Genomic DNA, 59,253 nt, shown 5'->3' with positions numbered 1-59,253 from the left:
CAAAACTGAACACAGTATTCCAGCTGTGGCCTGCCAAGCGCTGAGTGAAGTAGGACAATAGCATCTCTATCTTTGCTGGTGATGCCTTGGCTGATGTGACTCAGCATTCTGCTGGCTTTCTTTGCCACAGCTCCACACTCTTCACTTCTATTGAGCCTGTGTCCACCAGGACCCCCAGGCCACCTTCCCCCCTTTTTCTTTTTTTTTTTTTTTTTGTTTTCTGACAGTGCAAACCCACTTCATGCAGAGGTTGAGCACATTTTGTCACGTAACTGACCTGGGCGTGAGGGCCGGTTTTGGGATGACAGCTCACATGAAACAAAGGCTTTGCAGTGAAACAACATCGGCGTTTACGCCGGTTTCCTCCCCCTTAATAGCCAGCTCCAGCTCCGGCAGCGCAGCTCCTCCTGTTCCCCGTTATTAACTGCCCTCGGGCCGGTCAGTTGTGCCCGGGCGCTGGGGAGGAGCTCTCACCCTCGCCACAAGCCGCCGCGCGCCGTTGCCGTGGTGACGGAGGAAGCCGCGGTAAGAAAATGGCCGCTCGGCCGCTTTCCCCTGTCCCCGCTTCCCTTTGGCTGTCCCGGGCCTTGGGGCTCCGCACTACCGTGCCCCAGGGAGGGTCGTCGTTCCCTCCTCTCTCTTTTCCCTGCCGTGGCCTGCGCGCCGCGGCTGCTTCCCAGTCTGCTCTGAGAAGACGGTGCGGGAGTGGGGAGGCCACTGGGGACTGGCCTGAGCCCCGTGTAGCGTGGGTGTGTGGGGCAGAGGAGACGTGCGGCCTCGGTGTTGAGGGCAGGCTCTAACTGTGTGACCTCCGGCAGCTTCCCTGACACCACTGCCGAGTTTTGGGAGGATATGGAGCGGCACGTCCCCATTTACATGCTGCCTGAGGAAATTCGCAAGGTATGAAACAGTGGCAGTATGAAAAACAAAACGGTGTTTGGAGACAACATAAGCCAGTGATTCAGGACTATTTTGCCGGCCTTTGAATTCCAGTACCATATCTCATACATCTTGCTCCTTGTTTTAGATTGGGTGTGTTCTAGGTTTTGTTATATATGACAAATGTTCATGTGTTTTGGTTGGAAGGGACCTTAAAGATCGCCTAGTTCTTGCTACAGGCAGGGACACCTTCTGCTAGAGCAGGTCGCTCCAAGCCCCGTCCAGCCTGGCCTTGAACATTGCCAGGGATGTGACAGTCACAGCTTCTCTGGGCAATCTCTGCCAGTGTCCTGCCACCCTCAGAGTGAAGAAGTTCTTCCTAATACCTAATCTCAGTCTCATCTCTGTCAGTTTAAAGTAATTCCCCCTTGTCCTGTCCCTACTGGTCCTTGTAAAAAGTCCTTCTCCGTTTTTCTTGTCGGTCCCTTCAAGTACTGGGAGGCTGCTGCAAGTTCTCCCTGGAGCCTTCTCTTTTCCAGGCTGTACTACATTAATATGAACATAAATGAATTTATATGAATATATATTTTACACACTAATGGCAACCCCATGGCAAGGGGGTTGGAACTAGATAATCCTAAGGTCCTTTCCAACCTTAACCGTTCTATGACTCTATGAACACTGTAGAGGAACGTGCTCATTCTGTAATGGCATTGTCACTGGTATGTGAGTTTCAAATTTTACCCCATGTGACATGTTTTGTTGCCCTAAATTTGGAATGACTGGAAAGCATAACGTGTAATTGTTCCAAAGCAGTGTCAATACAGATAGGAAGGGGACATTCCCCTTCTTATTTTCTTGTATCTTCTCTTTGTGTGTGAGGGTGTTGCTTTGTTTGGGAGATGGATTATTATCAATGTTAATAATGCTGCTATTTATGTGGGGTAGCTTATGAGGAGGCTCTTTAAATGCCACATGATGCACACAAGTGGAACATGAGTCACTTTTTGTAACACTATGTTTTTACACCCAGTTGTCCTCAATTTTTGGTAGGCATCTAATAATTAGCAAGTAATTTAAAAGCTTTACGTATTCAGGCTAGCACAGCCTGGATAAATTCTCCCTGGAATAGTCCAGGAAACTTGAGAAAGTTTTTTAGCCATCAGTGATGGTTTCTGAGAATTCAGGGATGGGTAAGATAGCCAAAGGAAAGGAAAAGGAATGCTTGCCCTTAAAAAAGGGGAGGAGAAGAGCCTGGGAAACTTACAGACTCACTAGCAGCTGTTTCGGTAGCAGGAAAGACACCAGATATGTTTGCTTATTTAGAAATGAGTTTGCAGGCATCAACAGGATAAGGTGGTTAGCAAAAATCAGTGCAAGCTTCTAAATAAAGGAAAACAAAAAACCAAAACATTGTGCCAAGTCGTTGGATGAAGTGCATGTGAAGTACATCAGGGAATTATTCTGGATCTAGTACTGCTCAGTATTTCCATGAGTGACTTAAGGCTGTAGTTTGGTGGCACCTCACCTGTTTGTCTTTCAGTTGTATTAGTTCCTGATAAGAGTTCCTGATCTGTGTGCTATATGTGTGCTAGCACAGGGAGGAAGCAGATGTGAGTGCAGGCACAAAGTGGGAACAGAAAAGGGATGACATTATTTCTCTCAGTAGGATTGTCAGTCTCTGCTGTTTTTCATTGAGCTAGCATGTTAGATTACCATAAGGAATACACTGATGCCAGTCTGGTAGGGGTTGTGGGCAATCTGGGAACAGCATTAAACTTCATATTCTTAGTAAGAATAAGGCATATTTGGAAAGAGTAAGTCCAATGTATCAATACAAAATACATACTGATTCAGCTTCCTTGTCCACTTGTCAAGCCTTACACTGAGGTCTATAATCAGGTCATAAGCAGAATAACTTTAACAAAGAGATGTTACAAAAAGAAAGCAGCCATTAAGTTTATTAGTATGGGAGTTGCATGTGAAACATGGGCCTTACTTATTCTTCAGAGCTGTTGAGGTATTGGTTCTGAGCTGCAGGCTTTAAGAAAAATAACATGACTGACCAAAGTTTAGAAAATAGCAAGAACAGTAGAGGTTAAAAATCCTGTCCTTCTAGGAAAGAATAGTAGAACTGAGTGTACTTATTCTGGAAAATACTTAAGGGCACAATAACAATATTCATATGTGTAGGAAAATGGTGGTTGTCCTTCATCTCCATCTGCAAATTAATCTCATCCTCACCTTTCTGGGCTTGCTTTGCTTTAATATTATGAAACTGTAGAGCAAATCACCCAGGGGAAATGTGGAATTCTTCCAGTGGTGATGTGGGGGATGAGTAAGGCAGACTTTTTGCTTTGGAGTCGGAGACTGGGGCAGGCAATCTCTTCGGATCTCTTCCAGTTCTACAGTACATGTTTAACAAAAAAATCTGAATGCAGAAGACACAGTATTTCTAGATATGTACATGAATAAGCTGTTCCTGACCCATTCTGCCCTTACCTCCATGTGAGATATGCGAGCTGGAAGGCAATGACAATTGCTGGATTTTGGGATCAGTTAAGTGTTGGGGTTTTACATATCCTTTACTGCTCCTTGTCTCTTCACTCAGCTGACTTGCGTTGTAGTTGTAGTATAGTTACAAGATACAGAGCTTGATACAAGTCATTCTCACAATTTCCTGTCCTTGTATTTTCTACCTTTTATGTACACATGTTCTTACTCCCTCCACATTCTCTGCTTCTTGGATTTTATAACATCTCTCTTGGAATCTTAGCTTTAAATTGCTACGAACATAAGTAGAACTTGTGCCAGCTGTACATTGCTTTGCCAAACCAAGCACATGCTCCCAACATGCAGCTTGCAGGCCAAAGGAACATGTGTGTCTGGAGAGAGTATGTTAAGCATTGCGATTGCAGCTGCAGAGTATTCACTTGCTGTTTTGGGTTGGTTTGCAGGAGGTTGGGGTGTAGTGCTGACAACAGATCAAGCAGCTCTCTCGAAAGAGAGGATGCAGACCAGAGCTCTCTTCGTTCTTCTCCTTTACGCTCCTAGTGGATGGAGCTTCCCAAGCTGCTTATCAATATTTGCAACAGTGACATAGCAACCTCCAAAACTGCTCTTGTAGAGGGTAGTATGGGGAAGAGAACATCTTGTGCCAACCTGGAACAGAGTATTCTGCAGACTGTTCTACTGCTAGAGTCTGTGAGACAACCTGTTGGAGCGAAGCCGTAATATCATGGCAAAAGTTGATACAAACTGACCATTTGGTGACTGGGTCCAGTAGGTGATGCCACTATGCTTATTAAATTTTAAAGAAAATTTTAATGTAGAAGGGAATATATTTCTTGATATTTTGTTAATAATATGATAGATGTGTTGGGACCTTGGTTCTTAATGTTCTGATCAATTTTCCCTTAAAGAGTCATGTAAGAATTTTACATGGCCCTGATTTTCTCTCTCTCATTCCTTCTACCACTCTCATACCTCTTTCACACAATACGCATTGCAAGATGACTGCTAATGAAAAAAACAAAAACCAAAACCAAATGGATAAACATCCATATGTCCATTAAAATAGTAAAGCTTATAGTGTTATTTTGTACTTATAGTTGCATACTTCTTAGAAACTATGAGTAAAGATCTCAATCATGATTTGTTTCTTAAAAAAAAAAACGTAACCCTCCTGAGTTGTGGCTTTGCATGTTAGCAGTGTGGTTACCTCACTGAGCAATGTCTGTCAGTGTTCAAAGTCAGCAGGAGTAATTTTTCCCGGAGGAAGCTATGCCTCATGGTGTGGTGGTGATGGCAAATATGGGGAACAGCCACTGCTGTTCTGGCAGCAGACATGGGAAAATCAGTAACTTCATAGGAAAGAGAGAACCCAGTCAGTTAGAAAACTGTCTAAATGAAGTCCAAGCCATAGCTTCTCTTCTGTGACGGTTTTTGGGGAGGGTATTCTCTACCTCTTAGCCTTATTTTAGGGACACTTGTATCTGAGAGGTGATGCTTGCAGATTTGGTGTGCCAAGTAGCAAGCATTTCAACTAAGTTGGTTGGTTTGTCTCAGTAGAACCCTGCATTTTCTCTTAACTATATTGTCACAGGACTGTAGAAAACACTTTGCAGCCATTACACTTGTAATGGCTACTTTTTCATGTATTTGAATGTCTTAAAATTTATGCCATCAAACTTCTTTCTGAGAAGTATCACAGAGCACGGGAATGTAAAAAAGAAGTTAGTGTTTCCTTTACTTCAGTGGCTGCATGTGTATTTTGTTGTGCGGCATTTTTATGTGTGTATTTTTGGTTTGTTGTTGGTTTATTATTCTTAAAAAGGAAAGAAGACTATCACATTCTTAGTTGTTTGTTGGTTTTAATTTTTTTTACATTTGGGTTTTATTGGGATGTCAGGCTCCAAGGATGTGAACGTTCTGAGTGACTGTAATGTGCTTTGAAAATGTTAGAAAGTATCTGCTTATTTTTGGTATAAGCCCACATGTTACAGCCTAAAGAGCTGCTCTCAGCTGTGAACTTTATACCCATGACCCCATAGTTGATTTGCGAAAACCAGCTCTCAGATACTAAAGGTAGCCTGCTTTGTTACCACTGTGTATTGAGGTATTAGGTGATTTGTGAAAGCACGTCTTCTGAACTTGGATAACAATCTTCTGTTCTTAGTGTAGGAACTCTGGAGTCCCTCATGGTCACGTAGGGCAGCAAAGCATTTTTATCTGTTGGTATACTTATAAGGCTAGGGCTGTATTCGCTACATTTAAGCTTTTCTACCCTCTTTGCAGTCAGCGTCCAAGTAAGTTGCTAGGAATTGGAGGGATTGCAGTAACTCTTGCATCACATGCAATTGGGTTGTAGCTAGGAGGGGCTCCACAACTGCTGCAACTACAGATGCAAAAAGTCAGTATTTGTCAGGCAAAGAATGATTAACAGTGGGCTAAATTATCTTTTGTCTGCACAAGTATCACATTTTGTCGCAATGCCATGCATTGCGTAGATTGCTGGAGTGTGCTGTAACACATCCTGAATGCGCTTAGGAGCACCTGTAAGGTCCGTGCTGTTGGACACATGCTGGATATTTGCAGGGCTTGTGTGAATGTGTGCAGTTATGAACAGTGCAGTATAGTGCATTTATGATTCATTAGTCTGCTTTACTCACAGGCAGGAAAAAATTAAAGCTACCTGAAATCCAATTATTACTTCCTTTAATTACAAACTGATTATTTCAGGGCATGTTCTGAATGAGACTTCTGAGAGCAGGATATTCAGTTTTTACTACAAGCCTATTTCTACGCTATACATATGTATGCAAAGCAAGTACTGTGACTTTTATTTTGCAACTAATATTTTATGGAAGTGGAACAAATAAGTATGTTTGAAGCATGGCTTAGCATCCAATTTGTATTACCTTCTGAGTAGATGCTGACTGAAAATTCAGCTCACAATAAACTTTTAAAGAAGTGAAGTTTCTATTGAGATTCTCAGAAATCATTGAACAGAAAAAGATCAATCTCAATCAAATGCCTCTTTGGTTTTGCATATGCAGCAGAAGACTCCACTTTCTTCCTAGAAAATCAGTTGTGTGGTTTGAGTAATGACTTCTCTGTGTGTGTGTGTGTGTGTGTGTGTGTGTAATAGGGATTGGCTGGTTTGTCAGGAGAAGGACAAACAGCATGAGAGAAATTAAAGTAGTACGGGAGAGGAGGAGTAAAACAGAAAACTAGATTCAGAAAAATAAAAAGTAAAGTAGATTCCAATAATAAGGTAGAATCAAGTAGAGATAGAATAAAACAATATTCAGAAATAATTTTAAGAGCACCCAGCTGCAGCATAATGATTTTTTTCCCCCCTGAATTTTATGTATTGTTCTTCTACAAGTGTGGTTTGTTTTTTTGTTATTTGGCCAGTCCTTGCTAAAGCAGTCTCAGTCCTGACAGACTGACTGGGGAAAGAGAAGAGCTGTTACTACTGGTTTATGTGTCTGAGGAGTGCTTGGTCATGCAAGTGGAATGGTGAGTGCTGCAGCTCCCCTAGACTCTCCCTTCCCTGCGCCGTAAAATTAATGTACAAGGAGTACATCTGTGCTCATGGCTCTGTGTTTTTATTTTAGTGGTGCACAGAAACGTATTTAAAGCTTTTTTAAAGAATCTCATTAATTGAGGACTGGCTTTTAAGAGTCACGGCTATTTATTAGCTGCTTGTAATGGGCTGTTTCTAGCATAAGTGATCCATATGTGGGATGTTGTATTTCCAAGGCACTGCTAAGTGAGAAAGTGGATAATTTTCCTTTTAACAAGAATTTAGCTCTTTATCATGGTAATTTTCATGGGTGGAATCTGGGATATCAGAGTAGAAGAGTAGCCATTCACAGACTGATGTATCCTGTAGTTATGTGGTCAAGTTGAACGGATAAAAATTCCTGTCTTGACAGTCAAAAGTCTAAAACTGGTCCAGACCATCAAAGTAACTTTTATTTTTTATTTTATTCCTTATGGCTTTTGCTCTACAGATACTTACAGTATTGAGTCAGACAGATGTAATTTGAGTGACTTCCATCTTGGCTCAATTCTGCAATTGCCCTTGGTAGCTAAAGAAATCTATGTAACCATGGAATAATAGTAGTTCTTCCAAAATCGGACGCAGCTCTTGAGTTGAAATTACTCCCAGAGATGTTCTAGTGGAACAACTAGAAATGCTACCTTGTGATACAGCTTGTTTTGGCCGTAGCTCTTGTCCTTTCTTTATAGCATCTGGTGTAATGTGTATCAGAACTGTAGCTCAAAACCTTATGGATCAAATATCTTCCTAGTCCAAACACTTTATCCTTATGAGTTTGTTTTTGGTTTCATGTTGTTACTGTGCATGCAGTACTATCTTGCTAACTCAAATAGCAGGGGTTTTTAGTATCCCTCTGTTCCCTTTTCAAGTCCTGTTTGTTCTGAATTTCGCTGTCCAGCCTGACCAAAAGCACAATACTAAAATTAACTTATGTTTGTTTTTCGAATTCCTAATTGATTTTGTTTTCCTTTCTATTCACTGCTTGTTCTCACTGCTAAGGACATACAGATTCCATTTTATAATTAGAGCTCTCACAGTTTCTGTTTCTATTCTTGCCAAACTGTGCTTTGCCCCTGATTATTTTTTTTTTTCCCTACTTCATAGAATCATAGAATCATAGAATCATTAGGGTTGGAAAGGACCTTCAGATCATCTAGTTCCAAACCCCCTGCCGTGGGCAGGGACACCTAACGCTAAATCATATCACCCAAGGCCTAGTCCAACCTGGCCTTGAACACTGCCAGGGATGGAGCATTCACAACCTTCCTGGACAACCTATTCCAGTGCCTCACCACCCTAACAGGAAAGAATTTCCTTCTTATATCCAACCTAAACTTCCCCTGTTTAAGTTTTAACCCATTACCCCTTGTCCTGTCACTACAGTCCCTAATGAAGAGTCCCTCTCCAGCATCCCTATAGGCCCCCTTCAGATACTGGAAGGCTGCTATGAGGTCTCCATGCAGCCTTCTCTTCTCCAGGCTCAACAGCCCCAACTTCCTCAGCCTGTCTTCCTACGGGAGGTGCTCCAGTCCCCTGATCATTCTCGTGGCCCTTCTCTGGACTTGTTCCAACAGTTCCATGTCCTTTTTATGTTGAGGACACCAGAACTGCACACAATACTCCAGGTGAGGTCTCACAAGAGCAGAGTAGAGGGGCAGGATCACCTCCTTCGACCTGCTGGTCACTCTCCTTTTGATGCAGCCCAGGATACTGTTGGCTTTCTGGGCTGCAAGCACACACTGCCGGCTCATGTTCATTTTCTCATCAACCAGCACCCCCAATTCCTTCTCTGCAGGGCTGCTCTGAATCTCTTCTCTGCCCAACCTGTAGCTGTGCCTGGGATTGCTCAGACCCAGGTGTAGGACCTCGCGCTTGGCATGGTTAAACTTCATGAGGTAGGCATCAGTCCACCTCACAAGTGTGTCAAGGTCCCTTTGGATGGCATTCCTTCCCTCCAGTGTATCAACCGAACCACACAGCTTGGTGTCATCAGCAAACCTGCTGAGGGCGCACTCAATCCCACTGTCTATGTCAACTTCGAGTTTGAGAAGGTGAAAGCAGTCTTCTGATCAAATGTAAATAGTAAAATATAGAATCTGAGAATGTAAGTCATTGTGTATGTAACGCACATTCTTCATGTTTACTCAAAAGTAATATTCCAGAAAAGGTAGCCTTGTAAGCAAAAGAACTAATGCAGGTTTGTTTCCTACAGATTTTTATGTAATAGTTGTGTATTGGTTAATCATTCCATTAGACCTTGTAAGATACAAGGTCTAATGGACTCTTTTCTCTATAAATCTCTCTTCCTGTATGGATTATCTGATATCTGAAAAGGGCTACCCTCACACTCCAGAGTTTTCTTCAGTGGGGAACTTAGACAACCAGGTAGGTTGTCTTCTGAAAACTTTCAGACACTTAAATATTTCTGCCCTCACAGTCAGAATTGGTTCTAAATGATCAGACATTCTGGTTCACAAAAAAAAAGGTGACAATAGAGAAATACACATATAGATAAAGTAATGTTATTTCTCTTGGAAACTGTGCAAAACCCCAAAATGTTTTGTTTTTAAGTAGTCTTCAAAGCTATAGGATACTTTCTGGCTCTGATCTTAAAATTGGTGTAGCCCTAAGATAGCTTTGTCAGCATTTTGGCTGAATGGAATTGGCATCTACAGCTTGACAGCATTTCTCTGTACCTGTCTGTGTGAAACTGCAGTAGCTTCTGAAAAAAATATCCAACCAGCTTAGGAATTTCAGGAGGTATTTTGAGCATCAGCAAGAACTCAGGTTGTGATTTTGACAATGCTAAAAAGAGGAGAAATAGAAATAGATAAAGGAGAAAGTCCTGCTTGTGGTTTGACCACTGTGGGCATGAGAGAGGAATCTTGGATTTAGGATAAGAATTCATATTAGTATACACCTCTTGCTCTCACCAGTTCAGGCTTTGCTCTTCTGGAGCTATTCACTTTCAACTGCATCCTATTATTTTTCTAGGCATTTTGGGCATACATGGATTTAAATTAGTTGGCTTGCTTATTGGTGTTAATGTTCTGTAGCATGGAATTTAGTTTGGGCTAGCTTGCCTGTTAAGTATCACACAACCCATGCCAAGTTTGTATACCGGTATTAGGAAACTGCTAATTTACACTACAGATAAATCTTTTAAAACTAGATCAATCTATATACAGTATATTGCAGTGGTTGCAGGGTAATTGTGTGTGTACAGAAGCAAGGTTCTGATTAAAAGACAGAACTTGTTTCTTTATTGCTATAATATAAGGCCTCTGGCTTTCCTGTGTTTTTTTAGCAATGTAGCAAATACTTTAAAAATCCAACCTGATCTGAAATCCTTTCAAGTTTTTATTTCACCCGAGGAATGAAAGTGAAGAAGAGCGAGACCCACTTCTTACTATGTCCAGAGAGATAGTGTTTATTGTTGTATGACTTCATTTATTTTTAAGTTCAATAACAAAATTGAACTTGGAAACTAAAAACTGTTACTACTTGCATAGAACATTTTCAGTGTAGGACCCCAATTGTTTTATTTTGATTTTAATCCTTGTACCCAGTGAAATTTCTGTAACTGTTTATTTCAAAGACAGCAGTGGTCGGTCGTGCTGCATGAGAGCACAATGTTCTTTTTGGGATAAGAGCCCCCCTCCTGTGCTCCTTGTAGCAGCTCATTTTGTCCTTTTTCAATATAGTAATTTTAAGGCTTTGGAACTTTATGGTAGTTATCCTGAATAACAGTTTCATATTTCCAAGCACAGTTTGCCGCTGCCAGGAAAAATAAACTTGCATTTTCAGCTCATTCACAGCAACTGTAACTAGGGGTATTTTAAACTGGGGCAAACCTAAGAAATGAGAATTGAGATTAAATAAAGCTTGGCCTGGTAATTCCAGGGCATCCTGAAATACCATTTTTATCAAGCTGTATTTAAAGTGCTACAGATTATTGAATCATGAGATCATGAGTCTGTAGTTTATAATTTTTGAAAGCTGTTTTCTGTCATCTGATTCCGTTCAGTTTATCCCAATGTCTCAAAATGTCTTTTTTTTTCTTTTCCTGTAAGACAAGGAATTGTTACATTCTTTGACTTAAACTGCTTGCAGTTTTCCAGCTTTCTGATTTTCATAAGTCATTATGCAAAATTCTGTAAACAATTGGTAATTGCAAGAAAGGTTAAAGGTTGGTTAATCTCTCAATACACAAACACACAGCTGCTCTTTCAGCTGCCACTCATTTTCCGTCTTTCACATCTCCAAGCTTACCAATACCTTTTTATATTTCTTGCTTTGAGGTTGTTTCTTTAGCTATATTATGAGTCTCCTCTGATCTAGTCTTAATTCTATCCATCTGGAATGCATTTACGCTGTGACACAAGAACAGGGTAGGACCTGTTACGCTCAGGAAACAGTGATTTGTGCTGGTACGCAGGTGCTTCCATGCCCCCTACTGAAGTGTCAGACCTTCTTGGCTTGGCGTGGCTGATTTATTTACTCTATACCCATTTCTTCTGCAGGTTCAGTTCTGCATCACTTGTAAATTGAGCATTTTTTTCTGGAAGTGAAAATGATTAAAATGATTAGGAATAACTGATACATTGAATAATGTGTGTGTCAAAGTCAGATCATGTGTATCTGTTTGTATTTATGAAGCCTTACTGCAAAGCTTAATAATTTGATCACTTACAAAAGTATGTTTCTCAATTTAAGTAAAGGTCTTTCTATTAGATGTATATTATGTACTCTGTGGGTTTTTTTTAGTGTTTGATTACTTCATACCTAGTAAATGGGTTACATTTTCCACAACACTCAAGGACATGGGCCCTACTTCATAATAATTAGTCCCTTACTCATTTGAATTATTTTTGTAAAGATTGCTGGATTATATAATTTACTTTCCACTTTTCATCTTGCCTACTTAAGTTGGATATGACTTGTCAAAAAGCCACAGTAAATAACATTTTCTGGCTCAGGCAATCACAAATTCATTAAGGAGATAATTTTGTAAAACATAGCATTTTATTTTAATACATCAGACATAATTCAGAGGTACTTCAGTTCAGAATTCAGTTTAAAATTTGTATTTTTTTTTTTTTATGTTAAAGCAGTAGCATCATCTGAACATAAATGCTCCAGAGCAGTAAATGGTTTAAATTATTCAGATTTATTATTATTATTTAGTGTCATTCAGGTTGGCTTTTTAGTTCAACTTTTCTTACTAACAGTCTTATAATTGTATCTCTTTCTAGATGTCCCGGGATGAGACAGTATGTAAATACTGTGGAGTCAGCTATTTGATACTTCATGAATTTAGGGTGATGGAAGAAAAAGTAAAAGCAATGGAAAAGGAGATTAAATTTTATGAAGGAAGTATAGAACGGGAAAAAGGACTTCAAGCAGAATTGCAGTCTCTTTACCAAGACGTTGAGCACTATCGAGCTGACGATGAATCAAAAACAGAAAGGTGAGAACATATTACCTAGTCTGATGTTATTCTTGTTTATGTGTATTAGGTAATTTTATTCTGAAGAAGTTTAAAATAAGATTTGTCTTTCTTTTACCAGATGTAGCATGTATACTGTAATACTAATTTAAATTATCTTTCATAGTAGTCTCTGAAAGCAAGTTTTGAATTCCTTCATGTTTAGAAACAGTCAATATGTTTGAAATGAAGGAAAGGCCAAAAGACATTTTGGAGGCATTTCACCTGAACACACTCCCAAAAGGAAATCATCAAATATTTAATCTTCTTATTTCATAATAAAATTGTAGTATTTTAAATTAAATTCCACAACATTGGGAGTTTCCCAGTTCTGAAATTTTTACTTATTGTGTCATACTAACATGGTAAAGAATCACCGGCAGTCTTAGTATGAGAAGCTTACAGTTCACTCTGTGAAGGGATGATAAAGAACATTAAAGCAATCATGTAAATCTTGGGTACTGCTTGTGGTGTTGTTCCCCAGGAACAGGAGTTTGCAAATGCTTACTGGCAGGTATGTGAAGATCCCAATTAAAGGGGAGTTTTGTGCTCTTAAGGACTGCAGTAGTTAACAATAGACCTCGGAGCCATGTTTATAAATTTAGGGTGCAATGATTAAAACCTTTAAGTGTGTTCTCCTTCAGCTTATACTTAGTGCTTTTCTTGTGTTCTACACAAGTGTAGTAATCAAGTAGTGCAGAAGTGTAGAGATTCACATCATGATAACTTTAAGCTTAGAACAGGAAGTCATACTTGATTGTTTACAGTGTGACTATAAAAATTGATATTTATAGTTGGCTAGTAAAAGATACTTTATAAAAATATAGTTGCTAATATTGACTGCTGATAGCATAATGCAGTGCAAACAAGGGCATTGGAAGCTTCCTGGTAATTTCTTGCTTATCTGAATCAAGCTGTTGTCAGAAGTTTTTTAAGAATAAAATCATAACTTTAATTACCAGTTCAGTCATTTTGATTCTGAAGCCTCCAAGTAGAGTTGTTTCTTTCATGACTAGTAGCAAGTGATCTAGAACTGGTAACATGGGACGTTTGGAGTGTTAAGGTCCTCTCAAGAGATTGGTCTAGAATACTTTGGAAGCACTGCAAAGGAAATAACTACAGCTTGTCTATTTTTTTTTTTTAATTTTTATTTCTTTTTAATTTTTTTTTGCATATCACTCAAATACTATTAAGAATTTGATGTTACAGTTAATGGATTTAGTTAATCTTGTGTTTGGTAACATTACTAATAAAAGATTCATTTTAAAAGATAAGTTCACACAAAGTTAAACAAAACACATGTATCTTGCAGATTACTCTGCTCATGGGTTTTTTTTTTGTGTTTTGTTTGTTTTTTGTTTATTTGAACTAAATATCCTCCATCTCCCCCAGTATTTAGTGTTTTATTTGGTTTAACATTGTATTTCTGAAGAGTGCATTTGCTCCTTGTTCCTTTAAGAGCTCTGGGTGGCAGTTATGGTGGCAGTATTCAGCATGTTAGCAGAAGCAGTGACAGCACATTCTTCTTGCTGAGGCTCTTTTGCCATAGGTAAACTTAATATTAATTCAGCCACTTTTTGTAAAGCTGTAACAGTTAATAAAAGGTTTATCTCTGCATTTTTTCCCTAAAGGCTCAACTTGATTTAAATCCTGTTGAAATCAAGAAGAATACTTTCGATAGTCTTTCATTCAGGCCATAAATCAACTCTTGTCCCTTGTTAAGTAGCTTTTCTAAATATTTCTTATCTCCACTGTACTGAGTCTCTCTGGTTACCTTGTGCTGTTGGCATAAACTGACTGTTCTACATACTATCTTGTGGTTCTTGTAAGGTTGACATATCATTCTTCCCAAACGTTAATCAGAAGCCAAATATGCCCCTCCTTTTTTTTTAATTTCTTTTATTTTTTATTTTTTTATTTATTTTGTTTTCCTTTTTTATCTCTGGTAGACCGAGGGATTTAATCCTTCGTGTCAGCTGCAGACTTCTTCTTTTTTATATTCTTTCTAGGTTAAAGTATTGCTATTTGTAACTGTGGTTAACCTTGAAAGCCACCCAGGAACCTGAAATTTGCAGAAATTAGTTACATACCCTTTGGGATTTCACTGGGAGAAGGGGAACAAACCATTGTGCTGTTGACTACACTGATTCAATTTGGCTATTCAGATCTTACTCCATGTTAAAATGGCTTTAATTCCAGAATACTTGCATGAGAGCTATTCCTGAAGGGCTGTGGCTAGCTTGAGATAGCAACACTATCAATACACATGCCAACTCAAGATAGTCTGTGCAGCTGATAACCATGTTGTGCTCTGTACTGCTGGCTGCTGGAGCAATGGTTCATGGTTGGTTAAGCTGAAATGCTGGTGTGTCATTTGGCTAACCATTTTTGGCCTGTCACCTATTTAAACTTATTAGTAATGGGTGCTTTCACTGGGGGCTTACTTTTCTAGTTCATTGGAGATACAAGTATGATTGGATTTAGCTGTGTTTCTGGGGGATCCTCCAAGTTCTTGGAGTCCCTAGAGCTGAATTTATTAACAGGTTTTCTCTGGCAGTGTCTTTTGACATTTGTCATACTACATGAGAGGCAGATTGTATTTGTGGTGTGAATTTTAATAATTCTTGCAACATCCAATATAAGAAATCTAAACCAGATTTAAATACTAAAGATGCTTTTGAAAGGTATAGTAGTGCTGAATACCTCGAGTGTGACAAGGAGCAAAAAGTTTTTATGATGTTTAGACATGTGAAAAAGTATATAGATATCAATTAGCAAGTCCTGTATCAAGGATCCCTTGTAAATAGATTTCTAAAAACTTTTTTACAAATCTAAGAAGAAGAGTTACTTGTTGCTTACTACTGTGAGATTAAGGTTCTGTGTCATGCATGTAGATGATGAAAATTTTATCCATAAAGAATAAAATCTTAAAGATCATCTAAACCCAATATTTTAACATGCAGAAGCAATATTTTTTCCATACTTGTGCTTTTTTTGCATGTGTTTTCTGAAGTTCATTAGTTCCTATCACAGTGGCAAAACTTAATATAGTGGAAAATGCTTTGTTGTTGAATTTGCCCAAAATAAATATTCCTATTTGCAGCATGATCACATAGGAAAGCATCAGCAACTGCCTCGCATGGTAAAGTCTGAACTTGTAATAAAGCACTGAAGTGACTGGGCAGAGTTAACAACACACTGGTCTACGCAGAAGTGTGGTGGAAATGATGTGTGGTTTCTTGTCCTAGGAGACTGAAAATACTGGAAATGGGGAGTGGAACATGCTTTAAGAACTGCATCACCATTTTAAAAATAGGTTTTGAAGGGAGAGAACACAAGGCAAAAAGGTCACTTTTAATAGTTTGTGTTTTTTTTAATATGTCTGTTTCTATTGAACATATAGTGATAAAGTGGAGTTTATTTGGTGTAAAAAGTCTCTGTGAGCCAAATCTGGATGAAATAAAGAGGTAAAGGAGCGACCTTTTTCTAAATGTGGGTTAGAGCATACAATGTTATTTGTATTATATACCATCATATGTGGGTATCTTGGGAGATTGTGCATATTTTGACTTTTAAAAAAGCATAGAATCATAGAATGGTTAGGTTTGGAAAGGACCTTAAGATCATCTAGTTCCGACCTCCTTGCTATGGGCAGGGAAGCCTCACCCTAAACCATGTCACCCAAGGCTCTCTCCATCCTGGCCTTGAACACTGTCAGGGATGGAGCATTTACCACTTCTTTGGGCAACCTGTTCCAGTGCCTCAGCACCCTCACAGTGAAGAACTTCTTCCTTATGTCTAACCTGAACTTCTCCTGTTTTAAGCTTAAATCCATTACCCCTTGTCCTATCGCCTACAATCCCTGATGAAGAATCCCTCTGTGGTACCCTTGCAGGCCCCCTTCAGATACTGGAAGGCTGCTATAAGGTCTCCTGTGCAGTCATCCAGCCAATTCTTTATCTGCCAGGTGGTCCATCCATCAAATTTATGCCTCTCTAGTTTAGAGACAGTGTTGAACAAGTCCAGGAAGATGATAACTGCTCTGCCGTTGTCCGTCAGTTTTGTAGCCCCATTGTAGAAGGCCACCAGATTGGTCAGGCAGGATTTGCCCTTGGTGAAGCCATGTTGGCTGTCGCCAGCCACCTTGTTGTTTTTCATGTGCCCTCGCATGGTTTCCAGGAGAATCTGCTCTGTGACCCTGCCAGCCACAGACACTTACTGTCCCGGGTCTTCCATTTTCCCCTTCTTGAAAATGGGGGTTATATTTCCCTTTTTTCCAGTCATCGGGAGCTTCACCTGACTGTCATGATTTTTCCAATATGATGGGTAGTGGCTTAGCAACTTCAGTTGCTGGTTCTCTCAAGATGCACAGATGTATTTCATCAGGTCCCATGGATTTGTGCACATTCAGGTTCCTTAAATGACTAATGAACAAAACATTATAACTACTGCAGCCCTGTAATGTATTTTCAGAATTATACTGGTGCATCATCTAACACATAAGAAATCAGTTCATAAAGTAGTAAATGAGTGTTCTTCATCATGCTACAGATGATATGTGCAAGTCTTGGACATGTGCTCCTTCAATGACTGCTTGGGAGAGACCAGTAAATACAACAAGAGTTATCAGCATGGGATTCAGTGAGTTCCTGAGTTTCACACTCATCATTTCCTAGCAAAGAGAAATAATTCAGTGGTTCCTCACTGTGGGGAGACTATAGAGCATGAAGGTGCTGGAATTTTTCTAGCTCTGTATGCACTGAATTCTACCTTTAGGTAGCTCAAGTTACAATGTTTGGAAGCACACAAGAGGTTTGTACTTGAAAGTGCCACTTGTGTGTCTGAAGAGAGGATATGAAGTTTACGAAGAAATAGCGCCTTCAGCTTCCTTATTGAATATTTTGTAAATAACAGTACATCTCTATTTTGCTACATGATAAATTTTAGGGTATATTTATTAACCAGGAAGAAGGAGAATTTGTATAATGCCAGAGTGTTTTAATGTGTTCTTTTTAATAATTGCAAACTCATAAGTGCATTTTGCCCTGCTGGTGTCATCATGATGAATTGTGTACGGCTCAGGCTTGTGCTTAGAGCCTGCAAAAGTCCTAACAGGGCCTGTGGGACCTAGGTCCTGCACTCACCGTCTATACAGCAGTGCACTTCTGTACCTAAAAAAAAAATATCACTGACAGATCTTGTCACAGCCTCAGAAAGCAAATCAGCATGCTGCCTTTGAGAAATAATCTCTTGCTGTTAGATTCTTATGCAAAGTATGTTGCAGCCAGGGCCTTCCCAATAGGATGCATGCTTTCTGCTACTGACGAGCGATAGCTCAAGCCCCATCTTGATGTATTAAAATTGTGGTGGTTCTAGTTTTGACAAGTTTTTTTCTATTAACATGATTGAATGCTAAGATTAATTATTAATAAGCAGGAGAAATTTGTTCACAGAGACAGTTCAGAAGAGTGAATTATGAGGTGCAAAACTCTGAGGTTAATGCTCAACCTTCTTCCAAACTCCTGATAAAATGAACTTTCTTCCGGTGAAACGAAATCCTTGTCTGGAAGCGGATGAAACAGCAGTCAGTGAAAAATGCAAAAGGCAACATGAAATCTGCAATTTTGCTTCCATGATAATTTTCATGTATATTTAATTTAAAATATTTTAATATTTAATAGGTAAAATTAAAATTTGAAGTTATGGTTTAAAAAGTTACCATGGTTTTTGGCACCTGAGAACAGTACCATATAATTCAGTAATGGACTTGAGAGGTGTTTGCTGACATGACAGCTCCAGTTTAAGTCTATGCATGCCTCTGTGAATGGCTAACTTTTCTCAGGAAAGTAAAAGTAGTTCATCTCCCTCAGTGCAGGCTTCTGTATTAGGCATGTATTTTCAGTTCTTTCTCTGCTTACTGTATGAACAGTTTATATGTTACGGTTCTTGAGGTTTTCCAGTTTCAGTGCTCAAAACCATCTGCAATTACAGGGAGTAGTTCCTCTGTTACACCCTTGTGTGGTTCCAACATGGAATCCCTGCACAACATCACGTACAAAGGCCATATTTACTTCTTTGCTAGGGAAAGAGATCAATGGGTTGTTGTATAGCTGAACTCCTTGTGGACAGCACAGTTGCATATAAGATATTAAAGTAATGCTTAGATACTATTTTATTGTAACCTGGTTATGGTATTAATAAACTGTCAGAGAACTGCATTTGTGTTTAGTACCCTCTATTGCATGGTAGAGATAAGAAAAATGGTGTGATGAACATTTCTTTGTTTTTTGTTTTTTTGGTTGTTTTTTTTCCTTTAATGGGTGGTCATTTATTTGTTCACACTATATGCTCAAGTTAAAACTTTCAACTGCTTGGGTATAGAAAGTTACTATCCATTTTGTGACCACTGGTTAAAAGCAAGAATAAAATATTTTTTCATGCCTCTGCTTACCTCCACTTTATAATTTAATGTGAGATTTGTAAGCTTGATCTGTAAAATTATTCTGGGCATAACTACAAATACTTAATCTCTTTCAGTCCAGACTCGGCCAAAATTTCTTACTGAAATCCACAGGGGTTCTGCTTTATTATCTTGAATTTTGAAAGCTTTGTGGTTACTTATTGAAGAAGGTTAATATATTTTGTGCACATGCATACAGGACAAGGTTTTATGTTCTGGAGCGTTGTGTGGCCACATAGCAGTGAAACTCGGATGGGGCCAGAGGGTGAACTCAAGCTAATCCTTTCATACCAAGAAACCAATTTTCTCTTCTGTTTTTGACTGCCTTTTGCACTTGACTCTGCTTGTAAGACTGCAAAACGGGAAGGTGGCTATCCAGAATAAAATCTGGGATATGCTTTTTTGGCCATGACTGTATTTTGAAGGATTCTCTAGTAAGTGAACGAGGTGAGTATAGGAGGGATAAAGGTCACTTGCTGCTCTAGGTCACTGGGCTCTGTGGATTTGGAGGTCTGGGAGTCCCTCATCAGAAGAATGATATGAAAAAAGAGATTTCATGTTTGGCAAGGAAGAATAAATGAAAAGGTGGGCTTAATCAGATTGTGACTGGTTTAGAATTAAGAGGAAAAATTAGGTTTACATTTGCATTCAGAGATGTAGTAACAGTTGGCTTCATCTGCAAGACACTTGTCTAGTTCAAAAAAAATGCAAACACAGAAAATGAAATTTATTTTTATTATGTTAGGGAAACACAATGTATTGTCCTCATACAATTGTTTGGTCTCTGCCTGGTCTTTACTGTACCTGCAAAGTATAGAAAACAAGAAAATTTCTGCTCAGGAAGTATACCCAAACCTTGGATAACTTCGATTTGATTTGCAGGTGCAAGTTTGTAGTACTGTTGTAAAAACTTACCTATAAATTTGCCTTGGCACCATTTATTTTTTAAGGAATTATCAAATTACTCATAACTGTATTTTATTTTTTTTTTAACTGAATCAGTGCAAGTTCACTGACTTCTAAGAAGTTATTCCTGAGTTTTGCTGCTCTGACAGTACTGAGTATTACTGCTATGACAGATTACATAAACTGCAGTTACTGTAAATGAACTGGTAGCTGGACTAGTGGCTCTGGGAAATGAAATCTTGGTTTCTCTCAAAGATAAATTCTGAAGTGCTTGAGACAAGGTAGTCATCTTTCTGTCATTGTTTTCCAGACCTGATCCAGAGATTTACCTTTGCTGGAGCAAAATTTATCTGGGTTATCTTCATAATACATCTTTTATTTCTGCCAAGATAATAAAGATAGATAACAATTAATGCAAGATTTGAAAAGACTGTCAACTTACATGAGACTGATAGAGACCTTCACAAAGAACCTCTTGGTTGATTGTCAGTGATAACTTTAATTTGCTGTCAGATTGGGCCACATGCTAACCTGCAATCAAAGAAGTGAATGATTCTATCATGGCATATGAAGACTATTAAATAGTCTTGTCTTAACTTGAGCTGTCTATGCTGAATGAGAATACAAAAAAGACAATTATTAAGAAGTTTGTGGATGATATTACGTGCAATGAGTTTCAGACTATGCATTTTATACATATTCCATGACAAATGTATAAATGCTCAGCTTCTTTGTAGGAATGCACACTGACTTGCCTATTGGACAGAATGCAACATGCTGAAATGAAAATGAGCAACTCCTTGATATGAGCCAGTTCTAGAGTTTCATGGAGCTGAAAATATGGTAGTGAAACCTTTATCATTGATGGTATTTTCCAGCCTTCACTGTACCTACTGACCCTGCCAGCTCCAGGCAACTCAGGATGCACTCCCTCATCGAGGTTTAAAGTGGGCCCTGCTGGGGCTCAAAGGGCTGTGTACCATGTAGTCTGCAAAGATTCTTTCTTCTGATCTAAACTCTTGTGAAATGCAGTGTCTTCCATGAGTCTATGAGTCTTAAATTCAAACAAACATGGTGATTGCTCGTTATTACTTTTAGTACAATTAGTATGTTTGTTTGCTGGCGACTACTTTTTTATTTTCTCATGCTATTCTTTTTGTTGTCAGCAGTAGTAGTTAACATGTTATAATTCAAGTCCCACTCTGGGCAGGCTTCTTCCTGTATTCACTGGGAAAGTACGCTGGCTGCAAAGATAGGATGTTAATCTTCACAGTTCATGTGAATTGTAGGACAGTGGATGAGATTAGTTATGTTCTGATGTTTCTCTCAATGCCAGCATTTAATGACCCATTGAACTTTTTTCTTTGTGCTAAATATCACCAAAATAACATGTTTGTTTTTTCTGCCTTCTTACGGTGATGACAGTAGACTGAGTGCAACTGTCTTGCCTTCTCCACCTTCTCCTGTTCCTTTGTGTGCAAGTCACCAGAACATTCTGATAAGGTCCGCTTGCTCTCTGAGCCTGTACTTCCAAGCTAACCTCATTTTATCAGTTCTCTGGAATGGAAAGAGGAAGAAAATCTGGCTGTGCTTATTTGCAAGTGTCTTTTAAACCAAAAGATCTTCAAATACTGCCCATTCTGGAATGAGTAAGAATAGAAAATGAGCATCCAGTTTTTCATGGATCCCAGAGTTTTGATTTGTTATTGTTCAATGATAAATTACTGCTTTTTTCCTCAAGGTATAGTTAGCAGAATATATCATCTGCAAAAATATATTTTAATTTGTATGTTAAGGGAATGAACATTTTCTTGGTAGCCAGTGACACCAATCTGATTCTCCTCCTAAATGCAATCAGACAGGTTTTATTCTCTCCCCTCCTGCCTCCCACCTGCAAGAAATTTACAGGTAGTCAGGGGTAAAGTTTCCAAAAAAGGTAATGGCAGAAATTTCTTCATTTTTTTTTCCCCCCATAATGTCAGTTGAGCCCCAACAACTTGTTTTTTAACTATCAGATATTCAGTTTTGGTTTTGGCAGAGCTGGACAGATCCATGTTTCTTTATCAGGACTATTAACTTTTTAAATTTGCATTTTGGTGTAGGTATGTTATAGATGATCTATCTGAGAACTGCAACTAATGCACATTAACATTATGGCCTGCCTTTTTTTTTTTTCTATAAATCATTCTTATTTTCTTTTGCTTTTTAAAATTGAAGCAAAGGCTGATGTAATGCTTCTGCCATCCTTTGGTTTTGTAAAATATTTGCTGATTCAAATATTTATTTACTTGTGACAGTGAGTCACCAGTAGACAAATAGATCATTTACTCTGCTTGCTGTGAGTTAGCAGTTAGTGTTGAAAGCTTATAAAGGGACTCATTTTTAACAGTTACATATCATTGTAGTACTTTTGGGGACAGAAGACTGTATTAGAGTGGTTATCTACAGCTAATAGAAGAAAGTTGTGCTGTAAAGTGGTAGTAATGTGCTATGTGGTATTCTTTTTGCGCAAGTAACAAAAGAAGGGAATTTGATTCAGTTGTCTGTTACTCCTATATGGTTCCATTCATTTCATTACAACTGTGGGAATAAGTCCCAAGTTGTTGAAAAACACTGTTTAAAATGTATTTATTAAATCTATGATAACTGTGCTTGAAAAAAAAAACCAAACAGGTCTGAACCACTGCTGTAATGAAAACGTTCAAAAGGTAAATTTTAGAGGCAAAGAAAAACTTGCAGGTCAGCCTTCTACTCCTTTGACATGGGCAGCTGTGGTTGCTGTGGCTTAGAGTCCAGCACGAAGGTGGGTCATATCCTGAGCAGGCAGGAGGCCAACGAGTGCACAGCTGTGCAGGGATGGAAAGCTCCCCATGCTTCCTAGGGCAGCTATCCTCCTCCTCCTCTCCTGTGGATAGGTGATGGTGGTAAGAGATACGGGTTGGTTCTCCTGTGCCTTATTATGGGGCTATTTTTGTCAAAATACATATACGAAACTTGAAGCAATTAAAATGAGGAGATTATTCAGATGTTAAGAAATGTGCCAAACATTTACCTTGAGCTGGCTGCATCTCTGCGTGCTTCCAGGTGACTGCAGGAATCATGCCCAAATGACTGCAGCTTCCGCTACAGGTGGTGTGGGAGTGGGCCAAGCTGGCTGGGGAGCAGGCAGTCTGGCTGCCAACTGCAAGGGTGAGGCTGTGAGAGTGGGAAATCCCATAAATGGAACGGGGAAAACCCCACCAGGTCAGCCTCATCAGATGAGGCTTCTGGTTTCATCCCCCCTTTCTCTGGGTGGGAAGTGCTGTGGAGACAGAGCGAAACCCCTGCAAGAGGCAGTGTTCCTTTTCCTTGGCTGTGAGATGCTAGTGTATGGCTGGGACAGGGGCTGTCTGTTGACTGTGAAACAAGCTGTGATGAAAGAATGATTTTTCTCCACTTTGTACTTATTGTCTATCTTTAGTTGACTACTCTTGTACATAACCATGAGCATATATCTGATCTGATCACTTTTCCCCCATTACAGATACTCTACTTCTGAAATGTCATAATCTCATTGAAATAAGTGTAATTGAAGCGACAAACTTTAATTTGCACTTTTAATAGGAGGAGGGTGCACAATGTGTTTGTGAGTCCTGATAACAGTGAACTTTTCTTTCCTGGTCCCAAATTTAGGATCTTTTTTGGTGTCAGATTTGAAGTAGAATGCTAAAATTTGTCACCTGCACTATAACTGAAAAACCCATTATGTGCTGTTTCAGCACACTGAAAGACCAAGGAGGAGGAAGCATGAAAAACCTTTTCAATCTGTTTGAGGCAAATACTTATATAGGGTGTTGTGACATTGTCTCCTTCCATCCTATTCTGTAAGACAATTGCTTGCAGGTATCCTGAGGGGCATTAGGAGTGAGAGGGGAACAGAGGAGAGCTGGTGCTCTGGCATGACCCAGACACCCAACCAGGATTTATCATGTCCTTCCCATCCCATCTTGTGATCAACAGTGTCCTAGTCCTGAAATCTGTTTGTTTATTTTTGTTTGGCATTTTGTTTTGTTTTGTTTGTTTTGTGTTTTGCTTTGTTTTGTTTCTGTTTGTTTGTTTGTTTTTCTGAAAGGAAGGGGGGAAGTACAGAAAATAAATGTTTTCTCTGGCATGTTGTGGGAACATGGAAACCTGGCTCTAGCCCAGAGCTTCCTGCACTCTCCCTAAATCTTCCTTAAGAAAAATGTAGGAAAATAATCATACTGATTTGGCATTTTTTATCTTTTTGATGCTAATGTCATTGCCTGAGTACATAGAAGTAACATTTGGTGGAAACATTTTGTGTGAAAAGTTTCTCTTTAGCTCTTTAAAATGCCATTGTCAAGCAACAGAGGCCTAAATTCCAGTTGGTGTAAAAATAAGGTACAGGAATGTATTTTACATGTGTATTTTTTATTAGTATTTGCGGAGTGCCATTAACTAATTCAGCAATGCAGAAGTATGCTTCCATGATAATGAGTGTGAAACTGAGGTTGAAGGGAAACAAGAGTGATTAATTGGGATCCATCTTTTGCAGATGTCTGAAATTAAGAAATAGATAAACAATGTGAATGGAAAACAATTATGGTAACTGTAACCAAATATTTAGTATTTGCTGTTGATTGACTTGAGGGAATTTCCTCTTCAGCTTAAATGAGCTCTCCATTACTCTTCCCCACACATCCCTGCAGCTGTGTGTAGAACCTGTGCAACTCATTGTGGTACCTTGTTTTCATCATACATTTTAGGTATCACAGCCCCGAAGCTGGGTACCAAAGCTGAACTTTAAACTGAGATTTTCATAATGGGCTATGTTTTTTTGGAGGATGAACGAGTTCAGTGTTGCATCTGTGAATGAGCACTGGATTCTTAAGAAACTTGTATCACGTTGCATATGAGCTGATATTGGACATATAAATTTCCACATTATTTTACAAATATTATGAATGCTATTTTGAAAGAGTTGCTCAAGTGACTCATACAGTGGCCAGAAGATTAAACTCTTTCTATTTGGAGATCTGATACCTCAGTGTGAAATACGTGATTGTGATCTTCGAAAAGACTTTCAGCATATTTTTAATTTAAAGCTGAAACATAAGTTAGAGGTTGTTTAGTAGTGCAAATAATACTTTCTGATTATTTTCGTAAACTCTGTAGAATAAGAACCCTCACAGTGGAACTTAAAAACAAGCAAGATGATTTAAAAAATGTGAAAGAAGATTTGAGGTATTTCCAAGAGGAAAAGGAAGCTGCCTATAAACAATCTCAAGTGCTCAGGTAAGAACCCAAAAAGAAATGCTGATATTGTGCTTCCTGTGAACACTTATAATCAGTCAAGAGGTTTCAGGGGAGATGCAGGCACAGGCAGAGAGAGTATTGTGAGTGAGAGGAGTGTTTATAACCTTCCTAGTATTTTTTACTTTTTCCAGAATATAGTGAGATGCTGTAATGTTAGCAAAGGTAACCAGAAAATACCACTGCTAATTGGTGATCTTATTAGCAACAGGATAAGTTTTTCACAAATTTAAAGGCATTAACACTTAAAAGCAAGTGTGTACCACTTGCTTGCAATGCATTGGAAATACTGTATTTCCTATAGACATTGTTTATAAAGAGTCAACATAAACTTGACATAGAATCATTTAAACATGATTACTCTGATTTCTCAATAAAAAGTGGTTGTACAATTGTCTGTACAGTTGCCTTCATTTATACATATACATTCTAAATTAATATTTACAAGGGAGAAACTTATTATAAATATATTCAATATACAACAAATTGTTGTAAACCAATATAGTATAAATTATCACATAACATAAAAGTACTTGTCAAGTTTACCTTAGTTCCCAAGTCTACTAATAGTATTTTGTCATTTTAAAAATGTATGGTATTATTTTTCTGTCTTGCAGAAATACATTGGAACACCATTGCTCAACTCTGAACAAGGCAGTTTCACTGTTTCCTTTTATTAGAAGTGAACTAGACAGTATTAAAGAAGTCATCTCCAGTAATCTGGAGAACTGGGCTGCCATGAAAGAAGAAATCTTTATACAAATAAAAACAGTTAGCAAAGAAGCTTTGACAGGTAAATCATCTTGCAATAATTTGGGGTCAGATAAAATATTTTTTTTTGTTAGTTGAGTGTAGCAGAGTAAATTAGAAGGTAAAATTAATTAGATAATTCCTAATTTTGACATTAACTTGTCCAGATACAAAGTAATGGAAGACCCCATCTGCTGCTGTGGCACCACGTGAACTGCATTGAACTCAGTCCAGTTCCTATTGTCTTAGTGTGCTGAACCTATTGTTAGGTACTGACCCAAGTCAGATTGAAACTGAAGTAATATTAGTACTTTCCATGATTTGAAACATAAGTAATATACTTACTATGAGTATATAGATGTGATTGCAACACAAAGACTTGGAGATATTTTAATTTGCCCTACTTTTACTATTGCCAGTTTTTTGCACATGCTCACATATACACATGATGCTACATGACAGCAGTATAATATTTTGTGGAGCTGCTTGAGGATCCTGCAATACTGCCACCCTGCTGCGTGGGCAGGCTGCACCTCTTCTGTTGACCAGCCTACTGGTTTACACGTCTGATTGCCTTGAATACATGAGCTACTGTATATGAACAAATCTGCACCCAACATGTGGCAACTGCTCCCTCCTTCCGTTTCTGAATAAGAACAAGTAATACTCAAATACAGCTGTCTTTATCTGGGGGTTCTTTGGGATTGAAAGGGGCATGGAGCAGCCTGTGGGCTGAGAATAATTCACTTGGCCCACATACTGCTTCCTGCTCAAACAAGGGCAGCCTTCAGCAAAAGAGAAGCTGAGAGCAAGTCACAACTGACGGTTTGTTCCTGAAGGTCATGCCCAGCCCTCAGGCTGGCAGTCAGACTTGAAAACTCAGATTCATCTTTAAATACCACTTTTGCTCTGCCTCAGTTAAGAGATTAGTTTTGCTGAAAAAGCGTGCAGTAGTGTAATTAGAAACTCTAACGTCCAGCGCATCCAAACTGGTTCCTCTGCTGACTTCAGCAGCTTTAATGGCCTTTAGACCTATTTTTCATATATGTATTCCCTACCTTACAGTTTTTCAGTGTGTATAAGTTGATGAGTTGCCATTTCCTGTGGAGCTTAGTTTTATCAGGGTTATAAGATAGTGAAGAAGTAGGTGAGCTGATATCATGTTTTCTGTCCTTTTGAGAAGGAATATAAGGGCAAGGTAGGTGATGTGCATCTCCCAAATCACTCTGCTGGAGAAACTGTGTTAACTCCCATGAAAATTCACAGCTTAAGTGAAACCTGCATGCGCAGAGTATCTCAGAAAATATGTAGCTTCATTTTAAATAATAGCTCCCCAGTAGCCTATGGTTCCTGTGAAAATAGAAGTAATTTTTAATGTTTTCAATGACTGCTTTGTTCAGACTGGGAAGAAGTGGGGCAGCTGTGCCACAGGAGCGAGTAGGCACGCATCCTGTTGAGGCTGCGCCTGAGTTGGAATAGAGAGGTCAGGGCGTCCTGAGCCCAGGCAGCAGAGAGCCCAGAAGGCAGGGCTCTTGCCTGCTGAAGATGAGCGTGGCCAGAAAATCACTTTTTTAGTAGTCAGGTTTTATAAGAACAATTAATTTAAATGTCAGTGTCTGTATTGCGTATTTTGATACATGGCTTCGTCTCCTAATTAGGCTGAGGACAGAAAGTATTGTATGTCCCTAAGGATTCCTCTCTTCCTGTGCTCATTCTCTGCCTACTTCTAGCTAATAAAGGGAATGTGAACATGTGTTTCTGCAGGCATTTTCAGGTTCAAAGAGATTCATAACATTTTAAGGCTTCTTTTCTGTAATATTCCTTGTTTAACTTGTTGTAATGCTGCAAATATATCGAATATCTGTATAAAAGCAGAAGTGCAGTCTTTCAGGTTCTTTAAGGGTTATATGTGCCATGCATGTTGTGTATCGCCAGCTCCATTCAGCATATCCTACTGAGAATAGTGCCATGCTGTGAATATTATATAATCCTTAAATCTAGCTTTCTAGATCAAACCAATTTAGTCTTTTTTTGGGGGGGTTTTGGTTTTCTTTTTCTTTTTTTGCCTGTGAATGCCATTTAAAAGTTTTTATGTTGTTTTATGAGTTGCTCATTATCAACATATGATAACATATTAATGTATAATAAATTTTTGTGTATTGTAGCTTACTCTTTCTGCAACAAGGTTTTCAGAACTTTTCCATTCAGATTTTGGGGAGAAAAATGTTACATGAGGTGCTACTCCTTATGCCTAGACCAGTTTGGTTAGTTTGAAGACAGTTTGCAAGAAGTCTCGTATGTGTACGTTGTTTAACTTTGGTTAATTAAGGGCAAGTAGAAAGAAGTATAAGAAAATCTTCTGGTATTTACAACATTTAGTCTAACAGTAAATCAATTTAAGTGTGGAATTGTTGGGAAAGACTGTAGATAATGAAAATATTTGCATGACACAGACAGTTTTATATGCTGCATGTGGGCAGCATACAAAACGTAATAGCTGACTTGACAATAGAATTAGCCTTAATCTGACTGGAATATTGTCATTATTAATGTAAATAAAAGTTGTGTAAGTTCTTTGGACAATGGAACATTTAGGGCTGTAGTTGAAGAAGGCATAGAATAGAATTGCAACTACTTCTGGAGATGTTGAAATGCAGTCATTGAGAATAACTGAACTCAGGAAAACACATGAAAATATAGGAGACCTACTACACTTCACCCACAATTTAGTTGTTTACCTCGCAGTAAAAACCTCCCAGGAAACTTCCTTGGGTCTTCTGCTCTCCCATGTTGAAAGATAGAGACAAAACCTATATTTCATATAATAAAGATACACTTTGTGATTACTTTAACAGCAGTTGTCATCTAAGGAATGAGAAAATAAAATGTATTACATGTGCCCAAACATCATTTGAACCAGAAGTTTCAAACCGAGCTTTAGCAGAGGCTAACCCCCTTGATATTTTCTCAATTTAATTTCAATGAGTCTGCAATTGGTTTTGTATGTCAACAATGATTTGTGTATCTTCTGAAGATAGAAGGCTTGAATCCAAATATTTATGTCACCTATTACTTCATGTGGATTATATATATGTATTTTATTTGATTGAGATCTTAGAAGAAATACATATTATCGCTGAGAATAAATATTTTATTATTTCTCAATAATATGTGTTTGGCTAAGTAGGAGTTATCTGTATTGCACAAAGCACTTTTTTTGGTGCTCTATGTTCTCAACAGAAGTGTTGATCCTTACCCATGCTGAAGTCCTGAAGTTGAAAATCGGGTGTAATACTTATTAGTGAAGAAGGTACATTTGACAGCAGCCTATATGTTTTTTTTATCTCCTCAGAAATACCCAAATTGAATCAAAGATTAGCAAAGTCCCAGAGAGAGAATGAATGCCTCCAAGAAAAGGTAAAACATCTGACATTGGTGGCTGACACAGCTGAGCTGAAAAGTCAACAGCTTCAAACTTCACTTCAGCAAGGGAATGAGCTACAAAGTAGATGCCGTGAGCTGCAAAAGGAAACATTAGGTAAGAGAATTTTGATTTTTAAAGCAAACTTCCAAGTAAAATGAAATTAAAAACATTTTTTTAAAAGTTTACCGAAAGTGTGGCTGTTACTGTGAAAGCACTCAAGAGCCCAACACAGACCCTAATGAAATGTGGGTGTTGTGCAGTCAGACAGGCAGTATGTCATTCTGAGGAGTCTGTTACCCTGCTGGGAACACGTGTCAGCTGAGTGGGAGGGGGAAAATGAAGGAAGGGAGGAAAACAGTGAAGATGTTGGTAATGTAGTTATGCTGTTAATTGTAAGTCTTATGTAAAACATCAGGGAGAAGGCTCTGAGATTAAAATGAAAAGAAATGCTCTCATTTTGAGTGGAAGGCCAGGAAGGATTTTAGGCTACCATCAACAGAACTGAAAAGTCACTCAGGCTAAGCCAATATCTTTTTCTCATGGATTTATTAAACTTGAGGCTATGTAATGATTTGCCCTTTATAGTGTGTCTCAAGAATCTAGGGAGTCCTCTTGAGAAACTGTAAAAGAGCAGTGATAGCACTTGAAATTTTAATATCTTCAGAGCTCTTTTGAGACAATGACTCATTACAAAAGGATTATTTGTATTAGTATCTCTTGAATCTCTTCTTTTTAATGCTGCATTGCATTCATAGGGCTGGCCTAGAGACATTTTAGGAGCGTGAAAACTTACAGAGGTTGTGATGTTCTGAGCACAGGTTTGAGTCATCACACTGGCGCAGCAATAACCGTGCTGCCTTATGCACAGTATATAATGTCAAATTTAAAGCAGTAGGTCTCAGTGCTAGTCATGGTGAAGGAATTTGACTGATGCTTCAATAACAGTGATAATAACAAATGTGAGACTGCAGATACCATCCAATGAGTTGTCAACCTGTGTGGCTGAGAACAGTTTTTATTTCTCTCACTGTATAACAGTACTGTTAAGAAAGTTCCAGCAGCGATGCGTTTGAATGGTAGAAATGAGTACATAATTCGGCATAATTTTCCAGACAGTGTCCACATAAGAAACAGACTTAATATGTCTTTGTTTTTGTGGTATTTATTAAAAAAAAAAACTTTAAATGGAAGAAAGTCAATTACATTTTGCTCTGAAAATATTATTCTATGGACTATTCACAGCATCCACTTTTGTCTCTTTTTTTTTTTTTTTTTCTTGGGGACCTGCTAAGTGTTCCGATATCTCAAAAACTTGCCCATGGCATTTTTTAGTAGGTTAATTGTCTGATTGTAGCTACCTCTTCTTACCTAGTTCTCTGTTCAGAGTAAACTCTGGCAGGTAAGATTTGGGGATTGCCTTAAAAGTGTTAAGCTGTTAGTCATAAGCTACATTATCTCTTTCTGAAGATCTGAATAAATGGAAAGAAATGCATCAATTCTGTTTAAAAAGAAAATTTAAAGACAATCTTGACCACACTGTTGGACAGTTGTGAAATTTTTTACCTTTTTGTTTGGCTTGTATGTAAAATCACCTGGAGAATTTTTAGGAGGCGTAAAATAAAATGTTGGTAGTATATAAATGGTATCTACTTTGTTGATTGTTCTGCAAGAAAAGTAAATAATTTCAATATTATATTTACATTACATATATATAGTATGCATTATATATGTGTATATATATGTATTACCCAGACAAGTGTCTGGGTAAAAAAATAGTAATAAAAAAGTCAAAATCCCAAATAAATTCAAGATTACATTGCTAGAAAAGACAAAACTGAAGGAATTAATTAGTTGCACTGGTTAACTAAATTACATTGCTTGTCCCAGGAGCATAAGTTTGCCTATGACTCCTCATGTTTTACTTCAAACTTGTTTGGAAAAGATGTTAAAAATGCATCACTTCTTTTCGAAAGGCAAGTGTTTCTCCTCCATTGAGGGATTCATGGTTTATCTCAATCTGTGTACTTGTGTGACTGCCAGATTGACTATTACAATGCCACAGTCCAAAACTTGTAAATTATATCCCTTCGAATAGTCTATGGGATTCATTTCTCAACATTCACTTTGTGTCTTATGCTGAAGTAACCTTAGAGATGGAGCTGAGAGGCTCTTAGTGTACTAGAAATTGCTCAAACGGATAGTATCACTCAAAAGAAGATAGCCAACGTGACTGTCCCCAAAACAGCATTAACACTGCAGATCCTGCAGTAAAACCTACAGCAATGATTTATTCTGGTTGATTAGGCTTTCCTTTCTCTGCTAGTAGAGTATCATTTAGGGAAAGAAAGTTCATTTGGTCATTACTGTGGTCTTGTGCCATGCAGAGCAACTGAAAGATCACTTGCACAGCAGTCTGGATATTCTACAAGTGGTGATAATTGCAATGATCTCCATGTCACTCAGGTAGCTGTCACAGATACTCTGTTAAGAATCCATACAGCAACATTTTGGTACGTGCTTCTTATATGCTTATGTAGTGTGATGTTTTGGTCACCGTGTGAAGAAGCAATATACATAAAATTCTCATTTTGCCCTAATACTTGGCTTTTTTAATATGTTCAATATAACCAGACTTGAAACTTACTTTTCAGGAATATCTTACCTTCTGTCATTGTAGGAATAGTCACAAGTAGTGATAAGTCATAAACAAATAGATCATTTATTATTTACCTTTCTCTAAAAATTTGAGCTTCTGCAGCTTTCAAACTGGGTCTACCACCTGCCTGCCTTGAGGAAAATATAATTAAATTTTACATGCATTTTTCTTTTAGATGGGAAAATTAGTCAAAATAAAATAATCTCAGTGCAAAACCAGTTCCTTCTGAAGAATACTTTGACATTTTGTTTGTGTTGAAGTCTTTTAATTTCCTATGAAATAAAAACCTGTGGGTGGCACAAGTTAAATTGGCAGTGCTGGTGTGCAGACTGTTGTTCCTTAAGAACTTTGTACAATCTGGAAATGTAGATTTTACTTTTTGTAAGATGCCACATTCAGTATAACTCAGATAATATTACACATTACTGAGTTAATTTTTTTTGGTGAAGTGGCTGTATGTGGGCATGTGAAATTGCCAATGAATTCATTGGTAGTTCACAGGCATTCTTGGTAACTGGAATGTTGGCACTTGCTGCTGTTACAGAAAGTCTGAAGTCCGTTTAATTCAGGATTTTGTTCTCACTGCGGAAAAACACAGTGAAGTTCAAAGGAAGGAGCTGGAACTCTAGAAGAGTAATTACAGGCTAATTTATCTTCTTTGTGTGTCTCTCCTTGATCCAAGGGGGCCTTGAGCCTAAGAAAACCATCTTTTTAAGTTTTCAAATACGTGATGTACTACCATTACACAAGATATTTGTATTGTTACGTTTATGCTATATGGCCCTTTGAGTTTCCTTTTTGGTTTTGTAAAGCTATTTACTTCAGAGGTTCCTGTAAATAATGAGTAAATAGTTTGTTCACATGCATTGTAAAAATACACTTTCTTTTTCAGTTTTGCCCACTTTTTACTCCATGGAGAATGGAGTAAATTCAAGGCAAAAAACATCCATGGCTTTCGCAAAGGTGGGGTGGCTGGAAAAGTCATTGTATTTTACATTTAAATCTTGCACTGCAAAAAATTTGAAAACAATCTTCTGTTCTCTGAAAAAGGACTTTCTGTTCCATGTTTATGGTTTAAGAAGTTGTATTTGTAGTGATGGGGTTGAATCCCTCTCTGATGGCTAGGTGTTTGGGGCTGTAACGTCCTGGAGTTAATGGGTATGCCTCCTTCTGCCTTTATTTCTTCCATCCTGCCTGTGGGCATGAAGAACACTCGCTTACTTTTCTTCCAGATAGTATTAAAAAGACTTGCTTATCACCTGGTGAGCTTGTTGACTTCTATAGGAAATGACAAAGCAAAGACATTAATTGGCAACCCAGGGGGTGAGAATCACGTCTCAAGGCTGGAATGTAAACTTCCTGTTAACTTTCCAAAATGTCTTCTTTCATCCAGAATACTCCTCCGAGTTAATCTGGGGAGGATGTTTGTGATTCAGCTCTCAACAGTTACGCTGCCCTTGGAATTCAGCATTAATATGAGCAACAATAGAGTTCTGGTTTTGATGAGAGGAAAAATTTGGGATTATTGAACTAAATTAGTATTTTTCACTTTGACATAACTGAAAGCAAAGACATGACTCTTGAAAGACGCCTAAAATCTTAGAATATTCTGGAAAAGTTTTATCCATGCTTACATCTTTATTAGTTTTTTCCACTGCTGGCATTGGAAGGGCAGCCCAGAGCTGCCATCTATGTTTTTTCTTCTTTTTCTTTTTTTTCTTCTTTTTTTTTCTTTTTTTTCTTTTTTCTTTTTTTCTTTTCTTTCTTTTGTCTTTCTTTTTCCTTTTTTCTTTTCCCTTTTTTCTTTTCTCTTTCTTCTTCATCTTTTTCATTTTTTTCCTCTTTCTCTTTTTACTTTTTTTGTTGTTGTTGTTTTCTGTTTTATTTTTTCCCCTATCCACTGAAAGGGAATATTTTGGAGGCTGCTTCTTTATGTTTATAAAGAGGTTTGAAAATTTACAGTGCTCTATGGAGTTACTCCTTCCCTCAAGAGGTCTGTGAAGTGGTTAGTGTGACTGTGTGGATTCTCAGGCATCTTGTTGGTGTAATATTTGAGCAGAAGTGTCACCATGATGGCTGCTTATCATGCTGTGCTGTTTGATTTTGATTTATTGCTTACTTATTTTGCATGTGTTGGATTTGTTTTTTAAGCTTATAATAAGAACTGGAAATAGCCAACATTTTGTGGAGAAAACACAAATAAAGCAGCACATATTGGAATTCATACGTAGTATTAGAACTGTGAAATCTTAATGAACAGCTAAAATATCAGCTAAGTAGATTGAAGTTTTATGTGAGGCATTTTTAAACTTATTTTTATGAATTAAAAAAATAACAGTTACTTCATAGTAAATCAGTTATTAAAGAACAGTAAAATGTTTGATGTGGATATCAAGGAGATTTCAAGGGAGAAAGACGTCTAACTCAGGCATTTTTGTTCTACCTTGCATGAATAGATCAGTAAAACATAAATCCATATGCATTTGAAGAAGACTTTCTAAGTGGAACTTGTTGCTGGCTGGGGGTCATAAGGCTGGCTAACACACTGATGATAAAAATGTTCTCTTTAAAATACAAAACATGACTTTTTTAATGAAACAAGCATTAAATATTATATGAGTTTGCCATTGTATTAAAATAAATCAGTAGGAACTAACAACTCTTCTTTTGTCATTGCATTACCTGATCTTAGTGAAAATCAATTCCAGGTAGTGAATTTACACCGTGTAAAGTCAGTGTGCAGGAAATCAGCAAGATCTAGAATGTCAGCCGTGGGGTGGGGTGTGGTTTGGTTTGGTTTGTGTTTTTTACCCTTGCAAACTACTTTGAACATAATATCTCTTTTTGGTACTGAAATAGCTCAGTTCTCTAGGAAAATAAAAACCTATCAGGATTTGTGATTTAAACGTTCTGAATTTTCCTTTCTGCAGCCAATACTTTGAAGGTTCTTGTTTTGTGTATTTATCACAGAAAAGTAAATTATTGAATATTTCAAATGATAGCAGTCATTTGCAAGAGCTGAAACTAAGATTCATTTCTACTATTTTTTTCTTTGTTCTGGTGCTTCTCATGTCTTTCCAAAAATGATCTTTGTGGGTTACATTTTGCCAGAGAGGTGAATTTGGTTGCTGGTTTCATCCCACTCTTCAGACTCACAATGCATCATCTAGTTAGCTAGAGATGACAGGTCTTGAAAAAAAGCTCAGTGCAGGATAAGGTCTGGTCAATAATTGTCTAATCAAATAGACTCACAAAACGAACAAACAAAAGGCAATAATGCCTTGTGATAGTGTCTTTTTCTGTATTCTTAGGTTTGAGAGTGGCAGAAGAGCTGCAGTAGCCCATGATCCTAAAAGAGAGGAACCGATAATCTGTGCTTTCATTTTTATTATCAGCCAAATCATTTCCTTCACTTAATCACAGATCTAGAATAATTTTTCTTCACAAAGTGATTGCAGTTTTCCTTTAGCCCATTTATAGTTACAGGTTTTACCTCTATATGGGTTTAAATTGCTAGCTATGCACATGAAATCTGTCTTTTAAATCTTTTGATGCTACTTCTTCATGGGCTACTTAAGTTACTAAATATAAATTTAGCAGTGGTCTGCTGACATAATAAGACTAATGAAAGATGATTGAAAAATGCAGGCAGCTGGAGGAGTAGCTGGGTAGTTTGAGTGCGGAATGTTAGCACTCTTCATGGAAAGAAGAAGTATTTTCATCTACATGAAGTAGTTTTAATGACACTTTAAAGATTGCTTTGAAGAGCTTTGAAAATCCAAAGAGGGAATAGTTTCCTGTAGTTTTAGGTAGGCTGCAGTTCAAATATCCACTATTCATACTACAAATACTGCTGAAATATGTTTTTATTAATTCCAGCTGCGGTACTAAGAATTTGAAGGCTGAGAGCTTGGGAATGCAGTATTGGTGTTTGAACAGAATGTGGCATATGGGTTAGATGAAGCAATTGCTCATTAGCGCTTTTCAGCAGTCTCTTAAAGTGGAAGAGGAAACATGAATATGATGGAAAGAACAGCATCATAGTTCTCTTTGACTAGGTGTTGGGATTTTTAGCTACAGAAGACCCCCACTTTTCCTGCTTTTCCCCAAGAAACATCAATGTTAAAGGAAGTGTACAATATATAATCTGTCTGCAAGGAAGACTAAGGTCAGAAGTTCCATTTTCCCATCTTCAGTTTTCCCAGACAATAAGTAAGTGACAGTATTTCAAATCCATTTTAATACATAGGAGAAGCAGGTCTGTAGGTCCAATTCTGACATTTCCAAATTAGCTTGGGTTAAAAAAGGCAGAAACATGTACAGAAAATTAAGGCTTAAGGAGAAAATCCTTTGATGTCAGTGTGAACCCTGACCATGGCTAAGCAAATGCCAGGTAAGCAATCCCTCTGACAGCAGAAGTGCTTGTAGCATGCCGTTGGGTGAGTAGGGGGAGAGAGGGGAGTAGGGTTTGCCGAGATAGTGTTGTTTCTCTAATTAAACACTTCAGAAGGTCTTGCGGAAAATTGCGGTCGTGTTATCATTGTGTATGCAGTTGCTGGCTTATTCATTTGAGGGCACTGAGGGTGTTCTAGATTTGTACCGCTCAAAACTACTTAGAATCTGGTTCCTTTCCTTGCTTTTTCTGTGGTGGTTTTACATGCAAACATGAAAGAACTAACATACTAGCTCAGACTAGAGGTCCAGAAAGCCCAGTCCTGGCAGTGGTCAGCAACATATGCTGGGGGAGATAAGAGACAGGCACTCGTTCTTCTGGCACATCCTCCCAGTTCCTGGCAGTTTTAGTGATTTAGGGACTTCCAGATGGCACTGGTCAGGCCTCCGGAAAAGACGTAAATCTATATGGCTGGAGTCCAGTCCTGGGCTTCTTCCAGGCAGGCTTGTGCTTGTGAGTCACAAATAAAAAGAAGTACTTGTGTATACAAAAAAAAATTTATCTTAGAGAACATAGTACATGAAATATTATAAATAAATAGTTCTGTGTGTGCAAGGACTTTGAGTATTTAGTTCATTTCTTTGGTCTCCTTAGAAATATATAGTGAGACAAATTATTCCTACTCTGATGGTAGTTTTTCATGTACATATTACATATTTCCCACAGCTTCTCTACTGTGTTTTTTAAATAAATGTACTTAAAGGTATCTTTGTTAAGTGTACATCTGAATTTGGACTCACATCAATGTTATAAGGAAAATATTTTCACCCCTTTTGGCCCAGGTCATCACCAATATTCAGAGCCTCATAGGTTGCTCCCTACAAGGAGTAGGTTTTAAAGAATACCTACAACCTCCTGTTTCTCAGAATTCCAGAGAAATTTAACAACAGGAGCTGGGTTCCACTCTGACCATTTCAGTCTCCAGTCTGTCTTCCAGGTTTGTGCTACCAGTATTTTCCTGACCCCTTGGATTCTGTTTCTTTCTGCCCATCCCTGTAATATTATTGGGCTGAATTTGCACAGCTCTCCCTCTCTCTCAGTTCCTTTATGACAGTATCATGACTCCTTTGAGTTTCTGTTCCAGCCAGTCTGTTCTGTGCCTGAAAGAGCCTAACTGCTGCTCACTGTTTCCCCAGTGAAGGATGCTTCTTGCACCTACCAGCCTCAGAAAGGTTTCCTTCAGTCTAACAGCATGACAAATAGTATCTTGATCTGAGGTAATACAGGGAGTGTCCCACAGGGTTCATGTGTGTATGGACCAAGTCTTTAAAAACACAGTTTCTAAAAAGAGATTAATTGAACAAAGGAAACCATATCATGGTGAGAGCCAGGCTGGTCCCGGCTGGCTGAGAGGGGACCCAACAGCAGTTTGGAAGTGCCAAGAGGGGAAGATGGTGGATCCAAACTCTGTTGTGAAGTGGCAGGTGGTAATAAGGCAGGGGACACTAGCCACAGCTTTGGAGCTTCAAGCTGGACACTGAGAAAAGCCTTTTCATTAGAAGGTGGTACAGCATGGGATGAGGCTGCTTGAAATACTGAGGGAGTCTCCAGCCTTTGGGGTCTGCAAGACTCAGATGAATAAAACCACAGATAGCCTAGTCTGGTTTTGTCAGCAGTGCTGCTCTGGGCAAAAGGTCCAACTGTGCAGCCACAGAGGTCCCTTCCAGCCATCCTCTCTGTGAATCTGTACGCAACTGAATCATGATGAGAATTTCGTAAAGCTTGATAAAATAAAAAATATCTTAATCTGTCATTCTTCTGCAAGTCATTTTCTACTGCTGGCACATGTGCTTTGAGACTGGATATTTCTAGTCAGTGGGACTGGAGGGCAGCATATGCAGCCTACACAGCCTTTCTGCTTCTCAATGAGAGCACGAAGGGGACTGCCCCAGCAGTTCCTTCTCATCAGTGACTGGTATGATGAGTCAGAACTTTTCTTGTTTAAACCAAACTATTTGCCAGTTGTTTCTCAAACTATGCTTAAATAAAGGGAAAATGAAACTACTTTCTTCCTATGCTGTTTTCTATGTGCTGTAGCGTAGTGATGTGGCTAGACATAGCAAATCCACTTGTTTGGAATCCCCAGCCAGGTAGTAAGAAATGAACCGTGTTTCTAAACTGGAAGCACATAAACTTTTTAGACGTGTTTATTCTTAGGTAGGCACAGTCATTTTAGACCAGAGACTTAGCGATACAGAACAGATTCATACCATGACAGGCATTGACCTAAATACTGCTGTGCTGGTGCTGCAAAGGCAAAAGGGTCTCAAGGAATGACTGGGGTCTGCATGTCTTCAATGGCAATATCTATTTGAGCTGTGCATGTTAACCACTCTAGAAAGTCTTAACTACTGGCAAATAATTTTCCTTTTCTTATGTGTGTATAAACCACTGAGCTTTTATTTAGATGTGATCAAAATGTTCAGAAACTATCTTGCATTTTTTTGTAGGCTTTGCAGGAAAAGTAGAAAATTACACATTTGTATCATGCATGCTTCTGAACTGATATCATTGTGAATCTGTTATGAATTAGCTGCGAAGTTGATGGTTTCCAGAGTGGTTGCTTACCCAATATGAATATAGTTCACAGTGCTCCCACACACACACACTGAAATCTTTACCAGTTGTTGCTATTTTCAAAGCAGGAACTGGAGCCTTCATTCAGCACCGTGCTGTTGGCCAGGCAGCTGGAGAGGATGCAGACTGGGTGGCTAAATTCCCAAAACCCCTTTCTGAGCAGACTCTCTGCTTGGTGTTTTGAAGACACCGTGGGCTGCTTTTATGGGAATTCACCCAAATAAGGGAAAACAGTCACCATCTTTGGTTCTTTTTCTTTAGTTCTTCACATCTTTTCTTTGTACGTGCTCTGTGCTGTGCCCTGTAGTCTCCATCTTACATTACTGAAAATGTCTTACATTATTGGGAATGTGATACTGCTAAAACACAGAAATGCAGGGAAGGCAGTCTCTGCCCTTACACATCTTTTGCCCTTTTTTGGAGGCAGAGCTTAGGAGATGTGCTGCCTGGAAGGTTTCTGTTGGCTGTTGTGTTTATGGCAAGATCCATTGTGAATCACAAAGATAAGTAAAATTAAACATGAATAATATTGAGATGTATTTGGATTGATTATTCTTCAAAATGTGGTACTTCTTAAGGCTTTAAAATGGGCATCAGTATTAAAGAGCGTGAGTGCTTTTTCTTGGTTTTGCATATTTCACAACAAGCTTTATTGCTGGAAAATGCTTTTATGTAAGCATTTAATTGTATTTTTCTTTATTCAACAAGTTTTCAGCATAAGCTCCCATTTGTATTACCATTCTCCTTATTAGTTTCCTCATTTTTACTATGTCTTTCAAACTTCATTGAAATCTGTATTATTTAGTCTCTGTGCGTGTGGGTCTGATCCCTCAGCCTTTCTGCTAACCAGCTCCTGTTGACTTTGGTGGGAACTCTCTCTAGAGACTTTCAGAAACCAGACATATAATTGAATCCATCTACTCCTTCATGAAAAACTGCTGTCCAGTGCTCAGTCATTATGAAAACTTCTCAAAACAAATTGAGTAAAAGAAGAAACAGAGCTGAAAGAGACCACCCAAAGTACTAGAACCAAAATAAGCATTATACCTCTCCTTTTCCTTTATTCCAGAACTTGCATCCATATTCCGTGTCTCAGAAGAAGGAAAAAGACCACAGTTATTAATAATTGTCAGAGATCTTCTATAATAACTTTTTTTTTAATTGCCAAAAATAGATGTCTATAAAAATCTTCTCAGGAGCAGTCTTCCCCATGCTTAGAATGACAAAGGGCTGTCCTTTTTGTAGTGCTGATCTACAGTAATTTGGTCTTAATCTGTTTTAACAAAATAGTCACATTGGAGTAGAACTTGCTGTTGTCAATGTTAGATTGTTCCCACATGTTTTAACATCTGCTTGGTGTGTGAAGCCAAAGTTTCTCCTTTTCTGGAGGCATTCAGAGCCATTTACTTCATAAGGCAATGTCAGAATGAATGACAGGAAATTAAGGTTGAATTATTTAGCTTTGGAAAAGTGTACAGAACAATACATTACTGAAGAATGCCCAGTTGAAGAAGCTAAACAAAAGTAACTGCAGGTGGTCTCAGCTGTTGCCTTTGTACTTGGCCACAACTTCCCATTTAATGAGAAGGTGAAGAAGATGCCAGTTCTGAGCAGAAACGTTGCAGCTTAGTCAAGTATCTATTGTGGAATTTTTGATAGAGATAACAGGACTTAGATAACAGGACTTAGATAACATAGCAACTGCATGGCTCTGTTTACAGTGGGAGTTTGTCAGAGAAGTCTTTAAAAAAGCCAAGAGGAAATTTTGGCAACAGCAGTGTCACACAAAAATGGGTTTTAAATAGTCCAAAATTGTCAGTGATTTATATTTATGAGTTCTGTTCAGCAGCAAACATGGAAGCTCAGTGGCTCTTTCCCATGGAACTGAGTGCAAATGTGATTGGCCTTCCAGGCACAAATCTGAAATACTGTGAGGGCACCGAAAGGCTGTAAACCAGTATATAAACTATAAGTTTTGGCGAGCAGTTAAACTACCCTCACCATTTATTGTAGTCATGCACTACCATCAAGCTGAAAACTGCAGAATCTGAAACAATCAATTTCAGGAAAATTCCTTTCTAATGCCCGCAAAGCTATTGATTGCTTAATTCATTGCACAAAAAAACATACAGTCATAATGCAGACAGGAGGGCTGGGGAGAGCTGATGAAAAAATGTTGAACCAAATTTTAGCTAAATAGCTTGCAGCAGAATTGTGTGTGCTATTAATCGGATTACTGCCACAGAACATGGTGGTCAGGGAGGTGATGTTTGGAGGAATGCCTCCTTAGAGCTGACTGTTGCTCCTTCATCTGCAGTCTCTCCTAGCTTGGCTGTTGCTGCACTGTTTTATTCTGTCTGCTGCTGCCAAGACCGGTGTTTTTGACAGCATCAGTGCAGTTTTCTTGAGAGGTCTTGGCTCTCCCCCAGCCAACTGCGTGCCCATACAAGTCAAACCACACAGATCCTTGCTGTTCCTTTGTCTGTCTCTGTACAGAACCTACTCTTCACCTCTGGGGAAATGGGGAGCTTGTGTTCTTCTGCTGCTTAATGCAGAAGTACTGATGCATCCATAAAAATTGGCAGAAATAAAGGTAAGCTCTTGTGTTTTTGTCTGGCCAGTGATTCAGGTCATGTTTTTATTTAAATAATAGGCTATCCTGAATCTGTTTGTTTTTTTTTTTTCTTTTTTGAGTATCAGCCACACAGTGATAGTCATAGCTCTTAGAGACTGAAAATCCCATGCTGCTTAGGGGCAAAGCAATTTGAGCAAATTTATATTACACTTTCAAAACAAATTGAATTTTCATGTACATTTGGCTGCTCCATTCACTGCTGTGTTCTTTTGCCATAGTAGTGACTTATTTATAAATCATCACCTGCTATACTTTGGGGTGAAAGCGACAGTTAATTTGGTTGATAAAAAGATATATTTTTGGAGACCTGGATGGCAACATGAGAAAATAGACTACTTCAAATTTAATCATCCCTGGAATGGAAAATAGAGTAAAGAATGAATATGATGAAGCAGAACCTTTGAGGGGGAAAAAAAAGAAAAAAGTCTGCTTTCCAGGCTGAGAGGGCTCACTGTTCTTGAAGGGGACACTTTTCCCATTGGAAAGCATTTCACAGTCTGAGTTTTTCTCTTGGGGCTTTCACCTGTATTTCTGTGTGAGCTAAATTACTTGCATAATCTCAAGAATACTCGGGGCAGGGGGGGAGGGAACGGGACGGGACGGTGTGGGCGGTTTGTGGTTTAGTTTGTTTATTGTGTTTTGCTTTTTTTCTTTGTGGATGAGGTTGTTGTCATGGGGTAAAGGACAGTATATCATTGTGGACTCTTGGATTTCCAAATCCAAAGCAGGAAAAATTCCATGTGAATTACCACTTGCCATTTTTAATTTGGCATTTGCCATTTTTCCTTTTGCAGTGTTAACATTTTGTGAGTTAATACCCTGCAAAAGCATTAGAAGAATACAAAGAATGATGACTGGAAGTGAATAATTTTAGACCTTCCCTCTAATTGTCGGTTCTCATGGAACACTGATTTCTTACACTAATTTATATCTGTGTGTATATATGTATATATACATACATAGTATTTTTCAGAGTGATACTGATATAAGCTATACATTTGATTAAGCGCACTTTTTACTTCTTCCCAGCAATAATATTCTTTTCAAACTGTTAAAAAATCACGTTGTCTGTCTCTCGTGTTCTGTGGAGTAGGTTGAGCTGTTTCAAGGAGAGGAAAAATAAACTTTGATGACATCAGTCTGAGGCAGCTCACAATGTACCCAGTGAAGAGTGCTATCAGCATCCCCTGCGTGGTAAAAGAAACCTGAACAGATAAACTCAGGAGCCTTTATAGTGCCCAGGTCCATTCACTTCTGTTGATCAGGGCTTGTAATGAGCAAGTGCTCTGTGTGCATCCATTCTCATTTATTAAAATGCTTTTTTCCTTTAATATCTGCTTACACTTTTCTATGTGCTCATTTAATTATGTAGACTCTGATGTGAATCTGAGTAGAGGCTGTTTCCATGTTAAAAGATTAGTGATTTGGCAATGTCTGTTAACAATTGCAAAAATCATACAGGACTGCATTAATATTTTTATGGCTGAAATGTGGCAGTGGCAATGGTATATTATACAAAAATAGATTTTATTTGTGTGTATTGATGGTGTTTCTATAATTAATTTCCACTGACTTTTGCAAGGGCTTAGTCAAGCCCAAGGAAATTTTAACTTTATCTTAGAAAAGCTCTTTATAAATGCTGGTATTTTGGGAATGGATCTGACAGGTGGTGTGTACTTTACCATATACAGTTCTCTCCTGTTTTTTTTTTTGCTGTTGCTATTGTAGTGTGAGATAATGAGCAGCTTTCATTTTCCTTTTATTGAAAATACAGGGATTTTTCATGTAGTAGGATTTAGCAAGGTAAGGTGTGATATGTCAGGAAATCCCACTCTGGGATTACCCATCATTATGGCAGTTGCAGGAAATGACTGAAATAGGCACACAGGAAAAGTTACAAAAATTCAGTGAATTCTGGTGTCAGAAATGATAATTTTAAGAACAGGAATCACAATTAGGTTTGGCTTTTTACAGCACATATCAGGGAGCTTTAAAGATGGAGAGGTTGGACTCCCTTTTTAGCTGTTTGCCTTCAGAGGGGAAATCAGCTCATTTCTTTGCTGTCACATATTGAGGGAAAATATTTTTTTTCTTCCACTTGTAGATTTGTTACAATGTTTTATTGTAAATTTGTCACTCCTTCATTTACAACCCTGAGACTCTGCAGAAGGAGTGATAAATCTAACAGTGCTTTTATCTTTGCTCAGTATTTTCTTTGGAAGTTTTTTTTGCAAGGGGGGTGGGGGTGGGGAAGATAAAGTAATTGTACAGATGAAAAAAAACTGGGATATATTCCAGAAAAAAAAGGCAATGTTTGACTGAAACTGCTGGGAGGTGTGCTCTGAAAGATAACACTCAGCAAAAAGAGTAGAAGACAAAATATATAGAACCATTAATTCAGTGTCAGTGTTTTATATGAAGTAGCATTAAGAGGTTATTTTCAGGTTCACCTTCCTGCATGCTTTTTACTCTCACCATTATGTATACAAACCCTGTGATTTAAAGCATTTCATATTTGCTTTTAGTTGAATTTTATGTTTCCTGGTAGGATAAAAACCCCCAAACAAACAAAACCAGCTTCTTGCTATAAAGCAAGTGTATGTATACAGATTGGAAGACTGTTCTTAAGTGGCAAGGTGGCATTCCAGCCTTTGTGATAAGTGATTTGTTACTGTTAAGAAAATATAAACAACTAGCTTATATGGTTTGTAAGCAGTGAGAAATCAATCCAGATGTTACAAATCATAAAGCCATATTCTCACAGATGGCCATTTTGCATTGTTGAGAGGCAGTTCTATGATTTACTGCCTTGCTTTTTTCGGGTGGGAGTGAGGAGCTACACATCTGAGATGCAAATAGAGCACACTGTGTATAAAAGTGAATTATTTTAATATGAATACAGGCATGAAACCCATGTTTTTGCTTTCAGACTTAACAAATCAGGTAGAGACAATTGGATTGAAGCTGCAGAAAGTAACAGCCGAGATGGACCACTACAAAAAGCTGTTAATGTAAGATTTCCATTTGCTTAATTGTTTTGCCACTGCACGTAAAGCTGTAACAGACCACTTTTTTTCAGAGACCACTGCTCATCGTGATGATTTAAGAAGGTTATGACCAACAGAGAAGATAGTTTATCTTTATATTAAATGGTCTATATTTCTAACCACCTGACTGAGCACATCTGTCTCTGGAAGCAGGGCTTTCTTCCTCCAGCTCTGTTTAATGATACAGCAAAGAGGAAGGTTAAGTAAGCTCAATACAACACTTCATTTAACACAAAAGTGTAGGATACGTTTTGTGAAATATACATAACTTCAGGCCTAAAAATATATGTGGAAGGTAATGTTTCACATTAGAATTTTGGGATGGAGGGAAGTGTGCAATGAAACTAATCAGAAATTTTAGTATTTAGTCAGTAACTATGATTTCTTTTTTTTAATTCGTACCTTCCCACCTTCAGGGTAAATTTGCTGGGACTTTTTCCGATTCACCAGTGTGCTATTGTCATTTGTAATTTTACTATATTGTGCCTATAGTTTCAAGTAGAGTGTGTAACGCCTAAATTAATAGAGCAAAAATAGAGAGTCATCAAATACTTGTCAGAGCTAACTGAAGTGTGATGACTGAGGAGAGAGCACTCAACTCACATAGAGCGGAAAACTTGGCTAACTCTGTCTTCAGCCCACCTGAAAGGACCAGTGCCCGCGGTAGTGACTGCAGCAGTCCATACTGATTTTAGATGCTGCTTCTGCTGCCCACAGATTAAGGAGAGAGCAAAAATAAGTCCTCTGTCAAAACCTGAGGAAATAGGAAAAAAGATGCACCTCTTCTTGTGTTGTTATTGTGCTGTTGCACACTGTTCTGGGTTACTGTTTCAATGGCCAAACAATGAAGTTGCTGCATTCCTTTCAGCCTGGGAGCTGTATCAGGTACCCAAAATCGGGCCACATGACCTCCAGGGTCACATCCAGACTCAGTAGTGCTCAGTGGGAACCATGTTGTCACCTCTGAAAGTTGCGGGACCCAGGACTGCATGCTTTCCTGTATTTCAAATCCTTGTTGCTTGCATGTAGCGTGGAAAATAATTCAGAAACAGCAGGACTTTATAATTCACTTTGTAATTCACCACTGACAATAAAAATTATTGTTTCAAACATTAAACTCAAGAGTAATGAGCTACTGCTGCCAGTCTTGAGACCAGCTATCATCAGTCTTTTTGTGTGTCTTCCTGAAATTTAAACAAGGATTCATTCTTTCATGATGTCTACTTTCTGGTTTTGGTCCCTATGTTCAGAGGGTCTGACCGTAATGAAGTTGCAAATATTTGGAATGCTTAGCAACAAAGTATTTTAATGATAATACAAATATTGAGTATGAGAAAAAGATTTCCTGAACACAGTTAAATAAACAGTAAAGGGTTTCCAAATGTAATATTAAAATTTCAATGTAATATGGGTACAATTTAATAAAATAACATATTATATATCTGTTTAAATGTAAATACGAAGCTTAACCATGGTTATTAATTGGTGAAATGATGACATAATGACAAGGAATGTGCAGAGTTTCCAGCCCTCTTACTCATTTGTTGTTCATTTTTATTTATATCTTGCAACAGTGATAAGAGTTTCAAGCAAGATCTCACTTCCTTATTTGCAGCATTAAACTTGCTGTGATCCTAGGTTAGGCTGAGATTATATTGGAAGTGTAACTTCCAATTGGAAGTATATTGGGAATAGAAGAAATATATTGGGAAATAGAAGAAATAGAAAAAAGAAGAAAGAATATTGGAAGTGTAACTTCCAATTCCTTAAAAATGTTAGCTAGAACTGAAAGAACTTTTTGTTTCTTGTTTGCCTTTTAACTGAAATAGAAAATGCAAGTTAGATCATTCATCAATAAATGATGTTCAGGGTGCTGCATGAGTAAAGGCTATCATTTCTTTGGACAATGCATATTTTTTAATGTTTTAGGGTGAAATCAACGGAACTTGATGTCTGTCAAAATGAACTGAAAAAAATTAAATACGAAAATGGAATTTCTGAGTCAAGGTAAATGCTGAAATTATATTTCATAACTACGTTTTTGAACGGTGAGAACAAAACTTTTATTATTTTAGTGCAGTTTTTATACACTTTTTTCTCAATTTTTGTGTTCAAGTCCCTAGATTTAGCTTCATAAAAAATACATAGGTTTTTATCTAGTATTTTATTTTCCAGGTTCAAATTACTTCTGTATTTAGTTTCTGTCTGTAAATAAGAATATAGTAACTACAATGCTGATAGTTTATTATTTTATCTGTAGGCTTACAAAAGAGCTCAAGGAAAAGGAGGAATCTTTTCTAATTTGCCAGCAAGTATGCAAACATTTACAGGAAGAAATGGCTGAGAAAGAAAGGAAAGAAGAAGATCTAAAAAGAAGAACTGGTCGATTAGAAAGTGAGCTGGAAGCCCTTAAAGCTCTTCTTAAACAAACAGAGGAAGAGGTAGTGATGTTGAAACAAGAAAGGTAATCAGATTGGAGTCACGATGGGTAATCGCCTGGGACTCTTTTTGGAAATCTGTTGAAAATAGAGCATTCCTCCTCTGGCAGATCCTGAACCTCTCTCATGGTTACTGAAAGGACAGAGGTTCTGTAAAGTACTGAGGTGGTTCATGCCAGTCAGGCTGCAGGAGAAGCGGCAGAATGAGAAGGGTGGTTCTGGAACTAGGCAGGCTGGGAGGGACATGCTGCTCCCAGCTTTGTGGTGCCTTGCCTGTGTGCTCAGGACAATCCTGGCCTGCCTCTGCCCTCTCTCATCTCCCGATCTTTAAAAGCCTTGGCAGCCCTGACCTCATATCCATGATAATATGGAATTTTGGAATTCATCAGGTGGATTTTTTTAAATTATTACAGTATAGAGAAAACTTGAATGAAAAAAAAAAAAATTAAAAAGGGGGGGAGGTGAAGGATGGGAAAGCCTTGCTTTGCGGTCCAGAGCTTCAGCTTAAGCTTAATCAAAATACCCCTTTATTGCAGTTGTTATAGTTGCTATTTGTTATGTAAAGGTTGTAGAGCAAGAGTCCCAGGTAGTTTAAATTACTGTAACTTACATTTGCAAGTTGCAAACCATAACAATGCTATGAATATTAGTATATCCCAGGTTATTGGATATGGTCTAATATTTGATAAGTGTACAGACTTCCCACCAGTATGGTAATATTTGGAAGGTTCTCAGATATCAATGAAGCTGCCATTTTCCCTGTAATTACTTTTCAGAAGTAGAAAACAAAGGACTGAGCTTCTGAGGATTGTCTTGGCACAGTATCTAGTTTGAGTGCCTTTGTTTTAGACATCTGCACTTAGCAGCCTAAATCCATATTTTTTAATTGCTTTGAGTGTAATTTATATACCCAGTTTTATTTCTGACCACCACAGACTTGTTTTTACCATTTCAAAGTATCCTGCCACTAAATTTTCAGTTACTGATAAATTAGCTTGTCTTTTGTTGGCAAAAGAGAAAGTGCTATCCCTGCTTAAGACACGGCAGAACATTATGTGTTTTGTGTACAGTGAAGAAGTGGGTTTTGGAGAAGATAAGCATTTTCTGAGAGTGATGTACACGAAGAGGCATTAAGCTACTTTCATATTTAAAAGAGTTTGAACATTCCCTGTGCTTCAGTACCTGCATGAAAAGATATTACATGTTAATTTAAGAGTATTTCCCTTCTACTTAAACCACAGATACACGAGTTGTTCCAGTCAGTACATTGCTAATAATCTAAGTTACAAGAATTTAAACTCTCACAGGCTTTTGCTCTACAAGCCTGGTATAACAAAATATAACTCTAACAATAGAAAACACTATGGTGGTGGTTTTAATTCAAAACCTATCGCTTTTTTTATAATTAATGATAGTAATAGTCCGGGTTTGTTAAATACAACATCTTCTGAATATCACTCACTGACAGCCAGAACAAGCTGTCTGGCTAGGTTTAAACCACGACAAGCAGTTTTTCAGTGTCCTTCAAAATTTGACTTGAGAAATACTAAAACTATTTGAGGTTTAAATATGTGTGTGTAAGAAAGATCAACTATAGCACTTTCTATAAAGTGTAAAATTCATAAGGCTTTCGATGGCATTATGCAGATGCTAAGTAGTGATTACTGCTGTGCCTCTGGGCTCCAGGAAGGGTTCCTGGGCTTATCACACGGAGTACTAAACAAAGAGGAAAAGACAAGCCTTTGCCACAAAAGACTTAATTGCAAGAAAATGGCATACCACCAATCTGTGCAGAGCACATATTTACATATGAGTTTTTGTGGTTTCTAGGGAGTTTATGCTGATTTCTCATCAGAACAGAACGGAGCAGCTGCAGGTAGCATTAAGACAGAAAATGCGGAATGAAGATAACTGGAGGGAGAAGGTAATACTGGATGTGCAGTTTCAGTTTCTTTTTTCTTTTTTCCAGTTGTAGTCAGCTGTCACAAATGAGTACAGTAAGCCACATAGCTGTCTCCACAAGTGCAAGCATGTCAATAGTATTCTTTGTACAAGAGGTTTTAATGGGTGATCTCTCTACATAGATTGGAACTGAATGTGAAAGTTATTTAGTATGAGTGTTTACAGACTTGGCAGATGTTCAGGTCTGATGAGGTCTGATCTTCAAATTCCCAAGTTTCAGGGTGTTTGTGAAGTGTCTGTGTTAAGAGTGCAGTCCCTCTGATCTTCCAGCTCCGTCCTTTCCCTGTGTGCTCTGCAGGAGAGGGTGCAAGAAGGAAAGCCCAGTCTCATGGGCTGTTGTCCTGCAGAAGCTCTGAGAAGGTGTGTGGAGCAGTCTGGGTTACAAACTCTGAACCACAGTTATGCATGGGAATCACATCAGTGCCCGGGTTTGTTTCCTGACATACCTGGAAGAGAAGTGTAGGAAAGCATGTATTTAATACTGAAGTAGGTTCCCAATAAAAAGAAGGTTTGGCATTGTTGACATGATGGAAAGAACACAGGGCCTTCCTTCTTGCATCTTAGGTGAACTGAAATGCAATATTGCTATTTTTAAAATAAATTTATAAAATAAATAATAAACAAATGAACAAAAATGCCCTTTCCTTAGAAGACATGTATTTGCAAACCAAAGCAGAGCTTAAATAAACTGTGGTAGCACAGCAATTACGGAGCTATCAGAAGCTGTCAAATAGCAAAAGGCAGTGGAGTTGTTAGCCATACACCTGATGAGAAAGGCAAGAGGTGTGTGGATACCCTGCCTGGTACTTAGGGCAGCTGTTATGCAGGGTATATGTTGATGCCATCCCTTGAAATGAGTCTTATCATTCATGGCAATAGGCAAGTGAAACAGTAAAATGACAGTTTTACCCTTTCAAACTTCTCTGCGAACATAAAATTTGTTTGCTGTTTTGCTATGAACCTGTAGTTCCCACTGGTGTCAGGACAAGTCCCCACATGTACAGAGAGGAATATGACAGCCCCAGTGTCGTCTAGCTTGGAATCTGAAGTACCTGGAGCAAGCGTTGCTGTCAGCCCAGGGGCACAGAGGTGCAACCTGGGTTTTGAGGTGTGTGTGCCCTTCCAAGCAGTCTCCCTGCCTAGTGGTTGAGAGGCACCTTGTTCTACCTGATCTGGCAGGCTCTGCATGCCCACAGGCTGAGCAAACAACTCTGAGGTAGATGGGTATTGGATTGGTGGGTGTGTGGTTGATTACAGCATGGGAGCCTCAGCAGAAGTTAGGTAGTGCTGACCATCAGCTGTGATGGGGGCATGGGGAGGAAGCTAAGGAGCACAGGGGGTAGGTGGAGGAGCATGGTTAGACTGGGAAATTGGGCAGGGGGAAGTGATAGCAGAAAGATGGCACGTGGCTCATTCATTCACTTGAGTTGGGGGCCCACATGACAAAGAGCTAAAGGAGTTCATAGTGAAAGTCTCAGTGCTAGAATGGACCTGCAGGGTGAGAAAGGCTTCTACTCTTTCTGATAACCTCTAGCATCACTGGCTCCTTTGAGGCAGTCACATCTCTGCCACCTAGGCTACTCCTAAGTAATCTGCTGAGGTTTTTTACTTGCCTTCCCTTCAAGTCAGAGCAGTATGAAAATAAAGACTTCTTTGAAATTTACTGTATTTCATTTTGAAATACCTCTGTATTTCATTTGAAAAGACTTGGCACTCTTACGACTTGGCTTCTCCATGAAATGAACAATCCTTTGTTATTTTATCCATTGACTCTCACAAAAGACTGCAAAGCCATTTTCATACACCTTCCCACCTAGACTCTTTCAGTAATTGGACAACGGCTCCTTTCACAGTGAGGAGAAAGGGGAAGGTTGGAGGGAGAATGATACACCTTCCATATGTGCATGCTCCTTTATACATGCCCATTTTTCCTTTATTTAATGGAGTGAAGAAAAAAAAGAAATCAAGTAAAGGCTACAGATGCAAAGTCGGGTTAAAATACAGACAGGATGACTCCCCAGATTCAGGGGAAACTGGCTTGATTAGGGTGTAACAAGTGCAATAGAGATTAGGTCTGGTCCTGGTCCATGGATGTAGGATGCAATGTTGAGAAAGCAGTTCAGGCATAGGGCAGCACCTCAGCTGCACACCTGCCCTCAGGGCACCTTGCTGTGGCCATGCCAGTGCTCCATGCATTACACAGTGCTGCTCCACAAGCATGAGCTCCTGTTAACATACGTTTTCTTCTTAGACAGGTTTCCCACCACTAGTCACCTCTTTAACTGATACTATTACATTCTACAATGTTAGGTCATAATTTGTTAGTCATCTTTTAGTATGTACTTGGGTTTGGAGTCTTCTGTGGAAAAATACTTTCAGCTGATTTAAAAACTATATGTATATGGCCACTGTATGTGCTAGTTGGATAGGTTTCTTAGTTGAACAGCTGGTCGGAATGTGGCAATGCTACAGCTCCTCATTTACACTGGGCTTTGAGCAGCTCTGCTGCTGAACAATGGTCTCAGGAATCTGGATCTGCTCTGCAGGGTAGGTTGCTTTTTCTTGGAGTGTCTGGTCATGCTGAGAAGCTTTGCGCTGGAGACTCTAACTGGGATTGGAGCATCCAGCTGCCAGTCTGTTCCAGTGGGCTTTGGAAAGTGGTTTGCTGTGAACAGCTGTGAGCATGTAAACTGTGATTTAATCTGTAATTTTTTCACACTAGCACCAAAAAAAGAAACAACAAAAAAAGCCAACCCAAATAGAATACAAGAAAATTAAAAAAAAAAAAATAAAATAAAATAAAAAAAAAAACAAACTGTGAAGGAGAAATTGAAAGTAGTGTTGAACAATAACTGACTTCTCTGATTTAAGCCTTACATAATTGGTGACTAAAATTGCTGTCTTTTTCTTTTTTTGTTAAGTACATGATAAGCATCTGAAAGCTTTGTTTGGTTTCTGGATTTTTTTTCTATTACTAGCACTTCTTTTAAAACTCCTTAACCTTTCTATCACAAGATATAATTTTAGAATGAGGTCACATTCTCTGCGTAACCACAACTTATTGTTTCAACCTGACATTAAAACAAGATAAAGACTGCTGCTAGTAAGAGCAAGCAATTACAACTTTGTTATTACAGGCATTAAAATGCATTGAACAGCAAGTGCTCTAGAAATGTTTTCATCAGAGAAAAGAGTTAGAAATGTGACAAAGTGACAGTTATCTTTGTCTTGGGTCATCCATTGCATCAGTATAAAGTGTTCCAGTTTTCCATTTAAAATACACATAAACCTTAAACTGTTTATTTCCATTTAAAATACACATAAACCTTAAACTGAACAAGAACAAAAATCTCTTTTACAAAAGATTTTCATATTGATGTAAACATTCATTTTATGGATGTTTTTTAATATTAATGAATGAGGGGCATGTAAATGATTTTAAAGCAATTAGTGGGCATTATGTTTTTTTTTTTAAGATCAACTGCCATTTTTTTTTCCTAAAGGTTATCAACTTTATTAGGTTCAAATGCTAAATGTGAAAAATGCTTGTATAATCTTCAAAATTAGCTCAGGTCTTTTACGTTGCCTTCATTTTTTTAGTCTTTTTAATCAAGTAGCTTCCAACATATGATCTGTTTCTATAATAGTAAGTAGAGTTAATACATTAGGTTTTCTAGCATTAGAATCCTAACTTCCATATCTAATAATGTAGAAAATATATCTACAATAATAATAGCAATAACAATAAAAGTATACTTTTAGGATCTTACAAATATACTAATTTTAAGCTAAACCTTAGTGGAGGATTTGTGTCTATTCCATGCCCAGAATTTGCATATATTTTTATATAAAAAATAATTAAAATACTTCCAATTTCTTTTTTCCCAAAAAAAGAGTTAGGGGAATTTGTTATGCTTTTGCTCATAATTAGTGTGTGAAATTAGATAATTGTAATTAAGCTTATTCTGGGCTTTTCTGCTTTTAAAAAATCTAAGTAATTAGACTAGTGGTGTGCATTAATGTGCCTTTCATATATTTTTTTGTGTTACAATTAAGTCCATTAGAATTCAGCATGCAGAAATTAAATATTAAAATAGTGATTTAGGAAAAATATTTTTCAAAATATATCCTTCAGTGTTTACTCCAGAATCCAGGCTTTTATTTTCAGGAAATTATGGCTGAATTTTCAAATTTGCATTTATAATATTAAATGTGTGAGATACTTTAAGGACTGGGATATTTAATTCTATGATTTTACCCAGAATTTGCAACTCTTTCACATTTATTTCTTGACTTTTTGGTCTAGAGCTTGTCCCACACACATACCATCAGTATGGTGTTGTCAGGATCCTAAAACAAGCTGGAGCTGCTTGTTGCTGACCTTGCACTGTGGAGCCTTGCTGCTCCTGGAACCCTGGCTTGGCAACTGGGCTAGCACAAGCAGCTGCGTGTGCCGTTGGCGATGTTTGGAGAGGCAGGCATCCCGCTACATCATCCATGGGATCCCTCAGCATGCTCCTTCCCTTGGATTTCTGGTATTTACAATGGTTTTAGAAGTGGGACATGTTATAAAATAGGAACATGGTGCTAGCTAATGTTTTTTAAATGTGCGCTGCTCCTCTAAAGTGCAAGGTAGTACATGTGGAGTATGTATCATCTGAGTGTGGTCCCTGGGAGGCTGAATGGTAAAACAAGAATAAAAAATGATTTTATAAGGAAGAGTTATCATCTTTAATATTAAGCTTGTTTGAAGACCGACTGTTTGGGAATGGGTCTTGACATTTCATGACTGATTTTTAGCACAGTAGATGTTAGATACTGTGAATTGTATCATTGTGCTGCATTTGAAAATAATGAGTTTTACCTCCAGAGGGAATGCATCCAGCAAAATAATCATCTATGTTAAGAACCAGCTAATGATTTTGTAATTTGGTATTTTCATAGTGATTTAGTGTGAAGTTCAGCTGCCTAAATTTAGGCATCTAGTACCACTTGAGACACCATGGGGCTTGTGAGACATTTTCTGGGGCTGCTGGCTGTGACTCAGCCCTGGTGCTCTGCAAAGCAGGAGCCATCCATGCAGCTGTGAGCCGGTGGGAAGCAGGAGCTTTCCCTCACCAGGCTCCAATGTTGCAATCGTTTAATGTTGTTTCTTCAGTGCCCCTAATCTTAAATCTGCCAAATTTCACATCACTTTATTTATGGCAGTATGGAATGTGAAAAATATTTCAAGATGAGTTGCTACATATTGTTAAAAAACACTTCTTGCCTAGATGGAAATTGATCTGGCTAAAGGTGAAGCACAACACAAAGAAGCAATTCTTAAAGTCAAGGAAGAAGCAAGAGTGGAACTAGACATTGAGAGACAAAAGCAGCAAGAACTGATCGCAAAATATCAGAGAGATCATGAAGAGCTCCAGAAGAAGGTGTGTAACACTCATGAGAAAAGTTTTGTGGCAGTAGATAATATAAACAATTGAAAAATGACATGTGAAGTAATAAAGCCTTCTTTAGTCCTTTTTCTAGATGATACAAGATTTTTTTCAAACCTTTGTACATGGCATATGTTTCTTTGTTTTTTTTCTTTTTTTTTTTTTAAGTTATATATAGAAATTGAAAATTTTACCTATAACCTTGGTTTCAAAAGATTTCTTGAAAATTCTGGAAAAATAAAATCAAAGAAATTTGATGAAATATATTGTTATTTAAAATGTGTTACATAGTGTTCTATGGAGCTGAAAGTAATAGTTTGGCATAGTTCACTTTACAAATATTTGACTGTGATTTTAAAACCCTGACGAAATACTTGCAGTAAAGAAATTAAGTTTTCCCACTTTTACCTCTATTTCTCTGTTTGATTTTGGACATACTACTTAATATCTCTGGTCTGAGTGAGTTTTGATTCATTTATGGCTCTTTGATATCCTTTGAGGGTATAATGTAAATTCAAAGCAATTTTTGTTTTTGTCTCTGAGGACACCTATGTTTGCATTTCTACTTTTTTTATCTCCTGAGATCAACATTTGTCTGACACTTAATTCTACATATTGAAAGATATCCCTTGAATGTAATTTTTGTTTAATCTAATGCAGATTCCAGGTTTAATATCCAGTGCTACCAACAGCTTAAGGATGGAGACAGAAATTCTTGAAAAGAAGCTACAAGATGCCCAGATCAAACTTACAGAGAAACATGAAGAGAAGGAAAAAGAAATTGAGAGCCTTAAAAGACTAATTACTGAACTTGAATTTCAGCTGTCGATGGAAAAGAACAATAATGAATCATTTCTGGATAGTATGAGAAAAGAAATTAAACACAAGTCAGGTGAACTGGAAAAATTAACCCAGGAGAGGACACAGCTGATTCACAATCTGAGTCAAGTTCAAGAAGAGGTAGGAACATGACCAAGGAAACGCTTTGCTGTTTTTACTTGGACATGTGATTTCTAAAATCATTCGAAGTATCTGTATTTCAGACCCTGTTAATGTGCTGATTTAAAAACCATTGAAGTTAAACTATTTATAAAACAAGTCCATCATAATTTCAGAAATATAATTTATCACAATATATGTGAAATTTTAAGTGTCTGCTGAATTAAATGTAGTGGTTTATTTAATATATATATATATTTCTCAGGTCCTGCAAGACATTTATTTCTTAATCTCTAGCCTCACATCACGCTATGTAAACATGAGTCAACAATAGTGTTCTTCATGTTTTTAAAGTAAAAGATGTGGACATTTTTCATTCTTAGAATGAAACGGCAGCAATCTTTCCAGTAATCCTGCTTATTTTGGAAATCATTTGTAAGAAAAACTTCCATATGATCAATACAGTTCTGAATGGCATCTGGGGCAGAGTCTGAATTGTCTAATGTGTGTGCGTCCTGCGTGCTAATAGGGATAGGGTGGAATAGGGTATTCCACCTCCCACCAGTAAAGACGCTTTCTCTTACACAGGAATGCATGAAAAAGAATCAAAAGTGACGAGAAGCTTGATTGATGGATATTCTTATCACAATCATTTGCTGAATATCTGTAATATAATGGGAAGGAAGCAGAGAACTGCACTGCTCTATAAGAACTGTGAAAACAGTGAAGTCAGGGACTGTAGATAAGATTAGACTGGAATGTCCAAAGTAAGTGGCAGGAAAAAAAAAAAGGTAAACAGTGAAAATAAAACCCTTCAAAATTAATTTAGGGCTTGGGTTGATATTTATTTATTCCTTGAAAAAGTTTCAGAAACACTGTTAGTGAAATTACAGTGATATAGAGTGAATGTAGGTACATTCTGTCCTGTACCTATGGAAAAGGCTCTTGGAAAGGCACGTGCTCTTCAAGTATTGGTCAGGAATTTCAGCAGAGTAAGGAACACACTGTTATCCTTCATCATGAGATTCCCTGGCTCTGCTTATCTTCATTATGCATCTATTTCATCCTCTTAGCACTGAAGAGGTTTAGATAGAAAAGTTTGTGTCCATGCAATGAGGTTGTGCATGACTGAGGGTGGTCTCTGTATGACTTGATCATCACTCTCTGCTGGAGACTGCCTTGGTGGTTGTTTCCCTTTCATTCTCATGAACCTCCTGGTGTCAGCAACAATTGCTTGCTTAGAAGAACAAAAAAGTGTTTATTTTCTCTTTGTGTTAGTACTTTCAGTAGTTCTGATTTTTATGACTCAATTTAGTGATGTTGTCCCTTGTGCTTTGTTTGCTTTTTTTCAGCTGGAAAATTAATTTTTTCAGGAAAATTAACATCACAAATAAGATCCGCACAATACAGAAATTTGTGGACTTCTGTAATACTGCAACAGTTTTAGTTGTGTGCTTAAGGCCCAGTACCAGTCACTTACCATTTAGGTACTGGGAATCAAAGTGTACAGTTTGTGAAAACCACTGGACTGAAAACCATTCATCCCAGTTATATGAGAAATAATAATCAATAAAGAATGCCATCACAAAAATGGGTGCACAATTATTTAAACTACAGAGGAGGATAACTTCTTGGACATCTTACCATAGCAAAGTGGCGCAGTAACACTTGACCTCTGTCTGTTGCTTTTTTCTTTCCAAGAGCAGAATTCCCAGTTTCCCCCTCGCTGGAGGATAGGCGGGATATCAGAAGTAACTTCTGATAACTTGCCTCATATTTTCCACTGTCTCCTGAGGGAATGAAGGGTGTGTAAATGCTGATATATGTCCTTTGAGTGACTTTCAGAAAAACCAAGATATGGGGAAGCGTTGAAGGATTTGGGTGCATCATTACCCTCCAGCCACCCCCGTCTTAAGCCCAAGGAGATGAATAGGCCCAGCTTTTGACTAATGGCATTTTGTAAAGCCAGTGTTTGTTTCTGTTTGCAGAACACTCTTCTCCAGGAAACAGTGCGCAGAGAGTGTGAGGAACGCTATGAGCTGACTGCAGCTTTGACTCAAGCCAGGGAACAAGTACTGGAACTAAAAAAACTCAGTGGAAATTTCCCACTATCGCTGTGTTCCCTGGCTCAGGGCAGCCTAACCTCCTCTGCTGCCCTGCTCACTGATTATGGACAGAAAAGCCGCTCTAGCCTCAGCACTGGGAAGGAAATCAATCTCTCTGGACAGTTTGGTATTTCAAGAGTTGCGAAGGCACCCACCTCCGGTAAGCGTAACAGCAGCAGCAGTGTGTGCTTGCCAGCTCTAACCCCACCACATCCTCCAAGAGGGAGGGCAGCTTCACTCAGCGAGCCCAGGAGCAGGATCTCTGCAGTTATAAGACAACTGAGCTAACTCTGGCAGCTACATATGCACGCGTAGGGCATGGGAAACAATTCCAGTGCATCAAATGGCTGTTTACTCATGGGCCCCAGGGTCAACTCTTAGCCGATGCAATTCATGCATTTCTACAAGTTAAAATTAAGTTAATTTTTTAATATATTTTTATTGCAGTAATGTTTCTTTGTTCATCACATATTAAAGTAATTAAATGCTACCTACGCTTCAAGATGAGGAAAATAAGAAAGAAAAAATACTGTCTCTCCAAAAGCAACACATCTTCAATAGGTGTAGTTAAATTATTGGCCAATTTAAATTCCTGTTTTCCCAAACCACTTTGTTAGAATTTTCCTATTTTGTGTGTTCTCCTGTTTAACTTAACTGCTTGTTTCTGGTGTAAAAATGTGATTTGTTTGGTTAGAATCAGATTTTTGCAATTATTTAATTGAATAGTGTTGTATTTGCAAATAATTATGCTTAGGTCAGTGAAACTTTCTAGTTGTGTAGTATGTATCGTTCAGTCTGAAATCTGGGAAATCCACATGCTGAGTAGACTAGTCATTGGCAGAGACATATGGGCAAGTCTTCAAGCTGTGCTTATTAACAAGGAGTGGAAGATTTAACACTTTTCATCCAAAAGACATTTGCCTCTTTAATCAGAAAAGTGTCTTTATGTTAAGCGTAACTTCTTGCTTCAAAGGGTTCTCTGTAAAATTGTTAGACAGGAGGATCAGTATCTTTATTTTACTCCTTGATACGTGGAACCATGGTTTGTTTTGGAGCCCAGACAAGGCTTGGTCATCTTTGTTCACGTGCAGAGGCTGCAGAAGTAGCTGCTTTTTGAACAAGGCAGCTCTGCTGCTGGAGCAGTTTGACAGTGTGGACCACAGAGTGGACTGAGTGAAGCAGTGATGGGTGACTCAGTCAGTCTGAGATTTCACTTACTGTGTTACCAGATACTCAAGTGTTTTGGTCAGATAAGCCCAAACAGCCAGTTCGGTGATAGTAACCAGTTTTGGCAACAGCCCAGCAGTGATTGGACAAGGAGAGGTGATGAAGCAGGCCCAGATCAGCCTGGCAAGTCTCTTGGGCAGAAGTAGACCTACCACATTAGACCCAGCTCAGGCAGGAGGAAGGAGCTGGGGCTGAGCTCCTCGGCACATCGCAGTGGCACAGGGGTATGAGCCCTAGGCACAGAGATGCTGGTGGCCCTGCTCCATTGAAAGACCACCATTCATCTTCTGAGACCATCAGCTCTGACTTGGACAGAAACTTTGTGGAAGGTAAGTTAGAGGGCAACTTTTTGGAGACTATCAGAGTGTGCACATGAGCAGTTGGAGAACTGAAATTGTCTGCTCCTGTTTAGGTGTGGGGACTGGGCTTGCTCTTCCCTTGGAGTTGTGGAGTTGCTTCTTCATAGGGCACTTGTAAACCCAGATATGTTTA

At 38.3% G+C, this 59,253-nt stretch overlaps 1 protein-coding gene across 4 annotated transcripts; it reads left to right on the top strand.

Moving 5' to 3' along the window:
- The first annotated feature begins 214 nt into the window (after positions 1 to 214).
- On the top strand, positions 215 to 58,329 carry LEKR1 (leucine, glutamate and lysine rich 1). Of its 4 annotated transcripts, XM_061452678.1 has the most exons (13): positions 215 to 525; positions 819 to 900; positions 12,205 to 12,419; positions 24,979 to 25,098; positions 25,734 to 25,909; positions 29,219 to 29,404; positions 44,541 to 44,622; positions 46,588 to 46,665; positions 46,919 to 47,122; positions 48,927 to 49,020; positions 54,332 to 54,484; positions 55,151 to 55,450; positions 57,418 to 58,329. In XM_061452678.1, exons 2-13 carry the CDS (start codon positions 853 to 855, stop codon positions 57,820 to 57,822), a joined length of 2,061 nt encoding a protein of 686 aa, XP_061308662.1. In that variant the 5' UTR covers positions 215 to 525; positions 819 to 852; the 3' UTR covers positions 57,823 to 58,329. The 4 variants fall into 4 exon arrangements, with proteins under 4 accessions (XP_061308662.1, XP_061308661.1, XP_061308660.1 ...); XM_061452677.1 differs by having other exon boundaries at positions 215 to 900; XM_061452676.1 differs by lacking the exons at positions 215 to 525; positions 819 to 900 and adding an exon at positions 9,260 to 9,334.
- Positions 58,330 to 59,253: the final 924 nt, after the last annotated feature.

Source organism: Pezoporus flaviventris, unplaced genomic scaffold (assembly GCF_033815535.1).
Source record: "Pezoporus flaviventris isolate CSIRO_AGI_PZ_B2104156 unplaced genomic scaffold, CSIRO_AGI_Pfla_v1 ptg000013l, whole genome shotgun sequence".
In the NCBI taxonomy this organism is placed as follows: Eukaryota; Metazoa; Chordata; class Aves; order Psittaciformes; family Psittacidae; genus Pezoporus; species Pezoporus flaviventris.
This window is presented reverse-complemented; position numbering and strand designations above follow the sequence as displayed.

What these genes read in the sequence shown, in the direction of transcription:
- LEKR1 (XM_061452676.1), top strand. Translation starts at nt 9,260, where the DNA reads ATGGATTATCTGATATCTGAAAAGGGCTACCCTCACACTCCAGAGTTT. An exon ending in AAACAATCTCAAGTGCTCAG is followed by an intron (nt 25,099 to 25,733) that starts GTAAGAACCCAA and finishes TCTGTCTTGCAG; the next exon opens with AAATACATTGGAACACCATT. An exon ending in GTGATGTTGAAACAAGAAAG is followed by an intron (nt 47,123 to 48,926) that starts GTAATCAGATTG and finishes TGTGGTTTCTAG; the next exon opens with GGAGTTTATGCTGATTTCTC.